General features: G+C 36.8%; 1 protein-coding gene across 1 annotated transcript; it reads right to left on the reverse strand.

Moving 5' to 3' along the window:
- Window positions 1–48,016: 48,016 nt before the first annotated feature.
- Window positions 48,017–59,292, reverse strand: LOC113102011 (NEDD8-conjugating enzyme UBE2F-like). The gene is made up of 10 exons (XM_026265725.1): window positions 59,073–59,292; window positions 57,582–57,731; window positions 55,528–55,557; window positions 52,863–52,928; window positions 51,916–51,983; window positions 51,341–51,411; window positions 51,003–51,060; window positions 50,321–50,353; window positions 50,149–50,211; window positions 48,017–49,913 (listed from the first exon to the last, which is right to left on the reverse strand). Exons 2-10 carry the CDS (start codon window positions 57,697–57,699, stop codon window positions 49,863–49,865), a joined length of 558 nt encoding a protein of 185 aa, XP_026121510.1. The 5' UTR covers window positions 57,700–57,731; window positions 59,073–59,292; the 3' UTR covers window positions 48,017–49,862.
- Between the last annotated feature and the right edge of the window lie 12,797 nt (window positions 59,293–72,089).

Here is a 72,089-nt window from a genome sequence, read left to right on the forward strand (position 1 = left end):
AAGCCACTGATCTTTTTGAAGATTCCCAGATAAGATATGTTTAATAACTTTTAATTTGTTCTCCAAGTACTAGACATCCATCTATCCTTGCTGAAAAGCAGTCTGCGCTACTGGATTTGTAGACTATCACTTATCTCAAGATGTTCATTCCAATAAACGCTGCTATGAAGCCTTGTTTTATGTTTCTGAAAAAATAGCTAGATCGCAATCTCCAGTCAATCACTCATGCAATCTTATTCATAAAGGACAATAAAACCACTAGACTATTAAAGGTGTCATAGAAGGCATTGATACAATATTTTTAATTGTTCTATGATGTCCCCAGAGTATGTATGCGAAGTATTATCTCAAAATACCACACAGAGTGTTAGTGTTATTTGTAAGCAATTGAAGAATTGACAATAAAGCAGACTTGACTCGTTTTTTCATCTTTAATCATAAATGTCCCTTTTAAATGAAAATAAGATGGAGCTCCCACCTCCCTTCCAGTGTTCCCAAATCCTACTTTAACACTGTTGACATGGGTTGCTTTTCATTCCCACCAGAGGAAAGTTTTGTTGTGAACCTGGCAACCCTGCTCCCTTCTCAGAAGAGTGCAGAGCTTCTAGCTTATGCTCGCGGGTATACTGGTGTTACTGTTATCGTGTTTGCTGACCTCACACTTTCCTATTCACGATCATTCTGGTAGCATGTGAAGGCAGCATTAGTAAAAACAGGCAGAGACAATGGTAGCTTTAGCAACATTACCCTTACAGAGAGCCAAGAAGCTTTTTTGGAAAACAAAATATGTTGCATGATGCTTAGTTTGTCTGGAGTCTGGATGTTTGCGCACAAATTTCAGAGGCAATCTTTACACAACTCCAGCGATGAACTGACCCTGTCATCATAGTCTGGAACTGTTTGTGTAGAGAGCCTGGTTATGACTTTTTGGAATTATAAAACAATGAGTGAGTGGATTTTTACCATTATAGGCTGGTTGTTTTCACAACTGTGTCCTTATAAAAGTGATTTTAGCAATGTATGGCAGATTTAACCCTTTGTTAAGTGCAATCATGCTATAACATTCACATTTGCAGTAGGTATGAAACAAGCTCACAAACTTCAACCTATCATTATTTCTGTGTTACAAACTTTGAAATAATGAGAGAAGTACGGGGATAAGAGTTTCTGGTTTGGAAATAAACACTGATTTCAGCAAAGTAAAGTGACTTGACGCTTCAGAAAAATATTGTAATTCTATAAATAAATGCTATGAATATTGAATTATTATTATTATTATTATTATTTGCTGAATCTTTAATATTTTTAAATAGACTGCAGCAATTAGCATTTTGTCAGAAACTCTAATAAATTACGTAATTTTGTTTAGTTGTCTATTTAAGTTTAATTTTTTTCAATTTCAGAATCGTGGCTCAGCCCCTTATCTCTTCTAACCCTAGCAATGCTTTCGATTTCTCCACAGTATTACTGTTTTATTTTAAAATGGCTCATTGTAACATGCTCCCACATGTCTACGTCACAATGTGGAAATTTTTGTATAACACCATCCAAATGTTCACTCAAACGAAATAAGGCGTGACTTTGATTCTTACTGTAGTATTGTTGCTGCCGCCATGTCATGCAGACATTGTGTGTTTTGTTATGAAAGCGAACCTACTTTGTCTGGCCTTCGAAAAAAGGACACAACTAGAAATCAATGGTTAAGTTGTATTTACAACACTGTTGATCAGAACGCATTGGATAGCTGGCAATAAACAACATAAACACATTGTATTACACCAAATACACCAAATAATGCAAATAATAATGTCATATAACCCCTTTTAAAATTAAGATCCATAAATAATTACAATTGATTTCTATAAAAGTGGTTTCAGTTTCATAATAATAATAATAAATGCCTTATATTCTTTAAAAATATTCTGTGTTTTTCTTTCCAGCATAAATGATATACAGTCCCCTAAAAGTGACTCTTGATGTTGATACAGTTGCTGCATTTTGTAAGTTGCTGCACACTACTATGGTTTCTCGATTTGTAAAGCATTCAAATTCGTCATTGTAGTACAGTAGGTGTAGTTCCTATATAAAACGGATATTTTGGAAATTCCTGAGGAATCCCATGGTTTTAAAACCTGTAGCCGAACAGCTCTATTGCTCTACTGTAATGTGGATTTTGGAACCTGGTCACCATATCTTACCTTTCCCTGCTCATAAAGCCACAGAAAGAGCCAAAGATGATAAAGAAAAAGAGCGAGAAAGCATTATCTCTTTATACCTGTGACAGACTCAGGACTCACCTTGCAAATATATTTTCCTGAGCATTCTAAAGCTCTGGTAACTAGCCGGCATGGGCTCCATTGTGTACACTCTGTGGTTCTGGAAAAGTGAATCAGTCATTTGATAATTTGTCCATACTCAAGCTGAGTCTTTTGGGTCTTCTAATGGACCATAGTACTGGAATACAAAAACACAGGTTCATACTGGGACATGTCAGATGGAAGGCAGCAGTCGTGAGGTGAAAACCAACTGGTATGTGCATTTGTGTCAATGCTGCAGGCAGGTTTGCTATGAGATTTTCAATGAATTAAAAGTGAATTAAATCAGTAAATTATCTAAAGTGTAAAGAACACACGGCATAAGACCTACTAATCAAAACACCTCTATTTCATCATGACCGGCAGTCACGCCACTGATGACTTACAGTTCAGCTCATCAACTGCTTCCACAGAACGACAGAGCAAAGCCTCATTCCCCTGGTACTAAGAGGCCATATTAAAGGGAACATCAGTTAACCCCTCCACTGGATTGTGTAAGAGTACATCTAAAAATTCCAGTGGGTATAGTTTGGGGCATGGAGGTGAACCAGGAGGACGGGGGATATGACACATGACAGCAGAAGAGAGAGAAGGGTTGAAACAGCAATTGTATGACAGACAGCACTAAATTACTGTCTTGATGGGCTACGCAGAGCAGTGGAGCATTTCGTGAGGTGGACAGATGACATGGTGCACACAATGAAGAAAACCCATCTCATCACAGCCGGAGATTGCTAAAAAGGCATCATTTTAGAAACAGACAGAGCAAATCGCTTAGACAGGAACTGGCCTTTTACAATACTACAAACCTCAACAAAAGATGCTGCTCTTTTTAAGGTGAAGGATGTAATTTCTGTGCCACGACCAGCATGAAATAAAAATGCCACAAAAAAAATGTTTTTTGTAGATTTTTTTAAGAAAATTTGGGGTGGATTCTTCCATGCAAAACTTACTCGCCAAAATAGTGTTGTGGGTGGTCACTGGGGGTTTCCAATGTATTGGCTAATGTATAACAGTTTTAGTATTGGTAAAATACTAATATTATTCATATACCTCAGAAAATAATGTATTATAATATGCTCAATTGCTTTACATTGTATCCAAATATTTTATTTTCATTAATTCCAAGTTTTGACTCTATGGATTGACATACATTGACAACAATTGGTGGTGAAACAATTTTCACTAATTTTTTATAAAATTTCACAACTAATTACAAAGTAATGGCAAATGACACTGCATTAAAGCATGACATTTTCAAATAGAAAGAATGAGTGAGTATTTTCTTGCAAAACAAACTCCAATAACCTTTGTTTATTTACAGTAGTTTTTATTATTTTTGCCATGCTGGTAAATCATACTGTTATACAAACTCTAAATAACATTTAGTCATCAACAGACACTTGTATAAAGAAGTGTATAAAGAGCTATAAAGACTTTTTAAACTAACTTGCACCTTCCTTATTCCCCTCAAATGAATGATAATGATGTCATTCAAGGTGATGCATGAGAACAATGCATGAAAGTTACAGCACTGAATTGGTAGTTATTGCAACTAAATAAAAAGATAATAATATGCATCAAATAATAATTGCATGGATCAAATAACTAATTAAAGACAAATAAAAGCTGGTAAGTAATAACATTTATGTTATGCAATTGTTTGCAGAGCTTTAAATGAGCTTCAAACATTGAGGCAAAAACAATGCAAACCTTAAAGATGAAATTGAATTGAATTGTGATATGACTTTTAAACAAGCTTGTGTATTGTTAAGCACATTAACTGTTAATTCAATTTGCAGGATTGTTGAGGACAATAATTATTTAAGGCACACTTCACCTTTGAACAGGTATTCCTGCACAAAAACAGCCATGATGATTTTTTTTTTTTTTTTTTTTTTTTTTTCTAAATCTCAGTTCACTTTTATATCCCACTGCACCTAGAAACCCATTAGTTACAGTTCCATCCCAGCAGAATACTAATGTCCAGGCATTTACGCCAATGGTCCAAGCTCTTATGGGATGTCGCACGTTACTGGCACCATCCACAATTCACTAGCGTACAAACGCGGTACGTCAGTGACCAGCAGCCCGTCAGTGACCAGCAGCTCGGTGTTTCCCACACATTGCTCAGCTCTCCAGCATGGCATTAGAGCTCAGAGGCATGAAATTAAACACAAGATGCTGCAGTTTTGATTCCCGGCCAAGTCTGAACGGTAATATAAAACTCTGATAAACAGATGTGGAAGAGGGTTACATAGAGCGCAGAGCTTTTTACTTTAACATCTCAAAAGAAAAATATTTGGAACAAATTTATATGAATTATATTCACATACAAAACTACAAAAAGCCTTAGGCTCATCGTGAAATTAACTGGAATTTCTTATTGTACAAGGACCGGATAAAAACCTATTAATTAGCATCCCTATCATGTCATGATCACACTATCCAAATTACTTGAATATTGGTAGATTGTTTTATTCAACCAACTAATTTGAATCTTTTTGAATCCATTGACACACACACAGACACACACACACACACATATACATATTCTGATTTGTTCATTGAATTGTTCAATGACTCTTTGTGCAGGATATATCAATATATCAGTAGGTGGAGAAAACTAGTGAATAACTGAATAATTTAATCAAACAATTCATTAAACAAGACAAAATAAGTCTCAGTATTGTAGCAAAACCATAGTTAATTTGTGGTTACCATGGTTTATCTATAGTAACCTCTTTTTTTTTTTTTTTTTTTATTTTCATAAGGGACAGATTTATTCCCAAATGAAACAACACAAAAGTCTAAACACATCACAGTCCTAAGACTTATATCATACAGACTGGCATGAAACATGCTAATATTGCATATTTAAGATTATTTTCAAAGTTCCACAATAACGATATTTAAACTAAATGAGAGAAATGCAATTCTAATACAAGACTAATGCTGCTTTCAACTCCACTGTGGCAACATGGACAGACTTAAATTACAATATGAGTCAAGTTCTGTCACATTTCAAAATGCAGGGGGAAAAAAGCATGAAAAACGAACTAGCATATAATAGTTTAGCCATGCTTGAGGCTGACAGAGCCTGTTTAAAAGGATTAGGAGTAATTAAAATGTTTCATTTATTCCTAAAAACAACAAAGTCTGCATTTCAAAATATCAAACAAAACTGATGGGAATGTATTCATGCAACAAAGTGTAGCACAAGCCAAAAAAAATTTTTACAAAATTGTGCAACAGATTTCACTCCAAAACATTCGCTCCTTTTCTTTCCCCACAGACTAAACACACAAACCAACCAGCCCACAACATCACAGCAGTGATGAAGCTCATTTCCTTGTCAAATTCGCTCCATTCAGGTCCGTCATTAGCAAAGCTATTCAAACATTGTGATGTCTGGTTTTACAAGTCTGCAGCTATTTGACTTCATTATTGGATGGCTGCTAGCATTGAGGACACTTAACCCCCTATTCCAGCTTCACCTCCTGAGCCTGAACAACGAGATAATTAATCTATTTACACAGAGGAAGCAGAGATAAGGAGTATTGCAGGAGCTATTTAAACAAATATTGAAATGTTTAACCGAAAAATTATACATTCGTTTTGCCCACTTTACATGCATTAAACTAATTTCACCAACCCAGACTCATTGGAAAAACATGATTGTAATGACATTTCCGCAAAATTATATTATGTTGATTCATGTACATTTTTGCAACACTTTCAAATTGAAATGTCCAGTGAGTGGCCCTAAAAGCATGTTCAGTTTAATCTGAAAGAGATGAATGTGAATCTGACAAAGTTTTATTACGTCGGTTGTTTTACGTATTGCAGCAGTTTGGAAATGTCCAGCAAGTGACACTAATGGCCTATTACATTTGAAAATAACATACCATCTACACGGAACCTAACAGATACTGTTAACAAAAGCAAATGTGAGATTACACATTTGCACATTTGCTGAAGAAACAACGTTACTGTTTTAGAATTGCTTCTACAATCCTTTCAGCTGTTAAATCAAGTGTCATGACTCTTTATGTTGCAAGTGCAATGCTGGACCTGGTGAGCTAACAAGCAAGTTTACTATATTGTAAAAGCCACAAAAATAAAAATGTATTGTGTTTTCATGCACTTTGGTAAAAATTGTTTTGAGCTCATTACGTAGTATTGTGCAAGGAACCATGCAAAAGTACATCTTTTTAACCGATAATCTGCCCCGTAATTTGCATCAAAAGAAATAAAGTTGTTGGTGTTTTTCTGCTATTAGAGTTCATTTCAGCTGACAACTGCAGTGAATTGTATGTATAGGTATGTTGTTGAAATTTTGTAAAAATGTATCAAGTTCACATGCTTTCCAATGAGCCTGGGTTGCATTTTACCAACCTAATGTTGAAGGTTTCATTATTCTTCTTTCAAAAATCAATAATAAAAAGTGTTTTTTCTTCAGTCATTTGAAAAAAAAAATCCCAAACTTACAGCTCTCTAATAAACAAAGTTTACAAACTGCAAGCTTTTCCAATGTTTCAATATTCCTAGAACTAATGAAATGCTTTGCCCATAAAAAATCTCTGAGATAAAAGGTTTTTTTTTTTTTTTTTTTTTTTTTTTTTTTACATTGCATTGGAAACTTTAGATGGTTCCTCAGATTAACATGAACCTTATCAAAGGTGCATAGAGCTGGGAATAAACACAAACATGGTTGGGAGGAGTTGTAAGCATGTCACAAGATGGCTTACCAAGGTTTCTGTCATAGTGAGATAAAAATTGCAAGTTACCATGAGTGAACTATAGTTAACCAAGATTAATATATTCACCTCATCATAAAGCGTGCCTGACAAGGCAGCTGACACTTGGAGAAAGGGGTGAAATTTTGTTGTTATTAATTTCAAATCCTAAAATAGTGCATAACTGAACACCTCCTCTAACATTAAGCACGTTAAGTTACAGGCACTCTGAGACAATATTCAATTAATTTGCTTCTATGTATAACCAAGTCCATAATAAGAGACTGAGGATGAGAAAAGTAATTGCTAAGGCACGCAAGAAAAACTAATGTCGATGCTTCCTCTAAAAAGTCTTCTCAACACAGAAACAGTTTCTGCATCAACCTGAAGTGCTAGTGATTTACTCATTTCATGCCATGATATCAAGTTGAGTACAATTTTTGCTGCAATTATTACTGGTATGTTAGAGGATAATGTATTGGGGAATGATGTATATTCATGGCCTGCTGTGAAGCACATCAAACATTCGTGGCCTCTCAATGTTATTGCTTTGACAATCATACCTCATCTTCTGGACGGGCTATTTATTGAGCACTATCGTGCTAGATGTAAATATCCTCTCTCAATAGCATATCAAATATCTTGTTTGTGTTAAGGTGTTGTTGCGGTTGTCATGGAACAATAAGTTGCTCTTGTGCACGAGGGATACATTGTAAAGCCAGGCTACATTAGCAATGAATGCTGTTTTCGTCCATGAAAACCCCAGCGCATAGCAACACCATTTGATAAGAGCATACAAAGCTGTTTAAGACATCACAAGACTAGCTCTCATGTTGCATTCAGGACTTATCTCATTTATCAAATATAAATAACATGAAAATAGCCTTGTTTCTTAAAATCGTGTACTTGCCAGGGTCAACTTACTTCTATTGTGCTAGTTTGTGGTTCATTAGAACGCAGCAGGAGGTTAAGTTAGTCAATATCCTCAGCAAACAATCTCTGCTGAGTGGTTGGGGGCAATTTAGAAACTTCAACCTTGAAAAGAAGCCATTTTTGCTCATTAATTAGCCAAGAATAATGAGAGAATCTTTGAGACATAGCTTTTAAAAATAAAAAAAAGAAGATTTTGTGTGCTATTGTCATAAAGCTCTGTTTATCAAACATCATTTATTGGTGTAATAAAAATCTATTTTAATAGTGAGCTATCCACATAAAAACACATTTCCAAAGATAAAGCCATTCCAAACAGTATGCAGCATAGTCCCAGAATCCATTGTGGGTTTGAAAAAATGCATCTAAGAAGGAAGGCAAAACAAAAATCTATCAAATCTAATTATATTTCATATAGTAAAAGTATATTTGAAAATGTATGCAATTGAATAATAACAATATCTATTTTAAATATATTGTATTCTTTCATAGAGAAAAAAGTCAGAACTGTGAAAAAAACAAACATTGTCATTACATTTTTGTGCTTAAAATAGGTGTCTACACATTAAATAGTTTATGCTTAATATCATAATCTTTTATAAAATATATTTAAAATATTAGATTTGAATATTTTTTATTTAATTGTTTTAAATCAATGAAATTAAGCATAAAATACTATAATAAGCATAAAATACAATACATATATTGCCATATTAATTATTCAATAATAAATTAAACTTCAAAAGTGACAAATATATTGGTATAAAATAATTATGTTTCAAATTAATGCTGTTCTTTTGTACTTTCTAAGAATCCTGAAATATTTATTCAACAGGAAATCAGCATTATATATATATATTAGAGCCCGACCGATATATCGGCCGGCCGATATTATCGGCCGATATGAGCTAATTGCATTTAAATCGGCATCGGCGTTTATAACGGCCGATGAAACATGAGAAACAGTCTCATATTCTTCACTCATGTTATGAGTGTTGCATAGTTTGCCCACCAGAGGGCGGTCTGCAGCTCCAGAGTTGCAACAGCGCCAGAAATCCACAAAGAAGAAAGCGATCAGCCAAGCCACCCAGGTGAGTCTGTCGTTCGTCATGTGAAATGATTGTAGATTTAGTTCATACACTGTATATAAAAACGGTGTGGTAGTTCTAGTTAACGGTCCTATCATTATCACTTCTAAATATTCTGTAACATCACTTACAGCCGCTAATGCATTGCTATATTAGATTAGCCACAAAGCTAATACCATGTTTATCAGTGGAAGAGCGCAAACGTTAATAAGAGGTCGAACTATAAAGTTAGCGTTTAGTGCTTATTCTATTGCGGTGTGTTTCCCACATAATGACCGCGTAATGGGCCTTTCACACAGGACGCGGTATGCACAGCGCTTGGCCGCTGGGTTTAGCGTTGCCCTTCAGATACAACGCGATTTGCCCTGCTCTGCGCTATGGCGTAGGCGGAGTTTTAAAAACTTTTAGCGGGAGCTCTTTCATAGTCTGTTGTTCCTCTTTTCGGTCAGCAGCAAACATGTATCTGTCCCGTTGTAAGAAGCGAGCGATAGCGCTAGTCCTGCTGATGAGAATTAAGAGAGAAGCAAGGAAGAAGAGGCTACCCTCAGGCCCAGGGAACAATTTGGTGAATTCAGGCTGGTTACGTTACTCTAACGCTAATATAGCTTCCTTTTTAGCAGGCCCCTTAAATGCTTGCTATTAACTTGTTTGAAGGTGGTTCTTCTCAAAATTGACAGCGGTGTGTTCATGGCACTAACGTTAACCATTTTGATTCAGACTGCACAAAGAGAAGAGGAGAAGATATACGGGTCCGTTGTGAATGTGTCTGTGAGAGCAAATATAGTGTAGTTACAGTAACTACAGTAGGTGCGTCAGAAATGATTAAATCAGAGGGGACATGTAAATAAATGTGAGCTGAACAAGCGCTTTTTTCTTTTCTTTTTTTTCTTACATATTGTTTCAAAGCAGCTTTACAGACATAACAGGAAAATGTTGAAATAATATTGTTAAATATAAGGAGGTTAATACCTATTGCTTGACAAATAAAAAAATATATATATATTTCTCATTTTTGCCTATGTAGGAGATCCCTGTTTATTATTATTATAATTCTAATGATGACATGAGTAATGATACATGGTGATATTATTAATACACATGCTTATTCTTTCTATGTCTCTCTTTCTGCCCTACAGATGGCTGAAAAAGGTGAATGATGTAGCAGCAAAAGTGTGGGACTACTTCTGCAAATACTTTAACTTTAACTTTAGTATTATAATTTATTTACAGTACACACACAGACTGTTAAAATCAGCTTCAACTGGAAGAAAGTAAAAGTGTTAAATGTTTAAAATCAGACTGTTTTTTGATCGTTAAAAAATATATACTTTTGATGTGCAATTGTTTAGTGATTGAGACCGTAATCTAAGGCTTTTTTTTACATAAATCCCTTCTGGAAAATGGTTTATACAGCCCACATACATAGAACAGGCAGATATTTTGCCATTGAATGTTATGTAAGTGCAGCTTATAGGAAATGGGTCTAATATCCAGTTTATTTTCAAAATCAAAATATCGGCTTATAAATCGGCTCTTTTCAAGTTAATATCGGCATCGGCCCCCAAAAATCCAAATCGATCGGGCTCTAATATATATATATATATATATATATATATATATTGTCACGGGAGGAGCACAAGACAGACACAGTGGGCGTGGCGTCAGGCCTCGGAGAGGCTTTTATTAACAGAAATCATAAAACAAAGGGAATAAAAGTGGCCAAAGGGGGGAAAGTGTCCAAAATAACAGGGAATCTGGTGTCCTCGTTGTGCTGCGGGATTTGTGTAGGTCGGGCAGTGTTCATCAAGGAAGGGTCCAGGCAAGGGGCGGAGTCCGGCGGCCGCACGCGCTCCCCTCCTTGGTCCGGGGCGCGAGGGGCGGCGGCTTCTCCTAGCGGCCGCGTCTCTCTCGTTGGCCGCGGCGCTGGTAGGGGATGGACGGCCCGGCATCCTGGCCCGTCGGCCGTGTATACGGGTGCGGTTCCCATCCGGATCGCGGGTCCGGCAGCTCACGTCTTGGTGGCGCGGGAGTCCCTCAACGCACCCTTCCTGGACCCACGAGGACACCAGCGTGCATGCACGGGGAAGAGACCGGTCTCCTGAGGAGAGGCGCGTTGGGCTTTTAAACAGCGGCGGTAATGAGGCTCCACTTCCTTCAGGTGTGCCCCATCACACGCCGCCAGCCCTGACTCGTCCAGCGCCCCTCCTCTCACACACCCACTCCAGTCGGGAGCCTGGTGAAGGGCGGCGATTTAGGACGGGGTGCCGGTGATAATCAGGGAGGAGGCAGCTGACTCGTCACATTCCCCCTCCCAAGCGACATCCCCGTCATCAGGGCGCCGCCCACACGGGAGTGCTACCATCCTCAACCAGGCTCCAAACGGTCGGAGTGGGCGGGGTTTCCTCTCCGGGCGGTCCTCCCTCTCGCAGCGCACCAGAACAGGGACAGAGAAACCGGGTTTTAGTGACAGCCTCAACCAACCACAGGGTAAAATGACAATGGAAAAGTCACTTACCCCTTGTGTGGCTGGGAGGCTGTCCCCAGTTTTCCTCTGTCCCAGTCTGGGTTCTCACGAACGTTTGCAAGCGAGAGGGAGTGACGTCACCAGACGTTTCCCAACTGCGCTGTCTAGGCTCCGCTTGCCCGCATTCTCCACCACTGTCACGGGAGGAGCACAAGACAGACACAGTGGGCGTGGCGTCAGGCCTCGGAGAGGCTTTTATTAACAGAAATCATAAAACAAAGGGAATAAAAGTGGCCAAAAGGGGGAAAGTGTCCAAAATAACAGGGAATCTGGTGTCCTCGTTGTGCTGCGGGATTTGTGTAGGTCGGGCAGTGTTCATCAAGGAAGGGTCCAGGCAAGGGGCGGAGTCCGGCGGCCGCACGCGCTCCCCTCCTTGGTCCGGGGCGCGAGGGGCGGCGGCTTCTCCTAGCGGCCGCGTCTCTCTCGTTGGCCGCGGCGCTGGTAGGGGATGAACGGCCCGGCATCCTGGCCCGTCGGCCGTGTATACGGGTGCGGTTCCCATCCGGATCGCGGGTCCGGCAGCTCACGTCTTGGTGGCGCGGGAGTCCCTCAACGCACCCTTCCTGGACCCACGAGGACACCAGCGTGCATGCACGGGGAAGAGACCGGTCTCCTGAGGAGAGGCGCGTTGGGCTTTTAAACAGCGGCGGTAATGAGGCTCCACTTCCTTCAGGTGTGCCCCATCACACGCCGCCAGCCCTGACTCGTCCAGCGCCCCTCCTCTCACACACCCACTCCAGTCGGGAGCCTGGTGAAGGGCGGCGATTTAGGACGGGGTGCCGGTGATAATCAGGGAGGAGGCAGCTGACTCGTCACATTCCCCCTCCCAAGCGACATCCCCGTCATCAGGGCGCCGCCCACACGGGAGTGCTACCATCCTCAACCAGGCTCCAAACGGTCGGAGTGGGCGGGGTTTCCTCTCCGGGCGGTCCTCCCTCTCGCAGCGCACCAGAACAGGGACAGAGAAACCGGGTTTTAGTGACAGCCTCAACCAACCACAGGGTAAAATGACAATGGAAAAGTCACTTACCCCTTGTGTGGCTGGGAGGCTGTCCCCAGTTTTCCTCTGTCCCAGTCTGGGTTCTCACGAACGTTTGCAAGCGAGAGGGAGTGACGTCACCAGACGTTTCCCAACTGCGCTGTCTAGGCTCCGCTTGCCCGCATTCTCCACCACTGTCACGGGAGGAGCACAAGACAGACACAGTGGGCGTGGCGTCAGGCCTCGGAGAGGCTTTTATTAACAGAAATCATAAAACAAAGGGAATAAAAGTGGCCAAAAGGGGGAAAGTGTCCAAAATAACAGGGAATCTGGTGTCCTCGTTGTGCTGCGGGATTTGTGTAGGTCGGGCAGTGTTCATCAAGGAAGGGTCCAGGCAAGGGGCGGAGTCCGGCGGCCGCACGCGCTCCCCTCCTTGGTCCGGGGCGCGAGGGGCGGCGGCTTCTCCTAGCGGCCGCGTCTCTCTCGTTGGCCGCGGCGCTGGTAGGGGATGAACGGCCCGGCATCCTGGCCCGTCGGCCGTGTATACGGGTGCGGTTCCCATCCGGATCGCGGGTCCGGCAGCTCACGTCTTGGTGGCGCGGGAGTCCCTCAACGCACCCTTCCTGGACCCACGAGGACACCAGTGTGCATGCACGGGGAAGAGACCGGTCTCCTGAGGAGAGGCGCGTTGGGCTTTTAAACAGCGGCGGTAATGAGGCTCCACTTCCTTCAGGTGTGCCCCATCACACGCCGCCAGCCCTGACTCGTCCAGCGCCCCTCCTCTCACACACCCACTCCAGTCGGGAGCCTGGTGAAGGGCGGCGATTTAGGACGGGGTGCCGGTGATAATCAGGGAGGAGGCAGCTGACTCGTCACATTATATATATATATATATATATATATATATATATATATATATATATATATATATATATATATATGGTGACACCACATAACTCATTAATCAATCATGAGTCTCTCAGATTATAACATACATTGGGGAAATCCAGTCCTAACGATACATGGCTGCAGGATTTTATTCAGACTGGCACATAGCAATGGATCAGTGAGTTTAAACCCCTGGAAGAAAGTCTACATTATTTTTAGCAGTATGTGGAGGTCCAGGTGTAACACAGAGGCAACACCACAATATCAAGAGGGTTATCTTGGTCACGACCTCTGTCTCACTTGTCATGTTCACCAAAGAGAAAGATACACAGCTTGCAAGAAAGTGCCTGGAACAATGTTTCTGTAGACAACATAGATTAAATAAACCTTAAAAGTGAAGTATATGATATCTGTGCCACTAGCTTCACCAAACCAATATCTAATATAATTGGTAAACCTATGTGTTAGCATTTTGTTAGTCATTTCGATGGCAGTAGTTTGGTTGGTGTGTGACACACTGAAAGTACTTGTCCTGCTTGTTGCTATTTGTGTTAATAGGCATTGTATTTGGTTTCCAAAATGTGTTATTTCATCAAGCCTACCTGCCCCTATAGCAGTCACATAAACATCTTCACAAACATATCTTTGTCATCTGCAAAAAGCTGCACATGCCTCCGAGCTAACCACTGAGCTTTTCATGACACTACAAAGACAACATCCATTTTTATTTCCCTTCTGGCATGAATTCATGCTGAATTTGACAATTTATAAGATGTCTTGGTGAGAAAGCATCTGCCAGCAGCAACTTTATATACAAGCACAAAGGCAATACAGAGTCAAATAAAAATGGAAATATGTTTTATTCACCAAACAAAATCTCAGACTCTTTAAAGCAAGATTAGACTGTCAGATCAAATGCATCACCCCCATGCACAATATTTCCTATCAGCTACATTATAAAAAGTGTTTCATGGACATCTTGTAGGCAGGTAATTGTTGTGACCTCTTTTTATAGCCTGCTGACCTGGAAAAAACCTCCGGATGTTGTTCATCTACTGTACAGAAACCAGCAGAGACATCTGATGTCTAATATCACAGGCGGAAAACCATTGGAAGTCAAACTGAAAACATATTATTTTGCTATTATTGAGATACTGTTATAGCTTTTATGTTAATATTTGTAATTATGTTTGTTTTTTATTCATTTGTGTTGTGTTTTTGTCTTTTTCATTATTTAAAAAAAAGTCTATATTTTTTTTTTCCAATATTTTTGTTTTAGTTATTTTAGTGCATCAAGTTTATCTAAACGAAAATGAGAAATAAGTAAACATGAGTAAAAACCTAACATAATAAGTATGTTTTTTTAAAGTTTCTTTTATTTCAAGTATTGATTTATTTGTTTGTTTGTTTGTTTATTTTCAGTGTAGATGCCACTGATTTACACTGATTTAAGATTATGAGGACACATTAAATAATAATAATGATAATTATTTGCACAGATAATTAACAGATTTATAATATTTAAAAAATATAACTGCACTATTTCATAAAAAAATATGAATTATGTTTTGATTAGGTGGCTTGAAAGTGGCTGAGAAGAGTTTTGCTTTCTTTTACATAAAAAAAAAACAAAATCTCCAGGAAGAAATAAAAATGGTTTTATAGCATAGTATGAGAAGTTCTATCAATATTCTTTATAAAATGATGTATGTACTGGTGCTTTAAAAAACTGAGAGAAAAAAAAAAGAAAAAAAAAACTCCCAAAACAAATCAATGATCTGAAGAACCTTCAACTTTATACTCTCCAAACAACATGCAGGCAGCTCAAGTGCTTCTTTCACTCTTGTCCATGTTACTGATCCATTAAAGAAAACATGGTTCAAAGCTGGATAAGGTCCATAAAAATGTCTCCACTACGCAAACCTTTCAAAACAACAAAAAAACTAGATCAGTTCTATTATGATCAACAAAACTGTCTGCACTATACAGCGACTCCAACCACTTTATTGTCCTTGACCTTCTAAAATACAAAAATCATCTGTGAAAGACCCCTTACTACATATCGACATGCTACTGACTGTTCTACCTTCATCATACCTCAAATCTCTCCTTTTTGAGTCCAGATGAGCTGAAGATCTCGAGCAGAGGGTCTTCAAATGCTGAAGAGTTTCATACAGGCCCCTAAAGTGTTTAATTGGCCCACAAATCCATTTTTATACTCTGCTATGGTGTAAAAAAAAGGTTCAAAAAGTTCTCACCATCAATAACTTTTAGTATGGCAATATTGGAAATGAAAGTTCTTTACTGGCATCTATGGCCCCACAAAGAACATTTAACATCCATGGAACCTCTGGATTTCATGTTGGTTCTTTAGATTTTGTAAATGTTAAATAAAAAATGGTTATTTTAAGAACTGTTCGCTGAAAGGTTCTTCAGGGAACCAAAAATGGTTATTCTGTGGCTGTAAAAACCCCAAAAGTGGTTCTTCTATGACATAAAAATTTCCATTTTGGAACGTTTATTGTTAAGAATGGTTAGAATTCATTTAGAATTCATCCATTATTGGTACTGTAAGTTGAGAGTCCTGATCTGAAGCTTCTCTAAACTCTCTTGATTCTACAAAGTTATTTACAGTGAAAGGCAAAGCCCAGGGGGAATGTCAGACTTCAGGAAGTACGCCTAGTCGTAACTTACTCCAATGACTCGTTATACCTTTTGCTAATGTTAGCACTCACTCTATCTCCTTGGAGGAGTCAGAAGAGACTTGGCACTATTTAAAGAGGATGTTCAGATAGCAAAAGTCTAAAAATCTTTACAAAAATAATAGTAAATCGCAATCTCAAAACGTACTGCTGAATATGTTTGCGTATGTGCGCGTGCACAAATCTTTAGACTGCAAAAAACACCTACTGCAGGAACATGTACAAACACAAAGGCAAGCCAATCTTAATCTGAAACATTTCTTTATCAACTTATTTATGGTTTATTCTTTACCCTATAAGGTATTTACTCAATGTTGGAGCCCATCTGTTTATTCAGGGGTAACCTATCTTAGCGTGCTGCATGACTAATATCAGATTATGAATATGATTCACTCTGGGGAAATGGGAATGGCTATAAAAGGCATGCTGAATATGTAACAGCCAGATCAAATTATCAGATACATTTTGTGAAAAGATACAGGTACTATTCCCAGATATTATGACTAAGAGAGAATATCTCATTCAGACCTCACCAGGAAACATTCAGAGATGGCAAAAAAAGGTACTTGGAGAATTGAGCCAAAACAGTCGCATACAGACTGAAATTATACAATATGATGTTACCACATAATTTATGTATGCGATCCACACATAAATTATATAATAAAGGCTTTACTTACGAACATAATTTTTCCTCACCTCTTTTCTCAATCATTTCCCACTCTCTTCTCCACATAGTTTACTTTCCACTGAATAAAAAGCAGCAAAAACCAATTGTTGTATGAAATAAGTCAAAGTAAATAGACAACAAATGAAAGAAAATGATAAGAAAGACTATTCACCACTTCAGAGTATAGTCCACCCACATCTGCTCAACTTTGTGCACTTTGTGTGTCTTCAAAGCTGTATAATATTTTAAAGCTTTTATATTATTTTCTTCCTCTGTAGGCAAGGCGAGGTGGACCGGGGGAACAATTCTAAGGCAATACGGGGTGTGTGATGGACATTTGCAGAGTCCTAACCCAACAGCATATGGGAGGTAATTCTGTTACTCAGAAGAAAGACTCAAAGGTCATTGACTGATCAATATTAAACGCTAACATCTTATACTTAAGCACCTATGAGAAAACCCAGCTACTGCAGTTTGTTTTGTAAAATTTTTTTTATATTTACAGGCTTAAGAGACAAAATAATAAATTTAAAGTTTTAATGCACTTGTGTGGATAATGTTAGTTCAGACTAGTGTGCTGACCACAGTAAACTGTCCATGAACAATCTCTTAAAACAAAATACCATGGTATTAACATGCTTTTTACTCGACTGACATGAGGGCTGTTCCAAAAACTACACAGAATAATTATGCATATGCTTTCTTTTGACCAAATTCGAAGTAAACATGGTTCATGGAACCATTTCCAGAATGCATTGCGAAGTGCATGCACACTCACACACACACACACACACACACTATACTTTCTGTTTGTGTTATGCAATTTTGTGCTTATTATAATGTCACATTCAATTTAGCAAAATGCCATTGTCAATACATCAACTGCTAAGTTGCTTAGTTTGCTAAGTTTTGGAACAAGGCTAGCGTGGTTAATACAGTACTGCTAAATAGCCATCTTGCTGATATAATTAACTTTATAATTACTAACTAGATCATCACAGAAATGAATCCCTACAAAGGAGTTGAATTTAATAAGGAAAGTTGAGGATGTTTACCAAGTTTCCTTAAAACTGCCATTATTAATTTTAATTCAACAAATTCCCCATGTGAAATGGAACAAACACTTCGTGGACTGAAGCTCTAACTTATTAAATTAATCCACCTTTATTAAAAAAGCAGGGCTTCCAAAATTCTCTCAACGCTCCAGGAAATGAGATCAAACAAGGCAAGGCAAGTTTATTTATATAGCACATTTCGTACACAATAGTAATATAAAAGTGCTTAAAATAAAAGAAAGAAAAATAGTCATGAAGAAAAGTAATACAAAAATAAAAACAAGCAATTTTAAAACTTTGGAAATGATTTAAAAATTTACTTATTTAAAATGAATGTAATACAGTTAAAAAATAGAAAATGCTTTTACATAAAATACAGTTAATACATAAAATACTACTGAAACAAAGGTCTGTCTCCATAATCACACCAAGATCACTGACTTGATATTCAGTTGTTTGACCCCTAGAGTCAAGGTATGCATTCACCTTGAAAACTTCATCTTTGTTTCCAAATGCAATAACTTCAGTTTTTTCATTGTTTAACTGAAGAACGTTTTGGCACATCCAACTGTTAATTTCACCAATACATTGGCAGAGGGAGTCAATGGGGCTGTAGTCATTTGGAGATAAGGCTAGGTAAATCTGGGTATCATCAGCATAGCTGTGATAGGCAATTTGGTTATTTTTCATTATTTGACTTAGTGGGAGAATACACAGGCTAAACAAGAGCGGTGCAAGAATTGACCCTTGTGGGACTCTGCATATCATGGATGTCCACTTATACTTATGCTCTCCTAGATGCACATAATAACCTCTTCTTTCTAAGTATGACCTAAACCATTTGAGTACCATCCCAGAAAGCCCGACCCAGTTTTCCAGTCTCTTTAGTAGTATGTTATGATCGACAGTGTCAAACGCAGCACTGAGATCTAGCAATACCAGCACAGATATTTTGCCAGAGTCAGAATTTAAGTGAATATGATTTATTATCTTAATGAGTGCTGTCTCTGTGCTGTGATGCGGTCGGAAACCAGATTGAAAATTGTCCAGGTATCCATTTGAGTTTAAGTATTTGTTCAGTGGACCAAAAATTACCTTTTCTATAATTTTGCCTATAAAAGGAAGATTAGATATTGGTCTATAATTGCTCAAAATGGTTTTATCTTTTTCAGGAGGGGCTTAACAACTGCAGTTTTCAGGGAGTTTGGAAATGTCCCAGAAAGAAGTGAGGCGTTCACCACTTCTAAGAGATCTCCTTCTAAACAATTAAGCACACTTGGTAAAAATATTTGGTAAGTGTGTCAATATAGCAGGTTGACGATTTTAGGTGATGCACTATTTCCTCCAAAATTTTGCTTTCAAATGCTTCAAAAGTAGACATACAGTACTATCTTTTTTTTTTTTTAATTTGTGGCCAAATCTGTTTGACCTCTGCAATGGTATTGTTCTTGCAAAGTTAAAATACTTTGATGGGATAATCAAACAGCATTCTATATTTTAAGTCATAAGGAGGTCAGAACGCTGTAGTAATAATAAATAATAATTCCTTACATTTATATAGTCCTTTTCTAAACTCGCAAAGTTCTTTACATAAGTGAATGAACAGTCACCAAGATACAGTATATCCATCTCTTTAATACCTCAGAATGGACAAATGGAAATATGACCTACTGTACTTTCTCTTCTGTTAAATGCAAAAAAAAAAGAAAAAAAGAATGGCATAAGGGTAAGTGAATATGACAAACCAATATTTATTTATTTATTTATTTGTCTGTTTATTTATTTATTTACTAATTAGGGGATAAACTATCCTTTTAATGACAGTCTTATTTTTTATAATCACCACATATTTCCTAATATAAATAGAGGCAATATCATATAAAAGCAGTTATACTTTGATAAATTAAGATTAATTTATACTGGACAAAATATGGACAATTTCAAATTACCTATATAATAAAAATAAAAAAAACTGTGCTACACTATTTTCATGACACTTTAATGAGTAGAAATTTCAAAAGAACAGCATTCATTTGAAATCTTTGTAAAATTATACAGGTCTTTACTGTTACTTAGAAAAAATGCATTTAATTACTGACCCCAAGGTTTTGAATGGTAAAGTGTATCTTTATTAGTTTGTTATTATTTTCCCAAATGGCTTAATATAAGCCTAAAACACAAATGTAATTTGGTACTAAAAGTGACTAGCTAGATTCTAGATAGATTGCAGTATGGTATGAGGTAGAAATGAGTCGCTCGGCTCTGAAAAAAAAAATGCACCAATGACTGTATAATTATCCAAGTAACTGTATAGTTAAAATTCATGGTTATTCGAGGTTAAAACACTGTTCAACTGCTCCCGATGAAGAACACCATCTGGCTAGCGGCATACAGCTAATTCGAGTTCGGGACCCCTGCTTTAGGCAGTCTTGAGTATTGAAACTGACAGCAAATCCATCATTTCCAACATAAGCGTTTTAGCTAAATGTTGGCGTGTCAGAGCTGTAGGATGGATATCAGCGCTGGAGGGGAAGCATCTGTATTGTAACAAATTTACCGGGTGTTATGAAATTGTTGAGTCACCGAATGCAACATGATTAAAGGAGAATGAAAATGATTGCTGGGATTATTGCAGGCTGATTTGCCTAAATATGTCTGTTGTGTATCAATTTACAAAAACGGGTCTTGGTTGAATGAGCAAACATAATTTTCAAAGCAGCTGGCAAAACTTCCTAAAAGGCAAATGAAAACATTGGAGGATATGTGATGTCTGAGACATTAGCCTGTTGTTGCTCTTGTCTAACCAGAGAAGAAGAAAAAAAAATCTGTCAGTCACAGCTGACAATATTAAATTTGGCATTATTCTGAAGGAAGCAAGAAACTTTCATGGCTCCCTAAGAGATGTGATTAGCAGAGAAAACCATGCATAATTCACTCAAGCTCCACTCTATCTATTTTCCTCAGGGTCAGCGATCGCAGAAGAATCATTGGAAGTCTGGATAACAGTTCAACAACACCTGTGGAATCATTTAGTCACCCTCATATGCCATTCAATTAAGCTCTCATATCTCATTTGCTTTCTACATACGCAAACCTTTTGCAAAGTGGCTGTAAAAACCAAAGGCCTCACTATCATTCTAAAGTAAATAATGCTTGCCAAAAAAAAAAAAAACTGCAAAAAAATATTACTATTTAAAATAACTGTTTTCTCAGTAATTTATCACTTTCATGACAAAGCTGAATTTTAGCAGCCATTTCTTCAGTGTCACATGATTCTTCAGAAATCATTCTAAATCTAATATGCTGTTTTAATATTTTTTGTGGAAACTGTGAAACACTGTGTTACAGCAATTCAAAAGAAATGCTTTAATGTGTCCTTGCTGAATAAAAGCATTTATTCATGAAAAAAAAAAATGTTACTGAACCAAAACTTTTGAACGGTAGTGTGCCTAAACCTTTTCATGACTAAACATTGCTTTGTGTACTTTGTAATGGAAATATACAAGAGAAGCTCAAGAAAAACTTCAAGAGACTCACAAAGAATAAGATACTAAAAGCATAAATAAAGCGAGTTGAGGCAAAGCAGAAAAACAAGCATCAGAAAAACATGAGTTCTCTTCGACCAGAGCCTCGTGGTCGTTTGATGTTCATCACAAATGTCTCAAATGGTGCGACAACGCAGAGGCAGTGCTAGCCGTGGTGTAGCAGATACAAAACACAAACTGAGAGAATGTTATATTGATGGATGGATGAAGTGACAGGACACAGTAGGTGTAAACACACATACAGTCCCCTTCTCTTCCCTCTCTGGCTTTGACACATAAAGTATGTCAGATGACAGAGAGAGTGTGTCGATGTGTTGCAATGAACCCACTGAGCCTCCATTATTGCGCCCATAAATCTTGAGCCAGATTCGCAAACACAGTGTGGCGAGGACATTTGGGTGTTCACTTTTATTGTGTCGCTTTCTTTCCATGTGGAGCTCAGGTGTTTAATTCAGCCTCAAAATACCAGGAAAACACTGTACACTATTTCTCAGAACATATGAGACCTTCCAACATTTTGTTGAGTGCTTCATTTGTACCCACATTCAACATTTGGCTCCCTAAACTTCACATCACAATATTGGAAGGTCATTTGAGGTGAAAAAGCCACTTCCGCATTGGTGCCCTATAGCTCCATTTAACTGAAATGGGATAAAAGAATCTCCTAGGGAAATGTTGAAGAGATTTATGAGACTCCGTGCAGCCAACACCATGGTTAATGACCAATTCAGCGTCTGGTGGGCTGAACGCCGGCATAGCACAATAAAAAAAAAAGTTAAAAAAAAATTTGCTCTCTAGTTTTAATTAAATGCTACCAAGCCTCGTTGGAAAAATTGCCTGTACATGCATTTCTGCAAAACACCAAAACCGTACCTATACTCTACATAAATTTCTCTGCAGTTTCCAGCTCAAATGAAGACTAGTGGCAAAACACCAACAACCTTTATTCATCTTCTCACAGAATATTTAAAAAATAAGTACACTTATTTTTGTGTTTTTCTTTGCACAACACTGTTATGACCTCAAAACACTTTTACCACAGTGCATTATTTGAAAACTAATACAGTATTGTTCAAAATAATAGCAGTACAATGTGACTAACCAGAATAATATTTTTTATTGATACGTGGCAAACAATTTACCAGTAGGAGCAGTAGATTCTCAGAAAACAAACAAGACCCAGCATTCATGATATGCACGCTCTTAAGGCTGTGCAATTGGGCAATTAGTTGAAAGGGGTGTGTTCAAAAAATAGCAGCGTCTGCTGTTGACTGTACAAACTCAAAACTATTTTGTACAAACGTTTTGTTTCTAGGATTTAGCAATCCTGTGAATCACTAAACTAATATTTAGTTGTATGACCACAGTTTTTTTAAAACTGCTTCACATCTGTGTGGCATGGACTCAACCAACTTGTGGCACCTCTCAGCTGTTATTCCGCTCCATGATTCTTTAACAACATTCAACCATTTATTCACATTTCTTGGATTTGCTTCAGAAACTGCATTTTTTATATCACCCCACAAGTTCTCGATTGGATTAAGGTCCGGGGATTGGGCTGGCCACTACATAACATTAGTTTTGTTGGTTTGGAACCAAGACTTTGCTCGTTTACTAGTGTGTTTTGGGTCATTGTCTTGTTGAAACAACCATTTCAAGGGCATGTCCTCTTCAGCATAGGGCAACATGACCTCTTCAAGTATTTTGACATATGCAAACTGATCCATGATCCCTGGTATGCGATAAATAGGCCCAACACCATAGTAGGAGAAACATGCCCATATCATGATGTTTGCACCACCAAGCTTCACTGTCTTCACTGTGTACTGTGGCTTGAATTCAGAGTGTGGGGGTCGTCTCACAAACTGCCTGTGGCCCTTGGACCCAAAAAGAATCCACATCCACAAAATGTTCCTCCATTTCTCTTTAGGCCAGTTGATGTTTTATTTGGCAAGTTGTAAACTCTTCTGCACATGCATTTTTTTTATTTATTTTTTATTTTTTTAACAGAGGGACATTGCAGGGGATTCTTGAAAATAGATTAGCTTCACACAGACGTCTTCTAACTGTCACAGTACTTACAGGTAACTCCAGACTGTCTTTGATCATCCTGGAGCTGATCATTGGCTGAGCCTTTGCCATTCTGGTTATTCTTCTATCCTTTTTGATGGTTGTCTTCCGTTTTCTTCCACGTCTCTCTGGTTTTGCTCTCCATTTTAAGGCATTGGAGATCATTTTAGCTGAACAGCCTATCATTTTTTGCACGTCTTTATAGGTTTTCTCCTCTATAAACCAACTTTTTAATAAAAGTACGCTGTTCTTCTTAACAATGTCTTGAATCAACCCATTTTCCTCAGCTTTCAAATGCATGCTCAACAAGCGCTGGCTCCATTCTTAAATAGGCGCCACCTGATTCACACCTGTTTTTCCACAAAATTGATGGACCTCAGTGATTGAATGCCACACTGCTATTTTTTGAGCACACACCTTTCAACTAATTGCCCAATTGCACAGCCATAAGAGCGTGCATGTCATGAATGCTGCTCCTACTGGTAACTTGTTTGCCACATAGCAATAAAAAATGTACTAAAAAAACCTGGATTATTCTGGTAAGTCACATTATACTGCTATTATTTTGAACAATAGTGTACATCTAACATTTGCCTCGCATAACTAGCTACATATGTATGGCTTTTCTAATATAGTAAGCTTGTCACAAGTCATTCCACAAAATAGCTGAAAGACGTACAAGCAATCTAAAATGGCATGATTTTTAGCTTACATCTAACATTTGCTTTTGTTAACACTATCGGATTGGTTTAGGTTAGGATTTAGCATAGGCAGTATAATATTTTCAAGCGAGATTTAACCTTTAGCGCCACTCACCGGACATTTTGAGTGACGCTAATAAAACGTTGCCAGATTTTAGATTAAACTGAATGCATTTTAAGCACGACTGACTGGACATTTTTACTTTGAAAATGTCACAAAATATACAAGAAGCAACATATTATCATGTCGCCACAGGCACATTTTTCCAGTGAGCCTGGGTTGATTAAATGACAGCGGGTGCTGGATTATAAGCCTGAGATTTAACCTACATGGCCACACTGCTCATAAAAAGTTGCGATACAGAGGCAAGAGTATAAAATGCTAATAATAAGAGCTAATGCTAAACTCTACATGACCCCAATGTTATTTGAACCCGCAATAACATCAATCTTTTATACAAATATTGGGTAAATCTAATGAAGAAGCATACAGGTCATGAATTCGGTTTCAAAAGACATGGGTGAGGAAAGATGCTGCTGAAAAAAGGCTTACATTTCTTTATGTAAACTGATTTCTTATTCCTCCTCATTTGATTTGAGGTTAAAAACGGCCTGTATGTTTTTGCATCAGATTCACCCATACATAGATCCTGTTATACTTCATTCTGCTCCCGTTAGCAATGTACCACAATAATAAAGAGCATGTTCTGTTTAGCTGCCCTTTTTAAAGTGCAGTGCAGCCCCATGAGGACGCTAGACAAACAGCGCGGGTGAAATTGAAACGGCACCGTTTTCCTCAATAGACAGCACGGCTGTGAAATGACATGATAAAGGGGCATTGGACGACTCTTGTGACTGTTTGGCAGAAACAGATAGCATGCTAACAATGTTGATTTCCTGTCCCTCTCTGCAGCACTATGTCAGCACATTTGTTGGTCCTGCCTCTAATTAAAACGTAGCCGCCAGTAAAGACCTAGTGCTTGTTTACCCCTATTGAAATTAGTAGTCCTGCCGCCCCAGGGTCCATACGTCATGGACACAATTAGCCAACACATGTCCAATTAGGAGCCTGTTTAACGCTAACAGCATTGAGCTTGAGTCTGATACACTGGCGCCAAGAACAAGAGTCCTAGTGAGACACTAGAGAATAAAAAGACACTAGAAAACAGTGTCTACTCATAGTGTGCTGGAGTTTGGGCAAGTGCTGGTGTTAAAATCAGCATCAGAATATTTGTATGAAATAGAAACATTGTGCATGTCTTCAGCATCTGTATTTTAAGTTATATTGTATGGCAAATCCTCCATAGAACAGCTCTACGGCATTAATAAGTTCACTGCCGGAAGCGGCACATAAAAATAGAGCACGATGCTATCTGTATAATCCATTCTTCTCTAAAATTCTCTGTGATGTATATACATACATACTGCTGTGATATTGCAGTAAGACATAAAGAAGCATAACATGATATTCAGCTTTTCAAGAAGTACACATTATCAGATAAATATTTGTGCTTTCTGCTAATGCAGTTCTGGCACCTAAGGTTGATGCTTTAGAGGTTTTTGAAATGCATCAAAAATCTATGGATGCTTAGCAACTGCAAACATTTACATTTACAATTTTTTTAACATGTATTGTAAAGAAGCTTACATTTAACCAATCAACAGGTTTTTACTGTAACATTTTTACGGGTTTTATTTCTGTATAAAATTACGAAAGAAAAAATTACAGTAAAGCTTTGTGTGAGTAATTTATTTTACATTAGGAAATGACAGAAGTAGTCATCTCATCATCTTTTGTATGAACCACTAATAATACTCCTGCATAATTTTTTTTAACGCTTTTATAAAACCCTACATGAACTAATTGCGTGGAAAAGCACAAGTAGTACAACTCTCCTTCTGTGTTTACCACAAAAAAAATATATATATTAATTTGGGTTTGCAACTACATGTGTAAGTAAATTTTATTTGTTTCAAAATAATATTGTTATGCTGGTTGAAAGTCTCTTCACGTGATGATAGCAATCATTAAGTTACGTAAGTGGTCAAAATCTATTATATGTATTTATATCATCTGTGAAAGGTGTAGTAGCATAAAATATCCCAAACATACCCTTCGGTCCGAGGGCTATGATAGGCTGTCCTGCCAGTCAACACATGTATTTGCATACCTCTGTGCTCTCTCTCTCTCTCTCTCTCTCTCTCTCTCTCTCTCTCTCTCTCTCTCTCTCTCTCTCTCTCTCTCTCTCTCTCTCTCTCTCTCTCTCTCTCTCTCTCTCTCTCTCTATATATATATATATATATATATATATATATATATATATATATATATATATATATAATTAAGGCTGCCTTAACCAATCTGGCTAAGCACAGAAACCTCCTCTGCTTTCGAAGTAAGGAGGGAAAAATCACAAAAGCCTCTAATCTTCCCCCTGCACATCAGTACACAATCAATAACTCCCCTCTGGACACACAAACTTCCAATTAAGCAGAATGGAGGTCAAATCAGCTGGGGATTGACTCTTACTAACTGACCAGGTAGCAAAGAACTACTATACAGTAAGAGAATGCCTCCAGGTCAAAACTTTAAGAATAAACAGAACGGATGATAGGGCACAAAGCAAGTTGGAAGTTCACTCTGTAGCTTTGCCAAGTCTCATTCGTTTTAGCAGATTAGTTTGCATGGATGGTTTGCTTCAATTCATTCAATGAAGAAAAAGGATTTAGATTCAGTTGAATCATGACCCATAAGAGTTCCTAGAAGACCCTGAGTGACACTTTAAGTGTTCTTTTTTGTTTATAATTATAGCATATTTCCCCAGATTCATAGCCCAGGACAATGTACTTCTGTACTATCAAGTGATAAATAAGAATCAAATATTTTGAATTAATTGCAAATCAGCTTGAATAAATTTGTAGGTTTAAATTATCAATTTGTTAGTGAATGACGCATTAGATATGTTCAAAACAGGAACATGCATTTACTGTATACTGTGTGGTATTTAATATGTGCCGTTTACTGTGCCGTTAAAGCATGTGAAACAGTATGCTGTTTGATACACATTCTTTAATAGAAGGAAACTACACTTGAGCCGATTACAAAGCACACAGTATTGTACAATTAGGGTGACTACCCGTCCCGCGTAGCGGGTGCGCGCACAGCGTTTGAAGCCCAATTCATGCGTCCCGCAAATTGAGACTGTGTCACGCATAATCAATGCTTGCTCAAATACTGCGAGAGCGGGAGCGAGCGAGTTTGAGTGAGAGATGAAGTTTACATCTTTATTATTTCTGTTTTAATGTTTTTCCTACATTATTTATATTAAAATATGTTATGTAGGCAATAACTCAGTTTACTATTTGACTAATTTACTGAGGTGGCATCTTTGTTTACTTACAAAAATGTTGATAATTTGGTGGATAATTTACATTTTTCCGTTAAGAACAGTGTATTCTGATGTAAAATTAACATTCGCCTGAGGACACTCTACAACCATCTTATCTGAGCTCAAAATGCTGCTTGAGCAAGTGTCAAGACACTAAAAGTAATAAATACACAATTATGAACGTTTATACGTATATATATATTAGGGGTGTAACGGTTCACAAAATTCACGGTTCGGTTCGATACGATACACTGATGTCACGGTTCGATACGTTTTAGATACAGCAAAATGTAAAAACATCTCAACTTTTCAGAATGCCGCAAGCGCACCACGGGTCATGTGACAAGAACCAACCAATCAGCTTCATCCTTTCCCGTAACAAGGTTGAGAGCTCAGCCAAGATGAAGGAACAGCTGATCATAGTTGTATATGGATTGCAATTTTGAAATAAATTTAGTAGCAGAGCTACTGCAAGCGATTTTTAGAGCTGCAAATCCATTTATCCTTCGCTGAAATTTCCGCGTCTCATGGAGAGAGCACGTCATTGTTGCTTAGCAAAGACAGACGCCTCATGAGCGCTTCTGCCCGAGCGCTTTGGAAAGGAGGAGAAAGACGTGCTTAGCGTTTTCCACGCGTTTTTAGGAGCGATATGTGAACGGCCCCTAAGGCGCTCGCTCACTCAGCACGCGCTGAAGGCTCGTTGCAAAATGTCTAATGCATTTAACAGACCAGAAATATAAGATCCTAAAATAACCAACAGGTCTGGTGTTTGGGTTGGATTCCCTGTAAGCTATAGTGTCTAAATGCTGCAGGGATAGTTTGCTGCGTGCATGTTTCTCCTTTTTTTCGTCTTTTCCCAGATAGTACTGACGCATATATCCCAGATATTCCCGCTGGTGTTTTTTTTTTTTTTGTATTCCCGCTGGTGTACCCTGTCATGTTGCAAATGCGACATACCGTTGTTTTTTTATCCACCACTCTCTTGCCATCACCATTATAGCTTAAAGGGAATCCAAAGTGCACCCAAACACCAGACCTGTTGGTTATTGGGGGATCTTCTCATTTCTAGTCTGTTAAACGCATTGGCTATTTTGCAACGAGCCTTCAGCGCGTACTGAGTGAGCGAGCGCCTGCTGAGTAGCCTAACATAAACATATAAGATGGTGTTTTTTTCTTCTTCGGGAGTGTCAGGGGCGTTGCCTGTTACGTTGTTTGGGTTATTGGGCTACCTTGTTGAACGCATATCATTATATTTCTATCTCTCTCTTTTTTTTTTTTTTTCCAAATATAATTAATTACTCCAACGAACCGTTCGGTATACATAATGCGTACCGCGTACCGAACCGAAAGCGTCGTACCGAACGGTTCAATACGAATACGCGTATCGTTACACCCCTAATATATATATATATATATATATATTAGGGGTGTAACGATACGCGTATTCGTATTGAACCGTTCGGTACGACGCTTTCGGTTCGGTACGCGGTACGCATTATGTATACCGAACGGTTCGTTGGAGTAATTAATTATATTTGAAAAAAAAAAAAAAAGAGAGAGAGAGAAATATAATGATATGCGTTCAACAAGGTAGCCCAATAACCCAAACAACGTAACAGGCAACGCCCCTGACACTCCCGAAGAAGAAAAAAACACCATCTTATATGTTTATGTTAGGCTACTCAGCAGGCGCTCGCTCACTCAGTACGCGCTGAAGGCTCGTTGCAAAATAGCCAATGCGTTTAACAGACTAGAAATGAGAAGATCCCCCAATAACCAACAGGTCTGGTGTTTGGGTGCACTTTGGATTCCCTTTAAGCTATAATGGTGATGGCAAGAGAGTGGTGGATAAAAAAACAACGGTATGTCGCATCTGCAACATGACAGGGTACACCAGCGGGATTACAAAAAAAAAAAAAAAAAAAAAAAACAGCGGGAATATCTGGGATATATGCGTCAGTACTATCTGGGAAAAGACGAAAAAAAGGAGAAACATGCACGCAGCAAACTATCCCTGCAGCATTTAGACACTATAGCTTACAGGGAATCCAACCCAAACACCAGACCTGTTGGTTATTTTAGGATCTTATATTTCTGGTCTGTTAAATGCATTAGACATTTTGCAACGAGCCTTCAGCGCGTGCTGAGTGAGCGAGCGCCTTAGGGGCCGTTCACATATCGTGCCTAAAAACGCATGGAAAACGCTAAGCGCGTCTTTCTCCTGAGGCGTCTGTCTTTGCTAAGCAACAATGACGTGCTCTCTCCATGAGACGCGGAAATTTCAGCGAAGGATAAATGGATTTGCAGCTCTAAAAATCGCTTGCAGTAGCTCTGCTACTGAATTTATTTCAAAATTGCAATCCATATACAACTATGATCAGCTGTTCCTTCATCTTGGCTGAGCTCTCAACGTTGTTACGGGAAAGGATGAAGCTGATTGGTTGGTTCTTGTCACATGACCCGCGGTGCGCTTGCGGCATTCTGAAAAGTTGAGATGTTTTTACATTTTGCTGTATCTAAAACGTATCGAACCGAACCGAACCGAACCGTGACATCAGTGTATCGTATCGAACCGAACCGTGAATTTTGTGAACCGTTACACCCCTAATATATATATATATATATATATATATATATATATATATATATATATATATATATATATATATTATTACTATATAGTACCATCGATGAAACCACAAAGCTGACGCGGAGGTATGTATAACTGCAATATAAAGTAATTTTGAGTATTATTGCTATTAGTATTATTTTCTTAAATTAGGTACATGTTAATATAAAAGTACATATGGCAATGTTTTTGCAACAGCTCCAAGTCTCACGCGCAGTGTAGGCTATACGTCACTGTCCGAATCCGTTCACTTATTTATTTGTTCACTCCTTCCTGATATAGTGAACTCAACTGCCATACACTATATAGGGATTAGTGAATGAGTGAATTCCCTTCCCTTGAGTTGTGATGTTAGACTTTTTTTTTTTTTTTACTGTTCTTGTGGTGTTGAGCAACTACAATTCATTTCAATCCTATAAATGTATATTATAATTTATTTAAAGTGAATAAATTGTAATGAAAAATAAATAAAATAGCTAAAGTAAATCGTAAGTGGAAGTGCATCTGTAAATTCTGTCATAAGCATACATCAGCAATTACACATGTTTGGGGGAATAGGGCATTATTAATATACCATGTAAGGTGGTATATGCTAGAAATGGGTAAACCACTATCAGTGAGTCTGCCCATGGGTTGGGGGCACCCCCGTGCAAGGTGTCCCACATTGTCCTTCAGAAACATACCCCTTGTCCCCCCTTGGGCTTATTAGCAGGTGGTCACCCTATGTACAATTAAGCCATCAACTCCAACTAAATTAAAAAAAAAACTTTTTGTGTAAATCTTAAAATCTGTAAAAAAAAAAAAAAAAAAAAAAAATGTCAAGTCTAATTCAAACATTAATTTTTTTTTTGCATAGATCTCAAAACCTGTTAAAAAAAATACTCACCATTTTGTGCTCTCTACACCTTTTAATATTAATATATGAACACATAAAATAAGAGCTGCATGCTTTGAAATAAAATGCTAAGAATCTGTTACCATACCGTTGCCAGTGCATTTCAATAATGACTCTTTTTACAAAATAAAACATTGAAGTTAAGCTCAATTCAAATGACAATGCATTATTCTGAAATGTTCACTCCTATAAAATGAGCAAATTATGTCTGAACACAATGCATAAAAGCAAAGGTCTTTTTTTTCTTAAGGGGTTCAAGCACATAGCACTGAAACCCTACTTTAAATGTTAGAATGGCCAAGGATCAACAATTTTGGGGTATTTAGGATTTTTTGTAAAACCTACTTTTGTGAACTAGTCCTAGGTTTTTCACCCGATCAGAAACCAAACCAAAACATTAACATATCTCAGAAAACATGACTGCCATTGCCCAATGAAATTTGAGCACCTATTATACCAGTTTAATAGAGGTCGATCAGAAAGAAACTCAGTGGGCCTGTTTGACTCATGGCCCTAAATGTCTGTGAGAAATTTGAAGGAATTCAGCCACTCTGGGCTATCTAGGTCACTAATTATCAAAAAGTAAAACATTTTGAACTGTACACTTTGAGCAGCTATAAAAGGGTTGTTTAGAAGAGGGGCATGTCCAAATATACCCCAAAGCCTATAAACCCTAAACGAAAACTTAAAACTTCACATAGCTAGTTTGTCTCAACTTGTTTGTCTCATGCTGTGCAAAAATCAGAGCACTTTTGAAGGACTTGGCGTTTCACGCTGGGCAGCAAATTCAAAGTAAAGATCAATGCAGCTTCAGTTTAAGACATTTACACATGAACTAGACTGACAGAACTGATTTGCATGAACATTCAAAATGCAATCATTAATATTTTAAATATGCTGCAACTGTACATGTTTAAAGGTTTCAGTACAGCAAAACAAAACATTACCTAAACTGAAAAAAAAAAAATCACATCATGAAATGACAACAAAAGTCAAATACACCAACAAGCTAGAGCCCTGCATGGGCCTCAAATCTAGGCCCGAGCCCGGCCCTGGCCCGAGACGCTCAGGCCCTAGCCCGACCCGTGCCCGACAGCTCATCAGAATTATCAGCCCGAGTCCGGCCCGAGCCCGAGCCCGTGTTTTTATTTATTTATTTATTTATTTTATTACACAGCGGAAGCCTGCCCTATTTGCAGCAATTAAAAAAGGGGTCAGTTTTGTGTTATGTTTCTTTTCATTTCTTTGTCAAGTTAGTTTAGAAAAATGTTTGAAGCATTTTTAAAAAAAAATGACAATTAACGTTAAACAGCCGAGCCGACAGCGAGTAGCCGAAAACATATTGAATCAATTAAGCCTCTCAAATTAACGCTAATACTTTACTTGGCTACAATAAAATCCATAGATATAAAACACTTCAAGCATATCACACATACAGTTAGTTTAATAAATGTTTATTTATCAAACCACAGTGAGTAAAATAAAATAAAAAAATTGAAATACTGAGGCAGGCTCGTAACAGCGCTCGCAAACGAAATGAGATATGAGCAATTAATCTAAACAAATTAGATTAATTAAAAACAAACTTGCAGGTTATCTTACCTCAAAAATGCACCACAGAACATGTCCATTCTTTTTTCCATTAGTTTCCAACAGTTAAACGAAAATAAAGTCCAGTCAAATGAAAAGTTAGAACAGTCTCTTACAGAGCATCGTGGAGAAAAAGAATAGGCTCCAGAGTGGAAGGTTTTAACCCCGTCCTCCTCTCTTCCCGCTGTGTTGAAGACACGTTTGCTGCTGCTGGCGGGACACTTAACACAGAGCGAGCCAGTCTTGACAGTCGCGGTAGCAGGGTCTCGTGCTGTAGGATAACCCAAAAAGGCCCGAGGCCCGGCCCGCGGGGCATAAATAAGTCGGGGCCCGTCGGGCTCGGGCTGAAATGCAGGGCTTTGCAACAAGCAGCATTCACTCCCCACTAATACACAACTCCCGAGTCCCAGATGTTTTTTTTTTTTTTTTAAGGATTAGAAGCACAAATCCCAAGTTCAAGTTCAGGTTTATTTATAAAATACATTTAAAGACATTTAAAGTTTTGTACCAAAGTGCTGTACAATTTTAAATAATTCTTAGGCAATATAACATTTTCTTGTTATGAGCACAATTAGATACACTCACCAAAAAGTAAGCTAAAGTAAGAATTTGTAAATATCATTAAAATGTAAAATAACTGTTTTCTATTTGAATATATTTTAACATGTAATTTAAAATATCTGAATTTAAAATATCTGAATAAGATCTGAATATTCAGCATCATCACAATGCCTTCGGTGTTACATAATCCTTCAGAACTCAATCCAATATGTTGATTTGATGCTCAAGAAAAATTTCTTATTATTATCAATGTTGAAAACAGTAATTATTTTGTGGAATTGTAATTATTTGATGAATATATATATATATATATATATATATATATGAATATATATATATATATATATATATATATATATATATATATATATATATATGTATGTGTGTGTGTGTGTGTGTGTGTGTGTGTGTGTGTGTATAGGAAAAGATACTGAACAATCCCAACAATATCTAGCTGTTGCAGTAATAAACATCACTACGGCAATGTTTCCCTGTGAGACTGTGCTAATATAATTTAGAGAAATATTCTTCAAGGTGTTTGTCTTACCTCTAATGTAGAAATATTTTGTATTCTTAATTTGCACTATTTGTGTGTGTAGTTCATTACAGAATGTGGATTTCTTAAGGGGGAAAAAAAAAACAAAGGGAAAAAGTGGCCCTGAAAGAATTTTGCTAATTAGTTAGGTGAATTACCCAAGAACAGCACAGAACAATAAGTAGATTGTTTTATGTGGCATGATGGTTCTCGCTGGTGGCAACACGCTGGTTCATTATACAGTAGGTGGTATTAACAATATGAGGGCTTATCTGACAGATTGCTGAAGTTGACTGGCCAGTTTTATGCTGCCTTATGAAAGCCACAATGCCCAGCTGCGTTCACCCTGTCATACAACACATCTCTGTCGCAAGGGGTTCAGGCCATGCACATGAAACCTGCACTGATAAGGAAACAAACAGTTTGCAAGCACATCAAACAGGAGTTGTTTCTTATTTGAGAGCACATGCACAAACAAAGAATGCAATTAAATTCCCTGTAGGTTTGTATTTGCTGCTGTATCAGACTTGATTTGACAGTTTCTTAAGTAATTCACACATACGTTTGTTTTTGTGAAAAGTGGGGACATCCCATAGGCGTAATGGTTTTTATACTGTACGAACTGTATATTCTTTCGCCCTAAAACAACCCTACACCTAACCCTCACTGGAAACTTTGTGCTATTTCAGATTTTCAGTACACTCAATTTTGTGTGATTTATATGCGTTTTGAAAATTGGGAAAATGGGGCAATGTCCTGAAAAGTCACCTTCTCCTTGTAATACCTATTATGTCATACCCTTGTCATTATACAGTTTGTGTCCTGATATGTCACAAAAATGCACACACGTTGCTAAATGTAGACATAACATTGACTTCTATTGTTTTTATATAAAGTTAACTATCCATAGACTAACCCCAATGCTAATAGAATTAAAATGCCCTTATATTATTTTATTTTATTTTTTTCTGTGACCTGGACATGCTTTTCATGTGATCTAGGCTCAACTGCAATGAAAAATGAGAGTGGCTTGTATAATTACAATCTAATTAAACTATTAATATTAATGGGATTAAAGACCTGAAGCGTTAGAGGTTGTCTGGTGTGATGGGGCATTAAACTATTTCATGACCTTCCTCCGTCAAGCTCAGCTGCTCAGTTCATTCGAGTGTCTTGAGGAAGACCACCTCCATGAAAGTGTCTAGAGTGATTGTGATTCATTTGATCCTGTCCAGCTAGACCTAATAAATGACCTAGAGAAGCTCTTTAACAGAACCATTACTGTGAATATCCCAGCATCCTCGGTTAAGGGTTTAAATCTTAGGCCTCTTTAAAAGAAGAAAGCAGGCTTAGTACTGTGGAAATAGAAGAAACGCATCAAAAAGGTACACTGGCACCCTCTGTACTGTATCTGTTATTCATATTGTACACATAAGCAATAAGATACAAGAGTGGCTGCGTTGCGAATAAGGCTTATTCACAACTTATTGTGACTTATTCACAATGCAGTAAGGTTTTTTTTGCTTTTAGAAAAAGGTTACCACTGTTAACCGTTTTATAAAATTTCTGTTTTCCATCTTTTAGTTTAAACCAGACCAATTCATGGCACAGCATGAGTCTGCATGGACATATAGAGTTTCTCTGACAGCAGGAAGGACATGGCCTACAAATGAATGATGCAACCTAATGCCATGAGGGGTCACTCATAAATAATAGCATAAATAATAAACAGTTTAATTTAGCTGAAATACATAGTACATGGATCAGTTTGAAACTATATGTATTGTTTATGTTGCTAAGGGTGATGCACAGAACCAATGAGTGAAGAAGATGGCCATTCAGAACCAAGGACTGGAACTAACCATTTTATAAATGAGCAAGCATAAATTCCTCTGCTTCATCTGCGGTTGAATTTGGTGGCAGAGGAGCCCAGAGAACTGTGGTTTTGGACATTTGTTAAAAACTAAACCATTTTCGGCCCTATTCTGTATATTCAAGCTAAGTGCCACAAAAAGTGTCATAAGTAACTCTAGCATGATTTTTCCTTGTAAATTATGGCCTTTTTGGAGGATTCATTGCTTATCTGTAGATCTTCAGGCACTACATTTAACTGCATTTTAATGAAAAAGCATAAGCTTTTCAAGAGGAAACAAACACTCAAACTCCTCTCATAATCACGCACATTAAACCAAATCTCTCTTCTCACTTTAATAACTCATGCAGGGATAAAAAAACTATCCCTCAGGGCAAGGTGAAACAATGGCAGATCAGTAACAAAGGAGAAACGGAGGGAAAGAGAGCTCTAAGACTAATTTTAGTTGTCAATTTCAGGAGACGAGGAATATGGGGTCTGATTGGTGGAGCTGAGAGAGCAATGGTTGGTTCCCCTCGAGTACAGCACCATCATTGCGAATTTCCCAAGCCCTAGTCAGGCCAGTTAATCACTTTGTCTCTGAGGACATTCTGTGTGTGTGTGCATAAGTGAATAAATAATTTATTTATTCACTTTTTTTTTAAATAGTTTAAAAACCCTGTTTTAAATGAATCATAAGTAGATTTTTTTAAGAAGAAAAAAAAGGTGTATTTCCCCCATGCAAACTTTGGTGACATGCTAGTGGAGTGTATTAGGTGGTTTCGATTGGTTGTTTGGTTGATCAAAAGTATACAGTAAAGACTTTTCAATTGTCACAAACAGCTCTATTTAAAATAAATAGTGTTCTTTTGAACTTTACATTGATCAAATAGTTCTGAAAAAAAAACATATCCACAAACTTAGTACTCTGATTTGAAATGTTTTCAGCATTGATAAGAATCGTTTCTGATCAAATCAGCCTATTAGAATGATTTCTGAAGGATCATGTGACACACAAGACTGAAGAAGTAATAATGCTGAAAATTCAGCTTTGCATCACAGGAATAAATTGCATTTTAGAATACATTAAAATAGAATTGCAATTTTATTTAAAATTTTAAATGTTTTTACTTTATTTTCAATCGAAGATATACAACCTTGGGCAGCATAAGAGTCTTTGAACATTTATAAAAAAAAAAAAAAACATTTATAAAATTAACCACTTAAACTGTAGTGTATATCTGTAGAAAAAAACAGTGCCAGATTGGAACAGAAAGTATGAGAAGTATGAACAGTCTCATTTTCAAGCGGTGGACGTATGCAAAAACCAAGGCCATTTTATCCTTCGATCGGAGAATTCAAATGAAGGACTTCAAATAGAAGCTGGATTGATTTCACTTTATTCTCACCATGAATATAGCCTTAGAAGCTGGTATGGTGTTTAAAAGAAAAGAAAGAAAGAAAGACAAATAGAAGCTGGATTTTGATCAGGTCTTACGACTAAGAAGTCCAGCCTTATTTGACTTTCTTTCAACTTGACACTTGTGCAGCTGGAGGGCAAGCAACTTTCCTATGCGTAGGATTCACCTTTGAAGAAAAGGGCTGCAGATCAATATTGGTTGCACAATTGTGAAAATAAATGATCAGATCAATGATGAGCCAGTAGCTGAATCATTAAGATATTCACACAAAGTTTAAGAAAGCATTTGGACGAATCCAATTCTTTGCCCTCACATTAACCTTCAACTTCATTTTAGCCTTAGTGGTTTATTTCAGTGTTATCTTAGGCTGGTGGGCAACCATGGAGACATAAGAGTATACCATTCTGCAGCCTATTAATATAACATGCAATAGCACGGCTGTTTTTATTCTTGCCGCGCACATGATTTCTCGGAACAGGAATGACAGGAATTACATGTAGCATTTGGACTGCAGTAATACTCTATTAGAAATAATATTAGTATTTAGTTTCCACATGCCTGACCTGAGACAATGTCCTTTAAGGTTAGTCATTTCACATAAGTGGCCATATTTGAAACTCCTCTCGGGCATGAAAGTATAGCTCCTATCTCTTTGAATGGGAAACATCAAATTCTCCAAAACTGTTCGCCAAGCTTACAGTTAAATTTGGAATCACAAGCGAAATCTGACAACAATGGTCTCAAAACTGTGTTAAATAAAATAAAAAAATTCCTGTCTGAATCTCAAAGTGTACTTTACTATAGCTGACTGAACACGACATGGCAGATTTTACATTTAAATGTAACCATTTTGCATAAGTTTTTATTTCAAATGTTTTAAAATTAGGACAAGCATAAGCAACTGATCAAATGTCAAAAATAATCCAAGTAGAGCTGCAACAGCACCAATTTTTATCAAAGTGCAACAGTAAATGAAAAAATCAATTAATTTTCTTCACATAGTAATAGATTTAATAAAGTATAAGCCTATCAATGCAGATCTACAATAAACTTCAGGGTTAAGTGATGGTATATCCAATGAACAAAATTATAAACGCAACACTTTTGCCCCCATTTTTCATGAGCTGAACTCAAAGGTCTAAGACTTTTTCTATGTACAGGAAAGGCCTATTTCTCTCGATTTTTTCACAAATCTGTCTAAATCTATGTTAGTAAGCACTTCTTTGCCGAGATAATCCATGCACCTCAGAAGTGTGGCATATCAAGATGCTGATTAGACAGTATGATTATTACACAGGTGTGCCTCAGGCTGACCACAATACATGGCCACTCTAAAATGTGCAATCTACACTAGAACCATGAATCCACCAATCAGAGAAGTCACTATTACCATGGAAATGGTACACATATTTTTACAGTTTGTTCCTAGTTGATTAGTTTAGTAAAAGGCTTAGAATTATTTACCAAACAATTTTTTTGTAATACCTATGGAGAAAAATACTTCCTAAAACAAGGCAGTTAAAAAAGTGGGTGTGCTATATTCTAGAATGCAAGATTTTAGTGATAATCTATATCTTTCTGTCTGTTTTAGTTGCTGACATTTCCAGCAGAAGAAAAAGAATGTAACAAGTTTCTAGCCCTGAAAATAAGTTGAGACTAACTGAAAAGAAGAAGAGAAACAATCCTCAGTGTCCCTGAGTGAGATGCAGAGAGCACTGTCACCCAGCTGAGACTTGATGATGGGTTTCAGCCAACACACAAAATGCATTTATGGACAGATGCTATAAAAAAGGTTTTCTATTGTGACTCTGCCAAAAGTTTGAGGCAGCCAGCAGGATGTCTTTATTTAGGATCTTTGCCTGGGGAATCCATGAGCTCAGACAACCTGCAAAGCCACAACACAGCTGCGACAAACCTTTGATTCCTTCAGCACTGTGTGTGTGTGTGTGTGTGTGTGAGAGAGAGAGAGAGAGAGAGAGAGAGTTCGGTGGAATATACATTACCTAGCCAGTCTCACAACAGAAACACCACTGTAGCGCTGCTTTCTCATTGCACGACTAAAACATCTCACGGCAGCAGTTTTTAACCTCATTGTGAAGGATTCCAGGAGCCACAGTTAATGTTAGATTCAATCACATATTTGCAGAATGCAAAATCTAGAACAGCACAAACAAATGTTGAGATGACTTTTTAACATATAAGCATAAGCTATAAGCAACACAACAGAAGTTAACTTGTGTTACTTTTATTTAATATGTTCAAAATCATGGCTCACTGCAAACAGCTTTTCTGGGAATAAAGTGGTACTTTTATTTAGCAAGGATGCATTAAATTGATCAAAAGTGACAGTAAAAACTTCTACAATGTTTCAAAAAAGTTAGTTATTTAATTAAATGCTCATTTTATTTTTAACTTGAAATCCTGAAAAATAATAATCACAGTTTCCACAAAAACCATGTTTTCCATGTCCAGAAAATTTAGATTAGAATGATTTCTGAAAGTTCCTGTGATACTGAAAACTATAGTAACGATGGTGAAATTTCAGCTTCGCATCACAGACAAAAATTACATTTTTAAATATATTCTATGTTTCTTTATAAATGGAAAACCACTATTTTCATTTGGGTACTAATATTTCACAATCTAAAAATGTTTACTCTGTTTTTGGTCAAATAAATGCATTGGTGAACAGAAAGAGATTTCTTTCAAAAACATTAAAAGAATCTTTCCAACCCCAACGTTTTGAACAGTAGTGTAACATGTGTCTTACATTATCACTATTATTCATTTTAAAATAAAATCCACTTAAAGTCATGCATAGTATAACAGACACTTAGAAAACTTCTAATTGATGATTTAAGCCTAATAATTATCTGTGGAACAGAATCAGAAATGATGATATCTCTTTGTGAACGCCTGTATATCAAATTAAAATTACAGACATCTGCTTTTGTCATGCTTTATTGTTCTAGGCTAAGATGCTGTCGCTTTAAATTACAGTCATGCTCATCTTAAATTAGAGTGCAATGTTTTCTGCTGGAACAAATGATGGATCAGTGGAGAAGTATGTCAACCCCCCACTGGAACATAAAACTCAGATGTAATGTCTCGGTTTTGAAGAAAGACAGAGCCAAGGTCGGTAACAGCAACCTCACCTAGATGGCAGACCAACAAAAGAAATAAAGATTTAACCAAAAAATTTAACCAACCCAGTCAACTGGGGAATGCAATATTGTTTGCGCTCACCTTACAGTACCATATTTTTCTCCACACTACTGCTGTGGCTATCCTGATTCAGACATATGCTCATGAATTGGTGATGCCTTCCTTAGCTTTACTCATTCGTGATTTGAATGCTAATAAACCCTAAAACCTAATCATTTACATTGACTTTGCTACTCTCAAAGCCTGGCCAGGAGGGATGTTGGCTGGTTTTAGAGGGGTTTGGGACACTTTTCAGTTGGTCTGGCAAGGAGACCAGGGGCCATTTGTGTAAATTTGATTAGAATAGTCTTAAAAAGTGTTTTCTTCAAGACTGGTCATAACTTTTTAAAGGTAGATTGGTCCGATCTCAATCATAAAAGTAAGACTGATTATCTCTTGGCTTATTTCTACTTGGTCAAACTATAGGCACCGTCTTAAAGGGTTAGTTCATCCAAAAATGAAAAGTATGTCATTAAGTATGTCATAAACCTCCGTTCACGATGCTGCTGACATGTTTTCTGGTGCGCCCAATAATAAAGATAACATGTCAGCAGCGCCACTGCAGTGTTGTGAACAGAACAGAACAGAACTGTTGTCACAACAGACCCGGAAGAGAAGACAATGCTGAATAAAGTCTTAATTTTTGGACCAAAATGTATTTTTGATGCTTCAACAAATTCTAACTGACCCTCTGATGTCACATGGACTACTTTGAAGATGTTTTTCTTACCTTTCTGGACATGGACAGTAGACCGTACACACAGCTTCAATGGAGGGACTGAGAGCTCTCGGACTAAATCTAAAATATCTTAAACTGTGTTCTGAAGAAGAACGGAGGTCTCACGGGTTTGGAACGACATGAGGGTGAGTCATAAATGACATAATTTAGATTTTTGGAAGAACTAACTCTTTAACATAGTGACCATCTTTAATCTTTTTTTTTTATAAATGTTGTTCTTTTGAACTTTCTATTCATTGAAACATCTTGAAAAGAAAAAATAATATGGTTTCCACAAAATTGACTTTAATTTCTTAAGCAGCAAATCAGCATATTACAATGATTTCTGAAGGATCATGTGACACTGAAGACTGGAGTAATGATGCTGAAAATTCAGCTTTGCATCACAGAAACAAATAACATTTTAAAATTGGAAATATATTTTTTTTAATTTTAAAAATTGGTGAGCATAAGACAAAGATAATAATCATAATAATACCAACCCAAAATGTTTGAACACTAATAGATATTTTGACAAGGATAAGAATTGAAAAAAGGAACACCCAAATCTCTCACTTCATCTCAGTAACCACCTACAGTATGCTTACAACTTCTTACAGCACCCTAGCAACCTCATAGCAACTCTGGCAACCACCAACAACACCCTATCATGGTGACAAAAGTACACATTTTCCTCAGAGAACATATAAGTTATAGGTTCATTGATACAATAAGAACAGTTCGAAGCAAAGTTCCATCATGCAACTCACTATAAATCTTCTGAGTTATTTATTTGCAAAAAACGTCAGTTATTGCAGAGGCATTACACCGCAGGGTCAACAGGACACACTTTATCTCTGTTTAGAAATTTCCAAGGGTCTTTCTATTGCCTGATGATCGGGGAAAAAAATGATGAACCTGCTTATTGGTCTTAAACAACAATATAAACCAACAATCATGCGCTCGCAGCTAAAGCTCAATAAGAAATGCATGGCTGCATCACGCACAGGATGAGGAAAAGACTAGCATTACAGCTGACTGTGAGGGCACAGAGCCATGTGGTGCAGAGAAGATGGTGAAAGAGAAACAGATAGGGAGGGTGAAAGCAAGTCTGAAAGACTTGTAGAGCGAGGAGGGGGTATTGGCAGCCCTGTCCTACAGAAAGAGGCCCACGGGCATTTGTTTTCTGAGAGGAATTACAAGTGGAAGAGAAACAAACCCTATAGCCACTGAAAAGAAAATCCTCTCAGCTTTTTTCCCCCCATTCTACCATTCTTAAAAAAAGCCGGAGTCTGTGGATTACAACAGGCTTTATTGGTTTACTTCGTACCAAGAATCGGGAAATTGAAGATGTCATTCCCTCTAAAGCGCCAGGGTCAGTAAGAAGATGCTGAAAAAGAAGTCAAGCGTTTGCATTGGTGGAGAGTCTGAGCTCTGCATGGGCTCAATTAAACAGAGAAAGACGTTTTTGCACACATGGGTCAAGGGCCAAAACATCACCAGAGTCAAATATTGATGAAAAGAGAAACAAACCATTTAAACGCAGATACAGAAAACAGTGACTCTTCTTGTTTTTCACGAGAGAAAATAAGGAAAGAAAGTGAGCCACATCTTCACTAATACACTATGAATGTCTAAGGCATGGATCAACATTCAAAAACATATATATTTTTAAATGGTTAGCCCCAAGACATTGACATTATACTGGCCAAAAATGTGTGCAGGGGTGAAAAGGATTTAATACTTTTGTTTAACAAGGATGCATTAAATTGAAAATGAAAGTAAACAGAGCTTAGCTTGCTTTTCCATTCAAGCGTTCTTCCATTCGAGAAAGTTTATGGTTAGCAGTTTAAACATTCTCCCAAATATCTCCACCAAAGAAAATGTTAAAAAGTCACAAAGGTTTTGAACAACATAAGGGAGAGTAAACCCGTTTTTTGTTTGTTTGTTTGTTTGTTTGTTTTTTGCGGGGGGTGGGGGGGTTGAACTATCCCTTCCAATAGGAATGTTCCTACATTAAGAGTAGCAGTGTTGATACCTATGACCAAAATACCAGATGTGTGAATAATAACTGTATTAGTAAAGAAAATGTTTCAATCAAAGATAGAAAGTGATCCATGTGATCCTATTAGAGGCTGTTACAAATAATAATTGTCTTAACATTGGAATATTCCACCAAGAAAGAAACTTTTTGCTGTTCTGAATAAAGTTCAAGACTAGACATCAGAGCAAGGACGACATTAATTAACAGGAAATCTTCTCACTCCCTCAGCTCGCATGAACTCTCCAACCAATCTTAATATCGGTTGAAGATGATTAACAATTTGATCATATTCTCAGGTCTACCAGCAGTAATTTTCTATCACACTTAAATGTCAGATGGAAGCCTGGGTCAAATGCGGTGCCATATGGTTCTTGACAGAGGTGTGAGCTGACGCATGTATGAGAGGCATTTAAAGGACATGCTTTAAAATGATTTCCCACCAAACCAGGGCTATGAAACCATGACAAATTAATGTAGAACAAATTTACATATGCTACTTTTTGAAATGAGCTCAAACCACAGCAGAGTGTTAATAAAAAGATGTTGCACTACAGTCAGCATAGCTCAAATTATTTAGAACAACACTTAATGAGCTTATAAATATTCAATGTACTGATATTTTGCAGGTGCAGTAACCTTGAGAAGAGGCAGCCGACATACAACCTAACATCATTTTCATTAATTCATTATTAATCGAGCAATAGAATCTGTGTGGGGGGGGGGGGATTACCGCTCTCAGACTTGCAGAAAATAATTCTGACAATTTTATAATAAATAATTAGATAATTAGAACTACTTATATAATATATAATTATTAAAAGAAATTCAATACACAAAATATTAAGAAGATATTCATAGTAGTATCAATAATTCAGATATGATAATATGTGTGTGTTGTTTAAAATCAGTTAATATTAATACATAATGTGTTCATTCTTAAAGGTTCAGAGCGCTTCCGCAGTCATTACACATCACGAAGAAAGATGCGTAAAAACGCACGGCTCCGAGCTTCAGCTGCCCTGCTGTTTCTCGGTTGACTGCCACCATCGTGTGGAGAGGGAACGAAATAACTCAAACTGCTCATTCACACTTAAAAAAACACAAAAATCAGTCAAGAAACGAGATCATTTCGAAAAGAGAAAGACTGAAACATATCCGTATTCAGGCACGTAACGGTGTGCGCAAGCGCCTAATAGCGCTGCAAGCAGTGATTTATCTTTAGGCTAGTGGATTTATGATATTAGTCTTTACTATTGATACATCTCTGACGAATGCTTTAACATCTTTTCATTTAAAAGGATCCTTAAACACACATAAAAAACTGAATTCCATTATGAATTGCGCCAGGATGTTTTATGGGCATTTGGACTTTAGCACAGAAGTATTTGCGCTGCCCGAGTGAGAGTAAAGGATCATCGCGACTTCACCGATGTAATATATGTATATATATGTGTGTGTGTGTGTGTGTGTGTGTGTGTGACTGACATGTGCCCATGCATCAAATTAAATGCTATACTAGAACATAAAGTTATACGAAGGATGGATAAGCACTTTTACGCACGGGAGTTGGAAGCTCACCTGATTGCGAGGTGCACAGAGGAACAATCACAGCAGTAAGGATGAGGACGACGATGTCAAATCGCATTTTGATCATAAGAAGAGGCTGCATATCCATTTCTTCACATGTCCACTCCAAAGTCCAGTTGGTGAGCTGTCAAATGTATTTCAGTCTGTGCGTCTTTGCGCAGATGTTCACATAGAGCGCATGGCCTGAAGTTGCGCCTTTGTTTGTGTCTGCAAGTAAAACTGGATCACTTGATTAGATTAAATGACAGAGGAGGTAAAAGTGAATTATTCCTTGACTAAATGTGACTGAGACTGGCATCACTCTGCTCTGAATTCCGGACCGAGTTACGGTCTCCGTGCCCGGGCGCGCGCCTTGAGCGCCTGAACACCGCCCACTTAAGCACTGATTGGACAGAAAAGTGAATTAATCAATGTCAAGCACGCCTCCAAACACAGAACCGTTTATTATGTGGGGATTTAATTCTTATACTACAGAATCCAGTCATAGATCGCGAGGAATGAATATTTAATTTAATTTAAGTTTCATACAATTTTCCAATTTGATTTTTCTTTTCTTTTTAAAAAATCAAATAGCATCAGCTTTGCTAAACTTAATGCTTTTTAAAAGATAGCTATTGAACATGTACAATGACAATAAAGGGTATTATACCAAGAACAATGTGGCCTGCATATCATGGTAGAAGAATATGTTAATCATTCAGTGGTATTAACACTTTATCATAATTTGTAAGGATAGAGGTTTATCGTAGCCATTCCAGCTTTAGAAAATAGAGGTTTCAAATATATATTTTAACATATCCAAGTATTCCTTCAATATGCTTTTCTACACATTGCAACCTAATATGCAGAAACATTTTTTTTAAACAATAGCGCCATCTGGTGTAAATTTAAAACGTGTCCAAAAACTGTCTGGGATAGCATGCTTTTCTGCAGCAGGGTGAATTCTGGATTACAATATACCTGAAATCAGCCTACACTGTACCTACCGTGCAAAGTATGCTAATTTTTGTATCCATTGAACACCAACATGTGCAATATTCCGCCAAGAAGTGTATACAGTATTGATAATGTGATTAACATTACCTTTCACGTTTCCAGTGTTAGTAAAGCAGACACAATAAAATATATATATATATATATATATTTTTTTTGCATCTCATTATTTGAATATTATTAATTGACTGAAGTGTTAGTTTTTTCACAAAACTAGACTATTTGAAATATTAAATATCATATTTTAAAATACAATATATATAACATATAAAATAATAATATAAATATTATTATTTTTTCTGCAATGATTATAGATACAATACAATATTCTATAACGTAGTTCTATAAACTATTTTGTAAAAAACATTAAAGCTGCGGTAGGGAACTTTTGACGCTCTAGCGGTTAATAAACAGAACTGCTGCGTCTTGCGGAAGAACATCGTAGCCGGAACTACTTCTCTCTGTTTATGTCCATGAAGAATCAGGGGGCAAGGAACTCGACCGGAAGTTGAAGTCGGATGGGGGCTGCCATCTTTTAGCAGAACTTCACTTGCGTTAGCATTCCCATTGACTCCCATTCATTTTGGCGTCACTTTGACAGTGAATAACTTTACATCTGAGGCGTTTAAAGACTCCGTTTGTCCATTATTTATTTCTAAAGAAACACGACAATGTATAAAGGGCTCCATTACCTTCTATGTTACATTATGGTCCCGTATAAACAGTTTTTGTAAAAAATAGGCTAACGATTGCGTCATAACCACTCGTCTCTCTGTCGCATTACCGTACAGACAGGAGGAGGAGCTCGCAGGCAATTAACTTAATATGGCGTACTGGCATTACATTTTAAAATACTAAACAAAATAATTAATCAGAATACTTACTCCTGCTCACTCACGCCAAAGAACTCCCCGCTCAAGCTCGCCATCTCTGCAAGATTAACGGTGGCAGTTTTCACACACAGCTACTAGAATATTTACATCTGTCAGACAGGTTGCTGACGTCGTCAAGCTTCGTTTGAGTCTGCGCGTCAGAAAAGGAAGTGCTAAAAAACGCTAAAAATGGGCTTCACTTGTCTCAATTGAGTTCCAATGGGGTCGCTGTGTCCATTTCTTTTACTGTCTATGTGAAGAATCACAAAGGTACTGGGTTACTCCGCCGCGGTACCCCCGAAGCAATTTAAAATAGTCCGAATATAAAAACTTATTATAGGTGCACCCTAGTGATTCAGGACAGGCTACAAACACGGTTTGGAAAATGGATTCATGGGGTACTCGCTTATTATATACATTTTTCTACATTTTGAAAACAAACAAAGTTACGGACCGCAGCTCTGATTGGTTGATTTCTTACCGGGAGCGGTCTGTAACTCATCCCATTGGAAGGTTCTATATAAGGTTCTATCTGCGTTCCAAGTAGTTTTAAGATATTGAGCTTCAAAGTTTTTGCATTCCATTTGACTGTGTAGATAGAACCTTATTGTTTTTTAAATAAAAAAAATGTATACAACGTAAAAAAAAAAATAATAATAATAATCTATGAAATAATGTAAATAATTTGTCACAGAATAACAATATGGGAATTACTAAATTTTGACAAAAATGTCAGATAGAACCTTATAATTCCAAGGGGACGAACTGCAAATGGCAATAGGACCACTGGGAGGAGCCAGAGGAGCTTGATTTTTTTCACAGATTATCTGTCATAATGGACATAATGACAGGTTTAACAAATGTGTAAAAAATATATATATTTACAAAAGTTACCTACTGCAGCTTTAAGTCATATTCAGTGTATACTGCACAGCACGATCTATGCAGTGCAGTGGTATTCAAACATGAGCCTGAAAACTCAAATACAGATGACTTTTAAAATCTAAATAGATTTTAAAACTTAAGGTAACATAAACTTGCTGACTTTGTAAATAGTTAAAAAGAAAAACTGACTTCCAAGTCCATCCAAACACAAACTAAAAAAAAAAAGAAGAAAAAGAAAAAAAGTGATGCTAGCTGATGCATAATAAATGAAAACAACATGTTCTTAAATCATCCGACCGACAGGCCGCAAGTCTGAAGCTAAGAAATCGGAGTCTGTGCCCATCATTTTCTGTGAAATCTGTCAACTTTGATCTGCAGACCGACTTTCAGCATCCAATGTCAACTCCTCCAGACTGCAAATCCAGACAAAAATCATGTGGTGCTCCAATTCTATATACCCTTTTCCAATCATTGCCTAACATTTCTGTGCAAATTCACATTATACAAGGCTTAAAAATTATGTCTAGGTAAGCAGCTCACTAGATTGAAACAAAACCAATGATAATATATGCACAAAGCAAAAAAAAAAAAAAAAAACTGTAAAGGTTTACACACAAATTACTCCAATTCTTTACTTAGTGGTAGAATTCTTCTTTAATATACTTTACAAATGGATATACACCTCTAACGAGAAAAAGAAATCAAATGAAATAAAGTAAATCCTCACTAATTGAACAGGCTTTATGGCTGAGCAGTTCAGTAGCCCAGTGCATGCTACCAAATCAGACATGTATTAAAATCCCAGTCTCCCACGCTCAAACACACAAACACACAGACACACACACTTGCACACAAACACAGTACAAGCATACAGGAATTCTTGTGTACATGCACACATCAGTAAAGCTGAACGTGTATACACTGACAAAAATGCATTCAAAAGAAAGAGTGAATCTCACAAAACCAGTCCAGAACATGTCCAGGTTATATTTGACCCCAAAATTAAAAGTAATAAGAAATAATATTTAGCTTTTTATTATTATATTATTATTATTATTAGATGATAATTAAGCATAATTTCCACAAAATTCTCACTGCCCTAATGCAGAAAAATATTATATGTTTAAAATTGAGGAAAACATGCTTAGTTTATCGTAAAAAAAAAAAAAGTTATGATTCAACTCAAAATCTTTATCAGTACTATAGTGACTTCAATCTTAATACATGCAAAACAGAATTTCTAGTTTTTACCCTTTGATTTTGGGGTAAAATGTTGGGAAGCTTGTTTCTGCCACCGGACTATAATAATAGCATAAGGTATAAACTCAGTTCTGAGAATTATGAGATTTAAACACAATTTAAACACGAGAACAAAACTCTGAATTGTGAGACTAAAAATGTAAATTACCTTTTTTCTTTTTTTTATTCAGTGGCAAAAAATAAATAAAAATAAACTGCAAAATATAAACTTGGAATTGCGAGAAACAGTTAGAATTCTGACAACAAAATAAAAGAATTGAGTTATAAACTCGAAATTAAGAAAGTAAGTTAGTTTATATCTCGTAATTCAGACTTTTCCACCTCAGAATTCGGACTTTCCCTCAATTCTGAGTTCTTATTTTTTTGCAGTTAAAAGGTCACAATACATTGTCTTTTTTTTTTTTATGTGGCGGAAATGAGCTTCCATAAAAATGTGACCTAGACATCGATGAGATTCACACACAAACATCTCACAGATTTGAACTGAAACGGCTTCATAACTCATTGAGAGGCACACACAGATATTCTGATATTTGCACGTGTGCACATCTGATACGGAGTAGTCTGATAACTGCAGTGACTTTACATGAAGAGAGGTGCTCAGTTACAAGTAATGGCTTTAAAGAATCCGCTCGGAAATCCACTGACGTATTCTGCGAGACACCAGTGCTAAATATTTTTGCGAATCCTCTTCGGTGGACTCCTCCCCCAGAACTAATGAACCAATGGAACTTTGGGGTTTCTATGACATCACTCATGAACAAATTAATCTCAGTGTTTGTAGGTTGTCAAGTTTTGAGAAGAAGCAGGCTGCAGAAGTTGGCTTACAACGTATGTCCAGTTAAATGTGGCAAAAAACACAGAGGCACTAGCATAGGAGGTGACATCAAGAGAGGTTATACCTCCTCATTTTCATGATCACCATCGTTGCACTTCTTTTTTTTTTTTTTTTTTTTTTTTTTGTGGAGGGAAGTCAAAGCAAACTTGACTGAGAAGAACCTGCAAGCATGTCCCCTTCAAAAAAAAAAAAAATCCATCGGAAATTGACATTAAGGCCCACATCTCCCCTTCCCAAATCTTGATCAGGGACTCGTTGTGTCATTCATCACATATTTGAACTTTCTTCTTTCCCAAGTATGTTTTAATAGTTTGAGATTCAGTCTGGAGTGACGTATAGCTCACATAAAGTCACATGCATGTGAGAGTGGCTCGACAGAAACATCATCTTGCATAGTTTTTGATGAAGTCCTGAACTTTGTTCCTGAAATCCTCCTAAAACAGGAAGCATTAAGGAATTTGATGGGTTTGGGTAAAACATGAACCCACAAATGCTCTGCCCATTGGGCAATTTATATATTAAACATTTATGATATAATCTCTACTATTTTTGTTGCCAATATACATCATATCAGGATGACTGTATTTTGTTTTTTTTCTTTAACCATTACGTTTCCAAAAGAAACTGATAGACTTTGTAACAGTGTTTAGGACTGTGCTGATTCTTTACCTTGTCCCGTAAATGATGTTCAGCTGCATCTATATTCAGTGGGTCATCAAAGTTAAGAAGATCCTGTGAGAGAGAAACTAATGTCTATTGGTGTTTACACTCAAAGATGACATTCTAAAGCATAAAACCCTGATGATCAAATACTGTTCCTGGAGACAGCGTGTGTACTTACAGTGAAGAGTGAATTCAGTCCCCACACTACATCCTAGAGACAAAAATCGGTGGAAAAACACAGACAAGCCACCATGTAATTAGGGTCTCTTAACTAGTTGCTTATTAGCATGCATATTACTAGAATATTAGCCATTTATTACAACTAGTTAAGCACATATAAATGCCTTATTCTACATCCCTAATCCTACCCAATACCTAAACTTAACAACTACCTTACTAACTATTAATAAGCAGCAAATTAGGCATTTATTGAGGTAAAATCCGGCTCATTGGGTAACACGGTCACTTGCACTTGTTTCTTGAGGTATCTGGCAACCCATGTGTGCCCATGTGCTCTCTGAGGAGGGGTGGCAGGAGAAACAATGCTCTCCTTTTTTTTTTTTTTTTTTTTGACTGCAGTACACATTTCAGTATTCGATATTACATACTGCACCTTTAGCATAAGAACAGTGTTTTTAGAATGCAGTGCCATATGCAAGACGTGAGCTCCATTAATTTAAATTTAATTGGAAGAAAGAAAGAAAGAAAGAAAGAAAGAAAGAAAGAAAGAAAGAAAGAAAGAAAGAAAGAAAGAAAGAAAGAAAGAAAGAAAGAAAGAAAAAGGAGGCAGGCATTTCAATACATGTCTGTCTAGTAACTGTAATTAATTTCCTAAGATGAATTATAAAAACACAAATTACCTGTAGTGTACGAGTGGGTGCCCATCCAGTACCATCAATCGAATGCTCACGCAATAAACTTGCAACAAAAAGCAGAGATTTTAACATGTATACAATATCCACCAGTGGTGGATGAGGAGATACCCCCTGACAATGTAAAGCGCTTTGAGTGCTTAGAAAAGCGCTATATAAATGAATTAAGGAATTATTATTATTATTATTATTATTATTATTATTATTATTATTATTATTATTATTATTATTATTATATAATTTGAAGATCACAAATACAGCTGTTAAAAGAATCAAAACAATCTTGAGTCTGTAGCTTTAAGATGATGACAAAAACAGACATATACCTCAGACAGATCTCCCCAGTTTCTGCAATGTTAGGGTGCCATATTCTAGTTAAGCACTTGACTTTGGGAGGCTGTGGAAAACGGAACATGTTTCGTTATGTTACAAATGTTTGTTTGTTACAAATAAAATTAAAATGAACAATACTAAAAGCACCATGAAAAGTACAAAAGTAGTAGTCTATAAGATCAACTGTGCATTTCATTTAAATTGCTATATAATTTACTTCTAGTCACTTAACTCAGATATATAATCACTGTATAATGCTATATGTAATGCCTTTGCCTTAGTAATATTTCATGGTTTTCTCTAAACTTAGATGCCAGGATTGAGGGTCCATGTCTGAATCTATTCCTGGCCTCTGCTGGGCTATAACAGGTGCTGTGAGGTCAGGGATGGGTTGTTATATATGTGTGCATGCTCAGGCAGCTGTTTTATTGAATTCAGACACTGCAGAGCATCAGTAATGCCCATAAACATCTATTTAACAAATGGACTAATAAACTCATTGTAGCACGAAGAGTGAATAAGTGTGGCATTTCCCCCAATTACTTCATGATATGTCAGAGGCACTTACCACCATATTATAGGCTTCAGGAACTTCAATCTCAAACTGAAACTTTCCACCAAGGTAATAGCCTTCATCTAACAGAAATGTAAAGTTATATTTTCAATTGCAAAATACAAAAAAAACCTTGCAATGTAAAAAAGAGGAGCAAAGGCCAATACATACAAAGAGCAACATTAAAAAAATATACATACTGTACATATACGTGTATGTATTTATATATATATATATATATATATATATATATATATATATATATATATATATATATATATATATATATATATATATACACACACGTGTATGTATGTATATATATATATGTATATATATATATGTATATATATATATATATATATATATATATATATATATATATATATATATATATATATATATAAAATCAAAATCAAAAGATAGTATCTTATTGCTTCACGAGGTTATATGAAAGTGAAGGGGTCCATAGGCATACAATGTTTTATTTTAAATACCTGTAAACTGGTCTTAAAAGAGACAGTTCACCCAAAAATGAAAATTACCCCATAATTTATTCACCCTCAAGCCATCCAAGGTTTATATGACTTTCTTATTTCAGATACAACTGGAGGTATATCAAAAATGCCCTGGCTCTTCTAAGCTTTATAATGCCAGTGAATGGTAGTCTAGATTTTGAAGCCAAAAACGTGAATCCATCCATCATAAAAAGTACTCCAGACAGCTCCATTTTTGTAAGATAAATATACATATTTAAAACGTTATACTTTTGTACACTTTCACAAGAGAGTGATACTTTTTTATATATAATTCCGATCGTATATTCGTAAGAAAGAAGAAAGTGGGGTGAGGGTGTGTAAATCATGGGGTAATTTTCATTTTTGGGTGAACTACCCCTTTAATATCGGGCATGAATAGGTCAGCTGAACAATTTAACCTTTTAGAAAAGAGATCAGAATTACCTGGTGAAATGGCCAACTGGAAGTGACAGAGTTTGTTTTCATCAGGAAACGTAACTTTACAGGTATCTGCAGAAAGAATAATAATAATGTTTATTATAGTTCTTAAATCACAAAAAATGGAATTTAACATCTGCATAACACCTGACACATACAAACAGGTTTGTAGATGTATGAAAGAAAGAGCATTAGGGATGCACCAAAATTAAAAACCATGGCAATTCTGATAAACCAATAATATTTTCATGTTATGGCCGATATTCAAACTCTATAATATTCTGTCAAAAAAAAAGAATCATAAATAAAGCTGGATAAAAGGAAAAACTGTGTCCGTCTTCATTTCAGGCTGAAGAGCAACAAAATGTGATTATTTTAAGGGAGGGAGATTCTTTTCTATACCCACTGCATATGCTTTTTTGTGACCCTATAAAAATATCTTGCACCAATATGCATTGCAATTGCATGTGGACCTGTCTCACTTGAGTGGAACGACTTTATGCCATGGCTAAAGTGAAAATCTTATATTTGATTTTTGAATGCACCCATATATATATATATATATATATATATATATATATATATATATATATATATATATATATATATATATATATATATATATATATATATATATATATATATATATATATAAGGGGTGGAACGGTACGCAGATGTCACAGTTCGGTATGTACCTTGGATCAGAGGTCACGGTTTGATATGATTTTCAGATATATATATATATATAATATATCTGCAGTACATATATACATAAAAAAAATCTTGAAATATATTTGATTTATTTTAAAGATAAACAGGGGGGGGGGGGGGAGTGTGTCACGTATCGTAGCCTATATGCTGAGTTACTGTGCACTTCACATATTTATTTGCAAAAAGAGATTTTCATGTGCAATAGAATTTATTATTATTATTATTGCTTATTTATTAATACAAGATTAGTGTGCAATATATACTATATAACTAATGTATTTAATTATCATGATCACAATGGACTTATGCACAACTGGACTTTGTCATTGGATCACAGAAAGGAAACTCAAATGGCAGAAAGTGACATCCTATTGGTTTTCTTTATTTTTTTAAAAAAAAATACAAAGTTTTTTTTTTCATTGTGAGTGTACACAAATAAGAGCAGTCCTTTATACAGTGATGCATTATTAATAAGACAATAAGTGTTTAAAGTTGATTCTGCAGGTATAAGGAATTGATCCCTCAAGTGTGCGCTCAAATATACGTACACAAACACACACACACACACACACACAGACACATCAGTTCCAGCATTGCTAACTTGACAGCGCAGTTGGATTTATATATATATATATATATATATATATATATATATATATATATATATATATATATATATATATACACACACACACACTTAATGGTCCTATTATGGTTTTTCACTTTTTGAATTTTACTCAGTGTATAGTGTGTATGTTTGTGCATAAAAAAGATCTACAAAGTTACAAATTTTAAAGTCCACTCCAAAGTGAGATATTTAGTTTTTGAAAAAAATCCCTTTCCAAAGACCTACACTGAACGGCTCGTTTGGACTACAGCGTTGTTTTCCAGGATTTCTATGATGTCATAAAGCGGCACATTAGAATATCATTAAAATAATTCCCATCTACAGTAATTCAAATGGTTGGGGAGTGAGAGTGTCGAGTCATGGTGCATCAGACAAGACAACGACGGAGAACTAGTGCTGCTGTAGCGTCAAGTTTCGCAAGTTATTACACATGCACCTGAGTAATTATGTATGTAAATATGTTACAAATTATTAAAATGTTATTTATATATATTTTTTATAATAAACTGCTGACAGTACAATCTAGAACAATGATGTTATGTGCAGAGTTTACACTTCAGTTATGAGACTACAGTGTTACCCATACATTTAGTGTGGGTGTTTTTATATCACTGTATTTCTGTAGAAAACCGACTGTCTTCAGAAAATTGGATGCCATTTTAATTCCATCTTGCATGTAATGTTTGATAAAGCAGCGTTTGTGGGTGAAGCGCCGGTTTGTATTCAACCGTTACCGGGGAAACCTTGATCTCTACCAATTCAACAGTGGAAATATATCTGGACTATGGTATAAATAAATTCAAATGTATAACAGTTTCACTGTAATTCACATTATAATGCTATAAAAACAATAAACATAATAAGTATACAATTATCTATACATAGTAAATGCAGTTATTTTTAAGCAGTTGTTGACATCCTTAAGCGCGATCCTCTTGCTCAGTATTGTCAGGGTCTGAATCCGGCACAAAGTGATATGACAATATTGACCCCATCCTTAACTATACCGGAACAGCCGAAACTTGCTGCGTTGGCAAGGGGCGGGGCAGTACTGAAACACCGTCTAAGCTATTCGCCAATCCCATTACAACGCACTGGGACAGCTAACCATTCACATCACATTTAGTTTTTCATCAAACCTGGAAATAACTGAGCCGTTTGTGCAAAGCTGGGGAGAAAGGTATTGTTATAATGTAAATTATGTAAAAGATAATTGGTTTTTAGAACCAAGCAAGAGAGCATGTTCTAGTACACCCCCCAAAATCAAGACTTTGTAAAAGAGCATAATAGGACACCTTTAAAGTGCAAAAAAAATGCCCTGAACATACTCACTTGGAAGGTTGGCGTCAAGTTCTGCAACCTCTGTAAACACAAATCAAATCATAACATTAGTGTTCACCGTTCAGTACTGATGGGCAAAAAAGACACTTATAAAACCAGCTTTTACAAACAGCCACAGATAGATTTTCTAAAAAGCTTTGATTTTGTTGAATAAACATGAGCACTGCATGTTTCAAAATCAATACACTGTGCGGAGTGTTTTTAAATCACTGTATTTCTGAAGGAAAACAACTGTCTTCAGAAAAATGTGGATATCATTGTAATTTCATCTTGCTTGTAATGCCTGATAAAGCAGCATGTATATATATATATATATATATATATATATATATATATATATATATATATATATATATAAATATATATATATATATATATATATATATATAAATATATATATATAAATATATATATATATATATATATATACACCTTCTCATTCAAAGAGTTTTCTTTATTTTCATGATTATGAAAATTGTAGAGTCACACTGAAGGCATCAAGTGGCTATTTGACCAAGAAGGAGAGTGATGGGGTGCTGCACCAGATGACCTGGCCTCCACAGTCACCGGACCTGAACCCAATCGAGATGGTTTAGGGGTGAGCTGGACCGCAGACAGAAGGCAAAAGGGCCAACAAGTGCTAAGCATCTCTCGGGGAACTCCTTCAAGACTGTTGGAAGACCATTTCAGGTGACTACTTCTTGAAGCTCATCAAGAGAATGCCAAGAGTGTGCAAAGCAGTAATCAAAGCAAAAGGTGGCTACTTTGAAGAACCTAGAATATGACATATTTTCAGTTGTTTCACACTTTTTTGTTATGTATATAGTTTTGATGCCTTCAGTGTGATTCTACAATTTTCATAGTCATGAAAATAAAGAAAACTCTTTGAATGAGAAGGTGTGTCCAAACTTTTGGTCTGTACTGTATGCATGTATATCAGATTATGAAAGCTTTAATAGTAGGAGCTTTATAATAATTTTCAGAATTTTTTACAGGTCTTTTACATTAGACCATCTACAAATGTTAAATCTTCACATAAAATATTAAGGTTACCATTGCATGTGTCTGAAGAAAAATAATTCAGTGATCGATGGTTGGTTTATAGTTATTTTATATCAAAGCTATCAAGGTATTCTTATCATAAAATAACTTCATTATTCTTTATTTAATTCTAACAAGTACGTTTTTATTTAAAAACTAACCAAAATCCAAAATGATTTGTTCATAATCGCTACACAGAAGAGACTTGGTGTTGTGTCCAAACAAAAGGAAATATATCAGTGTTGGCATCAGCAATCGACTAAAATGAGTTATCGGAAAAAGAAAAAAAACAATATTGTGCATCCCTAGTATTAATATTCGAAATATTTTTTTATTGGACAGTTGTATATAGCTATATAAGGCCACATGCTTTCTCATGGTACCATCTCTAAATGTTAAGATGGAGTGGATCCAATGGCATGACTGATTAAAATAGCCTGAGTGTGTGACTGTGGGTGGGAACTGCTTTTTAAGCTGCTGGTAATGGCATACAGACTCCTCCTCTCAGTCTGTTATAAATAGAGTCTACTGCTCTCCTGATCTGGCTTGCATCACATTCACCTTACACCAGTTTACTGGCACCGCAACTCCCAGCAGACAGACCCCGCACAACGCAACTTCACCTATCACGCTCTCTGAAATCAGACCTGCTCTAGTCTTTCAAAAGAGTTTTGCAGTGTGTCATTCATACTCCAATTAAAATGTGTTAAATCATGACAGACAGACAAATAGATAAACAGAATGGACAGATGAAAGTTTGATAGATAGATATCAAACAGTTGATGGTCTCCACTGATTTTCATAGCATGGACAAAAATATATATATTATGGAAGTCAATTGGGGATCATGAACTGTTAGGTTGGACACAAACAGTCCATGCCTAATTTACCCATGACCATATCAGAACAGGCCTAAAAAATTGGTTGTGAACCACCATGCGCAAACCGCTGCTCTAGTGTATGATCCCAGCAGGCAGGGGGAGTGTTTGGTCTGTGATTGGTACCTTTGATAAGCAGTCGATCTCTGATGGACACTCTATGAGCGGCATCGTTGGAGCCTGCAAGGGTCCGGCCGCCCCTCATGCCCTCCTCCCTTTTCAGCTTACTGGCTAACGTCAGCATACCAGCAGACCAACATACACACTCTCACACACCTTTGAGGAACACAAACACACACAATGATGGTGAAACTCATTTTATATACAAAGAAAGAAAAAGAAATAAACACAAAAATACTAAAACATTAACTTAAATTGAAGTGAAATTAGAAAATAAAAAAAACTAGCTAGAGACCCCAAAGCTGCATATATTTCTGCTAAATATGTTCTTTTACTATAGTAATCATGTAATGATTTTAATAATTTTAGCCAAAAACAAATCAGGTACTAAATTATTAAAGGGAGTATCTTTTAAATTATTTAAATAAATAAAAAATAATAATAAAAAAAGGTTCCTCAAACCCAATAGCTATGTGCACTACAGTACTGTTGTTGTGTCACAGAGTAGGCATGACATTTTCAGAATATATATATATATATTTTGTATTTATTTATTTTTCTGTTTGGGGTCTGTTTTGAAAACCGCATGAGTACAATGTAGAAAAATGTAATTTAACAAACCACAGAGATATAATAGCAGGAGTGAACGGCTGAAGTGTACACATCAATCATAATTTATTCAAGTTTACTTGTTGTTTTCTGAAACAAGCAGCTACTGTATTGGAAAAATGAATTATTATGAGTGTGCACGAAAATCATGCAAACTTATGTCATCAGTTTCGTTCCTTGTTTACTTCCTTGATTAAGAACAGACTGCTTTTGAACTGGAGTTCACATGAAGCACACAACAGTTATTTTTATACTGACTCATATTATATATTCATACAAAAGTATACAACTTAAGTTGTACACAAAATACAAAGTAACTTTGCCATGGTATCACCAAGTTTTGGTTTCATGGTTTCACAGTAAGAGCATATCACTAATATGTACTACATACGTAAACATTTTGTGGACGTGTAAAATGGTAATAACATGTTTTCTAAGCTTGTGCTTTTAAATTTCTTGGAATATCATGTAAATACCCTGGTATAGGAACAGGGTAATCTGTCAGTTCAACTGTATAAATATACCATGGTATTACCATCTGTTACTTTACCCTGCTACCGCTGCAGCACTTTCTGTGCGGGATTAGAAAAACTCTTAACCAATTTCTATATTGTAAAGACTACAATGACCTTTTCAGACGCAGATGTTATGAAATAAGATCATACAAACTTTAATAATCATCAGTCACCGGCTTGGTTTGAGCCGTTATTGTGCTAACATGTTCATTAGAAGCGACACATTGATTCCTATCACACAGTGCATTATTTATACTGGAACTGAAATTATTATATTGTTGTATGCTAAAATATAGAGGTTAAAGGATCTTTACATTCCTAACACAACTCTTAAAATGTAAAATAGCTCGGCTGTGGTCAATTTTACACTTACCTGCCGCTGTCAAGAGTCACTGAACTGCCCCGTTTACACCATAATCAGGACACTCAAACTGAATTTCGCACCGTTCCCCCCAAAATACTTCAAATAAAATTCATTAAATGGCGTTAAAAGGAACAGAATTGAGTAAAATGCTGCGCAAATTAGTTCCGCTGAGTTGAATGATTTCCGCTGCCTGAGCGGTTTAGAAGCCGGAAGTTGTTTTGTTCGTTTAATAAGAAGTCCGTATGGAATCCAACGCTACAAATACAAATTCCGCCGAACACTATTATATAGCTCATTCTTTTAGTCCTGCTCATAGAAACATTAAACGCATGACATCATAAATCCAAGTTTGATGTTATTGTTGTTTATTTTTGTTGTTCAAAAGGTTGGGAACAGAAATAGCCTACAGCACAAATGCTTTCTTGTTTTGCTATTTTGGAAGCAAGTAAATAAAATATTTCACTAACACTTTTATTTCTGTGTAATTTGAAGAGGTCCCCATTGCTTCCAACAACCTGAAAAAGTTGAATAATACACATTAAATAATGTTTAAACAATTACAATCATTAAGATGTTATTATTTAGGGTCTATTAAAATTTCAGAAATACTTGAAAAAAAAAACTTCTTGTGTTTACTTGATTATTTAGATTTTCACACCACTCCTGATCATCTATTTATGAATGTAAATGTAATTAAACACATTACACACAAGCAAATCCATTGACTATTGCTTCTTTGAGAGCATGATTTTCCATAAAGGTGACTTATGAGCTGAGATTGTCTGTTTTGCCTGTCTGTGATGGTCTGACACTGTCTCTGGGCCTCAACGGGATCCTTTTCCAAGAAACCTTTTTTTTTTTTTTTTACCAAGTCAATAAACCTTGACAGTGGCGTAATCATCCAACACTTCAGACATTCGTGCCACACATCCTGAACACACACCCGGAGCAGTGTGCAGCCAGTTTTTGCTGCGGCACCCCGGCCTGTGACTTGCTCAAGGGCACCTCAGTCATGGTATTGAAGAAGGAGAGAGTGCTGTACATCCATATAATTTAAAAAAAATAAATAAAAAAAAATATATATATATATATATATATATATATATATATATATATATATATATATATATATATATATATATGCATGATTACAGCTTAGTCTTTTAAGTATTATAGCATTTAATTGATTTATATAATATTTTTCCTCATATTGTTAAGATACATATTTAAAAGTGGTATTTTACAATCATTAATTTCTTTATTTGCAGACTTTTTGACAGGATTTTTTTTTTACTCTGATGGACGCACACGCACACACACACACACACACACACACACACACACACACACACACACACACACACACACAGTATGTGACAGAGTCATAGATCTTCTTGTAGACTAGGAGGGAAATGGATTGTATATGAGCTTTCCAAAAAGGCTGTGGGGCTGCAAAAACTGTGAATCAAGAATCGTAATTTCCACTCAAGATTTCTAGTGCTAGGATACCATTCAATCACACTGGTTGTCTCATCAAGTATATATAATGCAGGTTTCCTGAACATCAATTTACTCAACATTTTGCTGGTTTATTTAACTTCTTGACAGATTTCATTGAGTTTGGAGGTGCTTTCTCCATATTCCAGCTCAAAATCCATGGAGTAGCTGAGAAGAGCGAGGCAGCCTCCTGGGCTCAGAATCTCGTCTGCCTCCTGCAGGAAGTACGGATGGTCAAACCAATGAGCGGCTGACATTGATAGAACCAAGTTGGCTACATCATCCTCTGCAGGGCAACTCCTCTGCAGCGCTCACTCTAATGGAGCGAGATAAACAGAGTTATACATTGAGTATAAATTGTAGTGAGAATACAAATAAGATAAGAAAAATGTTAGAAAATTATTTAAACATTTATTTATATCACTTTAAAAAAAATATAAGATATAAAAAGACAGACAGACAGACAGACAGACAGACCGATAGACCGATAGACAGATAGATAGATAGATAGATAGATAGATAGATAGATAGATAGATAGATAGATAGATAGATAGATAGATAGATAGATAGATAGATAGATAGATAGATATACTGTATATATTTTACATATATTGTTCAGGATTCTCTCAAAAGTGTGTCCAGGACACATTCAAACAAACATGAAAAAAAAAAAATGCACAAGAGAAATTTTTTCAGACCATTAAGATTTTTATGACAATTACTTTTACTTCATTACTATTATTGTTATTATTTCTGAGAGCTTTGTGTTTAATTGAAACAAAGGCATAGACTATAATAAATTAATTAAGTAACATTGACGTGTTTTGTGCGAAAGCTTCTTCTTAAAACTGTGATAACAGAGTAAATAACAGGGTAAAGTAAACAGAAATCGACTCTTAAAACAGATCTACGATTAGTAAAATTTACTGCAGGAAAAAAATTGAGACAGATAGCATCTGCCTCTCCTCAAGAATATGCAATGAGCAGCAGGGGGCGCTATCAGACAGCAGACCATGTTCATCTACTGGCGCTATGGCAGTGCACTAATTAAAACATTATCATGCATTAGGATATATACACAGTCTGACATTACAAATTATCATCACTTTTTATTGTTATTAACGATAACCAACCACATATTTTTCTGCTTGGTGTTTTCAACTCCAACCCTCCTTATATATGACGACACAATACTGTATAGGCCTATCAACCTGAGAAAACATTGTGTTTTTGTTATTTTATTATAACGTAACATTAGGCTACTACACACAATTTGTTGCAATAGAATTCTTTTGACATTTCTTCTCTGATTTCATACAGGATAACTATATCCTTCAAAAGAGACTTAAAAAAAAAACCTCACCAAATCGTAAGGGGCCCTAAACAATCTATTCAGTGCAACAACATTTTTACTAGATTAAATTTCATGCATGCTGATTAGCTGAATAATAATATCAGCCCCGCCTACTTATTAGGCCTCTGATGCCTTGTGTTTGGCTGTTGAATCACCTGAGCTCTTCACATGACAGCTGCCTTGTCAATAAGTCAGAAAGCTGGTCATCAGGCAGCCAATTCCCTAAGCCACATGGTTTAAGGGTTTTAATTATTTATTGGCCAAACGTTTGGTCTATACACGAATCAATCAGACCAGCCTGTGTTTGGATGGGTTTATAGGTGTAAGGGCAGAGAGGCCTGGACCCGTAGACCTTTGCACCTCTCAGCCCTGTAGATCAGTCACTGCTGATCACATCAGTCTTTGCGTCCACTGCTTCACCTGTCAACGATAAACACACACAGAGCACACACAAAAAGAAGATTCACTTTATTCTTTTTGGCATGAAACAGCATGGTAAATGAATTCTAATTTAGCGAATCAGTCCATTCAAATGGGTCATTTCAGCAAATCAAAGGGATTCATTTGACTGTCGCTCAAGGTTCTAAAAGCACGAGTCACACAGAAGTATGTTAGTTTATTTGCGCCACAGAATAGAAATCATGACACATATGAATGATTTTTCAGAAGCTAAAGATCAATTGTTAATCAATTGAAACCCATTAAGGCAATTTCTGTCTCATTTTTGTCAAAATTAAATATGGAAATGTTTATATTAATATGTGTTTATTTTAACCACAAAAAAAAAAAAAATATATATATATATATATATACACACACACACACACACACACACACACACACACACACACACACTCAAGTGCAGACAGGATTCTCTACACGAAGGGTTTATTAACACAAAAAGGGGAAAAACAAAACCCACGAGGGGGTAAACAACGGCTAGGGCAGAAACTAAACAACTTAACAGGATCGACATGATAAACAAACTCTTAAACACTAACTACAAACAAACACTCACGGTAATACAAACACTTCTTCAGGAACAATCACAAATGTGGAACAATGAACCGACCAAAGACAGAGCACACTAGGAGATCTAAATAGGGGAACTAATTAAGACACGACAGGTGGCACAGATAGGACAATCACGACAAGACTAGGATAACAAGGGGGGCAGGGCAAGGGAACGAGACAACACAAGCACATGGCCCAAAGACAAGGCCATGTGATTGTACACAAAACACGGGTCTGTCATGATCCTGCCTCAAGACTAGAAAAAAAAAAAAAAAAAAAAAAAACCAAGGACACGAGGGCAGAATCATGACAGAACCCCTCCCTTAAGGAGCGGCTTCCAGACACTCCTCAAGGGAACACCAAACACGGGACATGACGGACATGACAGACTGGGACACAGACACAAACCAACAAGACATGACAAATACCAACAAAGGCAAACATGAATACACAACGACAGGGTTAGGGTGACAAATAAAAAAAAACAAACAGGGAAGGGGAGGAGGCGGGACCACAAAGTTCATGGGGGACAGACCAGGGTGGGTGGGGCAGGAGTCTTAGGAGGAGGGACGAAGGCTGACAACGAGGGGTCCGGGCAGGTCTAGGTGGTGAGGGGTGGGGAGAGGTCTCTGGACAACTGACAGAGGACTTGGCAGGAGAGGTCACAGGACACGGGGAGACAACAGCTGGACACGGGGAGACAACAGCTGGACACGGGGAGACAACAGGACACATGACAACATCGGTGGAGACAGAAACTGGGTCAGGAACTGCGCTAACAGACTGTAGTAGAGTTTCTGCTGCAGAGTCGGCCACGGCTCTCTCCTCCGCCCTCACGACTTGAAAACAGTTCTCTTATTCGCCGGTTCGGGTTCAAGGGTCAACGCTGCTGGCTCAGGCACGCCAGCGCTCACGGCTGCTGGCTCGGGCACGCCAGCGCTCACCGCTGCTGGCTCGGGCACGCCAGCGCTCCCACAGCTGGGCATAGTTGCGGAGGATCCACTCCCCCTCGGGCGAGTATGGAAGGGTGACCCCCTTCCTGTCGGTGGGGGATGACGTCCAGCATTGCCTCCGGAACTCCGCCTGTCGCTGAAGCTCGGAGGCCCTCCTGCCTGCTGAGTTCCTTGGGGGTCGGTTCATTCTGCCACGGTTTGGCAAGGGAGGAACTCAAGTGCAGACAGGATTCTCTACATGAAGGGTTTATTAACACAAAAAGGGGAAAAACAAAACCCACGAGGGGGAAAACAACGGCTAGGGCAGAAACTAAACAACTTAACAGGACAGGATCGACATGATAAACAAACTCTTAAACACTCACTCACTCACTCACTCACTCACTCACTCACTCACTCACTCACTCACTCACTCACTCACTCACTCACTCACTCACTCACTCACTCACTCACTCACTCACTCACTCACTCACTCACTCACTCACTCACTCACTCACTCACTCACTCACTCACTCACTCACTCACTCACTCACTCACTAACACTTCTTCAGGAACATGTAGGAACAATTGCAAATGTGGAACAATGAACCGACCAAAGACAGAGCACACTAGGAGATCTAAATAGGGGAACTAATTAAGACACGACAGGTGGCACAGATAGGACAATCACGACAAGACTAGGATAACAAGGGGGGCGGGGCAAGGGAACGAGACAACACAAGCACATGGCCCAAAGACAAGGCCATGTGCTTGTACACAAAACACGGGTCTGTCATGATCCTGCCTCAAGACTAGGGAAAAATCAAGGACACGAGGGCAGAATCATGACAATATATATATAAAACATGTTAGATTTATGTGCACCTTCCATGTTCTGTTTTGTAGAAAACTGAACATTTATTCAAACTCAATTTAACCTAAAAAAAAATTACATAGACTGTCATTTTTGTATTGTTTTATTTAGAACATCACTCATCAGTTACAGTTTTTATTCAGTTATAATTATTTTAAAAATTCACTGTAATGTGCACAAGTACATTGCCTACAGTATTGACATTTATTCTTATGGTAATGTGACATTTAACAAACTTTATAATCAAGGAGACAACAGAGTTACCTTCAGATGTCTGCGCCATGAAGTCGGATATGTATTATTCATGTATACTGTAGGTTTAAACATCATTTCATCACAGCTTTTACGAACTTGCCCATTAAGGTTATCTGCAAGATAAAACATAAAATAATGCGGTGCTTAGCTGTAAAGCTTTTGCATTAAATGTGTAGGCTGTGTTTCATTCCAGTTTTTGTCTACACTGTAAGCGAGTGGTGTGATGTTACAAACACACTCACACACTTTATTATATACTTTTATTAAACCCTTTTACTCAAAAACGTAGGCTCACAAGTCTTCAAATAACAAAGCATTATTCTGCACTGTAAGTTTGAGAAATGCGTGAGTCACCAGATCTTGTGTAAAGATGCCAGATTCTTTCACACTGAAATCCAAAAGAAGTTTGTCAACAATTTTCACCAGACAAAACAATTTCACTAATAAACTTTTCTTGTAAAGAGAAAAGGAAATCATGAAACTTGTTGAGGAGAAGCGTGCTATTACTTATCTAAAAAATCTGAATTATGATTTTCAACAGGCAGACATTCAAATAGGTAAAATACTAAACTATAGATGTATATCATCCACTGTGAATGCAATAGCAAGCACCAACCAAAACACCATACCAACTTCACAGCAACCACTTTTATAAAAGTCATCTTACAATGATCTAGTAAACATCCAGAACCACATAACAACATGTTAAAAACACTCAGGGGTGCAATTCCCAAAATCATTGTTAGCCAACATTGTAGTATTATAGTAGCATAAAGATACCTTGGAAGATCGTCAAAAGAAGATGGACATTTTGGTTACACATTTTTCAAAACATCTTCTTTTATGTTCAGCAGAAGAAAGAAACGCATGCAGGTTTGGAACAATGCGAAGGTATAAGTAAATGATGACAGAATTTTAGTTTTTGGCTGAACTATCCCTTTAAAAAGACCATGCACTTGAGCAAAATAAGCAAGCTAACATGTAGTACAATCTACATACATCTTTTAGTTTGTTAAGCGAATTAAAGCACTGTTTATTTGGTTATATTCTGAACCTCATCCTTAATAGAGAGAAGTGCATTGTTATTAAAAATCTAAATGCACTGTAAAGTATGAGAACAGCTCACAATTAGATGATAACCTTGTTTTTTTGTTTTTTTTTAGTATCCATCTACAAAATCCATTAGATGTTTACTAGAGAGAGATTGGCATTCTATGATGTGTTTGTGTTGAGCAGTTTAACATTGTAATAACCGACTATAATTACAGGTGCTAGATTATTAAACAAATTACTCATCATCTCTTTAAAAGCAATTGATTAAAGCAAAATGTGATTAAAATTTGTTTGGGTTAAAAATATAAATCCTGAATCAGCCATTTGCAGGTAAATGAGGATAACGATTAGAGTGCAGATGTGGTTTGCTTTGATTAATGTGGGTTTGTCAATGCCCGTCTCTCTGCTGTCATCTAAACAATTATGCTCTGACTTAAGCAATGCTGCAAATTCCTCCTGATTCTCATTTGCCGTCACCTCTAAGCCCAGTGTCTGACCGACCCCTAAATCTGACCTTGTTAGTATGATTTACTCCAGAGACGTACGTGTGCGCGTGTTTTGTGTGCGTCTTTGGCTAAAGAATATAGTAGTGTGCTGCAACATTTAAGCCCTCGTTTAATTACTGCCCAACACCCCATAATGACAATTAGATGAGATTCATTGGCAAAGGCATATATCAAAGTCATTGAGGAATGGGGGAAAGAGAGATATTTGTGCATCTTTCCTTGATTGGGAAGCCTGAATGTCTTTTCAATCATTTTGAGACTTTGATTGACAGAACCCAAACAAATTTAGGACACTTTTAAACTGATGACCACTACTAAGGACAATGACATTAAAGAGCAATTATATGCAAAGCTGGTTTAAAAAAAAAAATACACATAATTTAAATTTAACAACTGGCAATCTGGAAGAAAGTCACAATACAATGACAATGGTGAAAAATGAAAGTATATGCACTTCTGAATACAATATATTTTCAAATTCTATGGCATATCCTACTTTTCACAAAATAGTAAGCATGTACCAACTGCATTGTGGATACATTTTCAAGTCTCTTTACTATTTGCAAGCATTGTGTCAAAAATCCTTTTGCTAATGTTGATCAATTTAGTTGCTTTCATTTAATCCCTAAGAGTCAGCCTTGTGTGAAATAAGATAAATTGATCTTGCATTGATTTGAACTCATTCTTTTTAGTTCATTCTGGTCATGATTGGAGGGGGCGGGTCTTTCCCTTCAGCAGAAGCAGGTGGCTAATAAATCAGTCCTAATGTTTAATGCATCCACAACCACGGTGATGGTAAAGAGGTTAAACATATATTTTTCAAAAGCACTGACCTGTGCCTGTGCTCCTTTGTCATCGCTTCCTTAATGAAAACCTTTGATCACTGCTGTTGTCATGCTGCAAAGGGAAAAGCAAATGGATTTGTTGAGCAAGAGTTACATTTTGGATTAGTGAAACCTAGAATAACACTCACCACCTTGAATACATACCACCTCCGGGCTCTGCATTAAGAACGACTGTAGATGTAGTCACAATGGCCTTGACATGCTTCTTGAAGTGACGTGGTCAAATTCCTTTTTAAATTCCTGCTTTTGGAATTCAATTAAAATAGCATTACAAATTGTATTGATTTTTTTTTATACTCTTCCAACATGCGTCACTCCTATTGTATCACCGCCTCAATCAATATTTAATGATATTTAATGAGCTCCTAACCAGAGAATTGTCTCCCTTCAAAATTTGTCATGAATTATGCTCAGGTTTCCCAACCCAGAAGAATTTTGCTTTTATAGTATGAGCTTTGTTTCAGATGTTTTTCCTAAAATTACAAGAACATTGGAGTTCATACTGAGATTTCAGACTTTTGTTTGGAAAATGCAAGCGTTGTTTGAGACATTACTGAAACTCTTGAAGATTAATCTTGTGTCAGGAGAAATATTCAGAAGTAGAAGAGAAATATTTAAAAAGCATAGGTTACTGTCCCTGTTTGTTGTCCATTTAGGGGGGAAAAAAGATAATAAATAAATTTATTTCTGAGAAGAAAATACCACAGTCTGCAATTAAAGCTAAACATCTGATCTTGTACAACTTGATAGGAAATGTTTGAGTTTATATTGAGATTTGGCTTTTAATTGCAGATTTTGGCATCTTCTCATCATAAAGAAATTGCCCAAGATACTGCAACACTGAAAAAAAAAAAAAAAATTGATTTGTTGGTTTAACTAAAAAAAATGACAAAAGTGTTTTGTTAACTAATTATCCTAGCATAACAGAGATCATAAATAAACCATAATTTGAACATATATGTTTATAAAAACATTCACAAATTAACACTGCACTATAGCTGATAACACAACAGCCTCACGAATTTGTCAGCCATCTTAGTGAGCTTCTCCACAACGTTTGGAATTGTCCTTTTTATACAAATTACACACTAAACAAATGAGCACCTCCCTCAGAGTTTGTTTGGAGCGTGGATATTTGATATGGCTGACATAACCTGGGTTCAGATGAAGTTCTGAAGGTATAAATTCTTCTTTCAGTTTTCTAAAGTAGTAATTGATTTGAAGAAAATGCTGTGTGAATAAACTAGTGCTGTCAAACGAATACTCGCATCCAAAATAAACGTTTTTATTTACATAATATATGTGTACTGTGTGTGTGTGTGTGTATAAATATATATATATATATATATATATATATATATATATATATATATATATATATATATATATACCGTACAGACCAAAAGTTTGGACACACCTTCTCCATTTGACCAAGAAGGAGAGTGATGTGGTGCTCCGCCAGATGACCTGGCCTCCACAGTCACCGGACCTGAACCCAATCGAGATGGTTTAGGGGTGAGCTGGACCGCAGACAGAAGGCAAAAGGGCCAACAAGTGCTAAGCATCTCTCGGGGAACTCCTTTAAGACTGTTTTGGTCTGTACTGTATATATATATATATATATATATATATATATATATATATATATATATATATATATATATATATATATATATATATATATATATATATATATAAACCTTTTTAAATGTTATGTATTTTAAAAGCATTGTCTGGATTATTATTTTTATTATTATTGTCATTACAGTTTTTTTCGATTGCTAAACGAGAGTGGGCACAACTGGAGTCACATGTGCAAAACTCTAACTACAGTCTGCACAGCAGCAGTTCATGTGGAACAAAAAAAAGTTAGTTTTTCATTCCTTGAACACAGTTTTCAAAACTTTACACACTTATCCCATGACTTTAACCACAATCTGCACAACACTGTGGATTTACAGCACTTTGTTCAAATGCTAACACACTGCTGTCAAAACTGTGAACCACACATTCAAAACAGAATAGATTTCAGCCTTATGCCTTTCAAAAACTGCTGATTGCAATTTCAGGATTAGCCCCTCAATTGTTTGTTCGAATTACAGAATGTACTTTTAGTTTCTACCTTTTTTCCTCATTACTGTAATTCTGTAAATTACTAAAGACTATTGACGCAAACTGATAATTTTCATTTACCTTAAAGATTTTTTATGTTCTAAAAATGTAAATAAATCATGTGAAAGAATGTCACGCTTTTCTTTGAAGAAAATATTACTTTGTATGAAATCACTGAAATTGTTCAAACTGTAAAGATGAAAAGGGAGTATTTTCTGTATTGGTGTTTGATGCTAGCGTTTTTCCTCTCAGTGTGTTCTGAGTGACAGTGTGTGTTATCTCAGTGAGGGTTATGTGTAGTGTTTGGCTGCACTGAGCCTGTTTTGAGCCATGTGTTAAGAGTTGTGTTGCTTGGAATGAGTTTTGGAGGTGATTTGAACTGTTTAGCTCAGGTGACTGTTGGTAGTGCAGACTGTAGTTAGAGTTTTGCACATGTAGCGTCAGTTGTGCTCACTGTCGTTTAGCAATCGAAAAAAACTGTAATATTATTATTTTTTTTTTAAAGTGTTGTTTGAATGTGTGTCTGTATTTTTAAGCCCAGAATTCAACAATCTTGTGGATGGACTGCACCAAGTCCTTTTTCAGTTGCATTCATCAAAATGCTATGCAGACATATTGGGAATGACTGTCACATTGTAAAGACTGGACAAAGTTGTAAGAAAATGGATTTCCTTTATAAATCCACATATTTATTGGAGTCTGTAAGTTTTAATATTGTAAGCCACATTTGCATGCTTTTTATTAAAAGGAGAAGCATCTGAGAAGCAGACGATCTCAGCAAAGAGACACATGTGACACTGGGGATTTTTTGCATGGGGAACATCTGAGAAGCAGAAAATCTCTATATGCAGTCACATTTGAGATTATGGGGGTCTCTTTTATTGGAGATACATCTGAGAAACAGTAGATATCAGTGAAAGTCTCCACTAAATCTCATTGGTATCTCAAATGCGCATTTTTTATAAATCCTTTATTTAAACCCCCGGTTTGAATCATCAACTCATTATCAAATAAATGCATGTATTGAACTACGGCTTGTCAGATAAGAGAGACATTAAACATGCAGTGCTGAAATGAAAACTACTGGCGTAGAATATTAAGAAATACCTCCTTTTTTTGATTTCCTATGGGTGTTCCCTGCCTTTGCTTTCTTCAAACTCTTTAATAACCATCTCGGTAAATCCCCATTGGAGGTGGAGGCCTCCTCCAGTTGAATCTCTAATAGCCTCTTATTTTCGTTAAATCAGGAGTGCATGTTGATCTAAGAGCAGAATTCAATCTAGGAGTGTGATCTTGTGAAGGGGTTTGGAATTTGCAGTCTGGTCCTGGATCAGTGATGATGGAACGTGTGGGGTACAGATAGTTGATGGCAGACAGGTAGAATGCCATTAGTTGTGACCCTACTGCTGGCAGCTCATCAAACCATCCACCGGGGCACCAGAGTGGAGGGGTTGCCATGACGACCGCTCCTCTGTTACATAACCTGAGACTGGAGGAAAATAGAGACCCAGAGTGAATGGATGTTTCTGTTATTGCTGTACAGTGAGAGATGTGATGACTTCCATTTACAAAAGACACTGAACATGAGAGGATAAATAGAGCACAAGTCCAAACGCATTTTTGCTATAATAAAGTTGGAGTCAAGACATTTGCAAATATTATTAAAAGATGAATATGCAACAAAACTACAGAATATCACAATTTATTATTAGGTCTTTCGACACATACATGTTCTACCAATTAAAAAGGACAGCACTTTTAGAGTTCATCCCACTATTTGATGTGAGCATAAGTATTGGAACAGTTGAATTTAAGGCAGATGTAGAAGATTAAAAGCTAATATTTAGTTGCGGGTCCCTTGCATGCAATCAGAGCAGTGAGTCTGCAACCTATAGACATCACCAGACTCTTGGTCGTATGCTTTGAAATGCTTTTCACCAGCTTTTAATGCAGCCAATTCCAACTGTTGCTTGTTTTGGGGCATCTCTGTCTTTTGTTACCTCTTCAGCTGGTGAAATTATCGTTCAATTGGATTTTAATCTGGAGATTGATTTGGGCAATCTAAGACTTTACATTTCTTTGCCCTGATAAAGTCCTTGACTGAACTGGCAGGGTGTTTTGGGTCATTGTCCTGATCCAATATGAATTGCTTTTTAATGAGTTTGGTGGCATTTTCTTGAATATTGGTAGCCGAGATGATTTTGTACCCTTCCAACTTAATTCTGCTACTGCCATCATACATTAAGTCATCATTAAAATGAAGAGGTCCTGTTCTAGGAACAGCCATGTATGCCCATGTCATGACACCACCTCCACCAAGCTTTACAGATGAGGTTGTACGCTTAGGATCATTTGCAGTTCCCTTTTTTCTCCAAACTTTTGCTTTCCAATCACTTAGATAAAGGTTAATCTTTGTCTCATCGGCCCGTCAACTCACATTTGTGAAGAAACTTGCCTTTCTATTTTTGGTGCTGATCAGAGGTTTGCATCTTGCTGTAATTCTGTAATTCTGTGTCAAATTCTCCTGTGGATTGTAGATTGACAGAGCATCACCCCAGCTTTCTGGAAGTTGTTGGGGATGTT

This window comes from Carassius auratus, chromosome 1, assembly GCF_003368295.1.
Source record: "Carassius auratus strain Wakin chromosome 1, ASM336829v1, whole genome shotgun sequence".
Taxonomy (NCBI): Eukaryota; Metazoa; Chordata; class Actinopteri; order Cypriniformes; family Cyprinidae; genus Carassius; species Carassius auratus.

Bases quoted from the DNA above. Each gene is read 5' to 3' on its own strand.
- LOC113102011 (XM_026265725.1), bottom strand. From the start codon at position 57,699: ATGCTGACGTTAGCCAGTAAGCTGAAAAGGGAGGAGGGCATGAGGGGC. The intron at 55,558-57,581 runs GTACCAATCACA...TTGTGTTTACAG, and splicing joins AGATCGACTGCTTATCAAAG to AGGTTGCAGAACTTGACGCC. The intron at 50,354-51,002 runs GTAATTTGTGTT...TTTTGTCTCTAG, and splicing joins CACCCACTCGTACACTACAG to GATGTAGTGTGGGGACTGAA.